We start from the raw sequence: 71,301 nt of genomic DNA, 5'->3' as shown, positions 1-71,301 counted from the left end.
GCAGCACCAATAAACTAAACACACAAGAATGAAAAAATAAAACACAAGCTCTCGAGTGGAGTAATATGGTACTACAAGCTCTCTAGTGGGGTAATATGGTACTACAAGCTCTCTAGTGGGGTAACATGGTACTACAAGCTCTCTAGTGGGGTAATATGGTACTACAAGCTCTCTAGTGGGGTAATGGTACCAAGCTCTAGTGGGGTAATATGGTACTACAAGCTCTCTAGTGGAGTAATATGGTACTACAGGCTGTCTAGTGGGGTAATATGGTACTACAAGCTCTCTAGTAGGGTAATATGGTACTACAAGCTCTCTAGTGGGCAATGGTATTCTAAGCTCTCTAGTGGGGTAATATGGTACTACAAGCTCTCTAGTGGGGTAATATGGTACTACAAGCTCTCTAGTGGGTAATATGGTACTACAAGCTCTCTAGTGGGGTAATGTACTACAAGCTCTCTAGTGGAGTAATATGGTACTACAAGCTCTCTAGTGGAGTAATATGGTACTACAAGCTCTCTAGTGGAGTAATATGGTACTACAAGCTCTCTAGTGGGGTAATATGGTACTACAACTCTCTAGTGGAGTAATATTCTAAGCTCTCTAGTGGGGTAATATGGTACTACAAGCTCTCTAGTGGAGTAATATGGTACTACAAGCTCTCTAGTGGGTAACATGGTACTACAAGCTCTCTAGTGGGGTAATATGGTACTACAAGCTCTCTAGTGGGGTAACATGGTACTACAAGCTCTCTAGTGGGGTAATATGGTACTACAAGCTCTCTAGTGGGGTAATATGGTACTACAAGCTCTCTAGTGGGGTAACATGGTACTACAAGCTCTCTAGTGGGGTAATATTGTACTAAAAGCTCTCTAGTGGGGTAATATGGTACTACAAGCTCTCTAGTGGGGTAATATGGTACTACAAGCTCTCTAGTGGGGTAATATAGTACTACAAACTCTCTAGTGGGGTAATATGGTACTACAAGCTCTCTAGTGGGGTAACATGGTACTACAAGCTCTCTATTCAATTCAATTCAGTTTATTTGTATAGCCCAATTTCACAAATTACAAATTTGTCTCGGAGTGCTTTACAATCTGTACACATAGACATCCCTGCCCCAAAACCTCACATCGGACCAGGAAAAACTCCCAAATAACCCTTCAGGGGGAAAAAAAGGGAAGAAACCTGCAGGAGAGCAACAGAGGAGGATCCCTCTCCAGGATGGACAGATGCAATAGATGTAATGTGTACAGAAGGACAGATTTAGAGTTAAAATACATTCAATGAATATGACAGAGTGTATGAATAGTTCATAGTAGGTATATTCCACGATGGAGACCTCCACGATCCATCAGGCAGATGGCGGTGGGGAGGAGGAGGGCGGAGTCTCAACAGTGGGCGGAGTCTCAACAGGACAGTGGCGTAGTCAGGAGCAGGAATTCCACGACCCAGACCTCGATGATCCATCAGGCAGATAGGATCTATGCCGTCTCATAGGGTCCGATGACCCCATGAGACGTGAAGTCAAGGACTCGGGAGAAAGCAGAGTTAGTAACGTGTGATTGAGAGATGAAAATTCATCCTTAAGGAGAGAAAAAGAGGAGAGGTGCTCAGTGCATCCTAACGTCCCCCGGCAGCTATAGGCCTATAGCAGCATATCAAGGGGCTGGACCAGGTGAACCTGATTCAGCCCTAACTATAAGCTCTGTCAAAGAGGAAGGTCTTAAGTCTACTCTTAAACGAGGTGACTGTGTCTGCCTCCCGGACTGAAATTGGAAGCTGGTTCCATAAAGAGGAGCTTGATAACTAAAGGCTCTGGCTCCCATTCTACTTTTAAGACTCTAGGAACTACAAGTAGTCCGCATTTAGTGAGCGTAGCTCTCTAGTGGGGCAATATGGTACTACAAGCTCCTTAAGATATGATGGTGCATCACCAATCAAGGCTTTGTACGTTAAGAGAAGAATTTAAAAGTGATTCTTGATTTTACTGGGAGCCAGTGCAGAGCAGCTAGTGCAGGAGTGATGTGATCTCTTTTCTTAGTTTTAGTGAGAACACGAGCTGCAGCATTCTGGATCAACTGGAGGGACCTACGAGATTTATTAGAGCAGCCTGATAATAAGGAGTTGCAGTAATCCAGTCTCGAAGTAACGAACGCGTGAACCAATTTTTCTGCATCTTTTTGAGACAAGATGTGCCTGATTTTTGAAATATTACGTAGATGAAAGAATGCAGTCCTTGAGATTTGCTTTACGTGGGAGTTAAAGGACAAGTCCCGATCAAAGATAACGCCAAGATTCTTTACAGTGGTGTTGGATGCCAGGGCAATGCCGTCTACAGAATCCACATCACCAGATAATTGATCTCTGAGGTGCTCAGGGCCGATTAAAATTACTTGGTTTTGTCTGAGTTTAACATCAAGAAGTTGCAGGTCATCCATGTTTTTATGTCTTTAAGACATGCTTGAATTTTAACGAGTTGGTTGCTCTCCTCTGGTTTTATCGATAAATATAGTTGAGTATCATCTGCATAACAATGAAAGTTTATGGAGTGTTTCCTGATAATATTGCCCAAAGGAAGCATGTATAAGGTAAATAAAATTGGTCCAAGCACAGAACCTTGTGGAACTCCGTGATTAACGTTGGTGGTTATCGAGGCGTCATCGTTTACAAATACAAACTGAGATCGATCTGATAAGTAGGATTTAAACCAAATTAGTGCCGTGCCTGAAATGCCAATCGACTGCTCCAGTCTCTGGAACAGGATGTCATGGTCAATGGTGTCGAATGCAGCACTAAGGTCTAACAAGACCAGCACAGAGAGGAGTCCTTTATCTGCTGCCATTAAGAGGTCATTTGTAATTTTCACCAGTGCTGTCTCGGTGCTGTGGTGTTTTCTAAATCCTGATTGAAATTTCTCAAATAAACTATTATGAACTGCGAGGTGGAGTAGTGTGGGCTTTTCTTTTAATCACACGGCAGCCAGACACTCGGATGTGTTTAGCACCAGAACTTATTGCTCTGCACCTGTTGTGTTGTGAGCCGGTGCAGAATGTATAATTTGTCTTCGGGTAATCCATGTGGCGTCGAGCGGTTGATTATAGCTCAAGAGGCTCCGTGTATAATTTCAAAGGAGAGCGAATGTTGAACATTTGTCACAAAACTTTAAAAAGGTGATTTTATGTTAATGTCCTGACTTCAGGTAAGTGGTTAGGAACATGAATACATCTTCACGCTTATACCAACATTTAATTATGTTCTAGGAACCACAGCTAATCCTCTCTTTTTTAAGCCCCTTAGTCGCCACCATGTATTAAAAAAAGTACTTCAAGTTTTTAATAACTTTCAGACGTTAGCTGGAGGTCCAATAGTTTGATAAATTGGGAAATAGGAATTTTTTTTCTCGCTGAAAAGACCAATATGCCTCAATATGCCCCTAATACACTGATAAAAATGTTCTGTTTTTACTAAATGTTTAGGTTTAAGTGGTTGCTCAAAATTAATGTATCGAAATCCAGATATATGTTTTAAGTTGACTTTACTTAATGTTAATATATAATCACAATTTTACTTCAACTATTGAGTAAAGTTTAGTCACTAAAACTGTTCGGTTTACTAAACGTAATTATGTAATCTCCATTACTATTTACCTTTTTGCACAATTAGATCAATTTAATGGTCTAAATTCTAGTAACTCAAATGTAGTTTGATCTAATTAAACATGTTTATTTATTACTAGTATCTAGTGCACAAATAAAGCAAATATAATTATTTTACATAACTTTATTATCTCAATGTCGTACCTCACATGCTCAGCTCTGTAGACGCGTGTACCTTCACACGGCGGATCAATTAGAATTGAACAAAAAAAAAAGTATATGTCTATTATTTATACTAAAAAGTAAAACATTTTATTTTTGTTCTTTTCTACTTCTCTACGATCTCCAGAACAGACTGTAAAGCCCTCGGAGGGAAATTTGTGATTTTAGGCAATACTCAATAAATTAAATGTTTGTAATTGGCTCACTGGAACCACTGAGGCACACAGGGCCAATTCCACCTGTGTGTACCCTCCTCCGATGGGCTGCTGGGGAAACAGCCAATAGGAGCTTGACTCTCTCCTCAAAGCGTGTGATTGGTCCTGTGAGAGACGAGCTGCCGTGAAGAGGCTCTCACGCGTCGCGTCCTCCAGATCGATGAACAGTTATATGGTGGAGACGTTGATAACGTGGAGCTGGACTCCCATGAATGAAAGAGGAGACGACCACGGACGGATTTGATTGGCTGGTCACAAGGTGGATTGGAGAAGCTGATATCACAGGGCCAGCTGGTGGGCGTTACCATGGCAACCAGTCATGTTAGATCCGGGAGATGAAACCCCGACTACAAGGCTCATTTATTTTATATCAGCTCTCCGTTTAAAGGGTCGGGGGGGGGGGGCGGGGGGCTCGCCTGGCTCGTCTCACTGCCGTACGTCCTGACATCTACCCTGCTTCCACTCACTCCTCCCCTCTTCCTCTGACTCCTCCCCCTCTCTCTGACTCCTCCCCTCTTCTTCTGACTCCTCTCCTCTCCATCTCACTTCTCCCCTCTTCCACTCACTCCTCCCCTCTACCTCTGACTCCTCCTCTCTTCCACTCACTCCTTCCCTCTTCCACTCACTTCTCCCCTCTTCCACTCACTCCTGCCCTCTCTCTCTGACTCCTACCCTCTTCCTCTGACTCCTCTCCTCTTCCACTCACTCCTGCCCTCTCTCTCTGACTCCTACCCTCTTCCTCTGACTCCTCCCCTCTTCCACTCACTCCTGCCCTCTCTCTGACTCCTACCCTCTTCCTCTGACTCCTCTCCTCTTCCACTCACTCCTGCCCTCTCTCTCTGACTCCTACCCTCTTCCTCTGACTCCTCTCCTCTTCCACTCACTCCTGCCCTCTCTCTCTGACTCCTACCCTCTTCCTCTGACTCCTCCCTCTTCCACTCACTCCTGCCCTCTCTCTCTGACTCCTACCCTCTTTCTCTGACTCCTCTCCTCTTCCACTCACTCCTGCCCTCTCTCTCTGACTCCTACCCTCTTCCTCTGACTCCTCTCCTCTTCCACTCACTCCTGCCCTCTCTCTCTGACTCCTACCCTCTTCCTCTGACTCCTCTCCTCTTCCACTCACTCCTTCCCTCTTCCTCTGACTCCTCCCCTCTTTCACTCACTCCTCCCCTATTCACGTGACTCCTCCCCTTTTCATTCCACTCCTCCCCTCTGCCACTGACTCCTCCCCTCTCCCACTGCTTCGGGCAGCTTCTCTGGGATCTCAACTCTGCTTGACAGTCCGCCATGACCTGAGCCCCCCACGTGGTCTTTGAGGATGTTTCATGTCTGGTCCACTGGGGCAAAGAGAGGATACGAAGAGGAGGAGGAGGAGGAGGAGGAAGGTCAAACCCTTTGAACCTTTGATGTCTGCATGTTGGACACCCGGTTGAAATGAAACCGTATATTTTCCGGTAGTAGCTGCAACGGTTCTTCTCTCTGGCGCATTCACACTTTTGATTGAGGAAGCACATCTTATTGATTATATTATATGTCACAAATCTAACTGACACAAAACTAAGAACTGAATGTACAAAGTATTATAATACAGAAGACTTCCTTCAGGAAGGAGCAGCGAACCCAGAGCACTGTGCTCCGTGTTTCTGAGCGTCTTCATGCGGCTCAGAGGGGGGGCACCGTGGAGGGTCATGTGTTTCCCAAAGTGTCTGGACGTTGTCTCCAGGTCCGGCTGTGGAGCTCAATTACACTCATTCATTTTGCTGAAGGTTATTGTGAGGAACTTGACCTTGTTCTCCAGTGTTCCAGAATAAAGTCTGTTTGCAGGTGAAACGTTGCATCATCATCTTCAAACATATAGTCGATCAAAAGACGCCGGAGTGGAACTGATTTTGAGAACACCCTCCTTATCGCTGCTGACCAAAACTCCCCGATGTCATTGTGAAACATCTGTGCGTCCTCTCGCTGCAGCAATCACCGACGGTGTCATTGCTTCATTGTGCGCTCATCAGCGTATAACGGGTGGTGCCGGTACACCGCAGATTTAAAAGGGGAACTCGTGGTACGATGCCCGATGTTGGCCGCATGGCTCGCACTCATCCTAAGACCTCCTGAAAACATCGGAGGGACACGAGGAGTTTCCTTTGATGACTCCATTTATCAACTGAGTCCCATAAAATGCTCAAGGACATAGGAATACGACTGCATGTGGATTTATAGTCGATGTAAGGACGATGGGTTCAGGGAACCTGGGGGACGATGGGTTCAGGGAACCTGGGGGACGATGGGTTCAGGGAACCTGGGGGACGATGGGTTCAGGGAACCTGGGGGATGATGGGTTCAGGGAACCTGGGGGACGATGGGTTCAGGGAACCTAGGGGACGATGGGTTCAGGGAACCTGGGGAACGATGGGTTCAGGGAACCTAGGGGACGATGGGTTCAGGGAACCTGGGGGACGATGGGTTCAGGGAACCTAGGGGATGATGGGTTCAGGGAACCTCTCTCTCTCCTTGTGTCTCATCCTCACCTCCTCTCTCCTTGTGTCTCATCCTCACCTCCTCTCTCCTTGTGTCTCATCCTCACCTCCTCTCTCCTTGTGTCTCATCCTCACCTCCTCTCTCCTTGTGTCTCATCCTCACCTCCTCTCTCCTTGTGTCTCATCCTCACCTCCTCTCTCTCCTTATGTCTCATCCTCACCTCCTCTCTCCTTGTGTGTCATCCTCACCTCCTCTCTCCTTGTGTCTCATCCTCACCTCCTCTCTCTCATTGTGTCTCATCCTCACCTCCTCTCTCCTTGTATCTCATCCTCACCTCCTCTCTCCTTGTGTCTTATCCTCACCTCCTCTCTCTCCTTGTGTCTCATCCTCACCTCCTCTCTCCTTGTGTCTCATCCTCACCTCCTCTCTCCTTGTGTCTCATCCTCACCTCCTCTCTCTCCTTGTGTCTCATCCTCACCTCCTCTCTCCTTGTGTCTCATCCTCACCTCCTCTCTCTCCTTGTGTCTCATCCTCACCTCCTCTCTCCTTGTGTCTCATCCTCACCTCCTCTCTCTCCTTGTGTCTCATCCTCACCTCCTCTCTCTCCTTGTGTCTCATCCTCACCTCCTCTCTCCTTGTGTCTCATCCTCACCTCCTCTCTCCTTGTGTCTCATCCTCACCTCCTCTCTCCTTGTGTCTCATCCTCACCTCCTCTCTCCTTGTGTCTCATCCTCACCTCCTCTCTCCTTGTGTCTCATCCTCACCTCCTCTCTCCTTGTGTCTCATCCTCACCTCCTCTCTCCTTGTGTCTCATCCTCACCTCCTCTCTCCTTGTGTCTCATCCTCACCTCCTCTCTCCTTGTGTCTCATCCTCACCTCCTCTCTCCTTGTGTCTCATCCTCACCTCCTCTCTCCTTGTGTCTCATCCTCACCTCTCTCTCCTTGTGTCTCATCCTCACCTCCTCTCTCCTTGTGTCTCATCCTCACCTCCTCTCTCCTTGTGTCTCATCCTCACCTCCTCTCTCCTTGTGTCTCATCCTCACCTCCTCTCTCTCCTTGTGTCTCATCCTCACCTCCTCTCTCCTTGTGTCTCATCCTCACCTCCTCTCTCTCCTTGTGTCTCATCCTCACCTCCTCTCTCCTTGTGTCTCATCCTCACCTCCTCTCTCCTTGTGTCTCATCCTCACCTCCTCTCTCCTTGTGTCTCATCCTCACCTCCTCTCTCCTTGTGTCTCATCCTCACCTCCTCTCTCCTTGTGTCTCATCCTCACCTCCTCTCTCCTTGTGTCTCATCCTCACCTCCTCTCTCCTTGTGTCTCATCCTCACCTCCTCTCTCTCCTTGTGTCTCATCCTCACCTCCTCTCTCTCCTTGTGTCTCATCCTCACCTCCTCTCTCCTTGTGTCTCATCCTCACCTCCTCTCTCCTTGTGTCTCATCCTCACCTCCTCTCTCCTTGTGTCTCATCCTCACCTCCTCTCTCCTTGTGTCTCATCCTCACCTCCTCTCTCCTTGTGTCTCATCCTCACCTCCTCTCTCCTTGTGTCTCATCCTCACCTCCTCTCTCCTTGTGTCTCATCCTCACCTCCTCTCTCCTTGTGTCTCATCCTCACCTCCTCTCTCCTTGTGTCTCATCCTCACCTCCTCTCTCCTTGTGTCTCATCCTCACCTCCTCTCTCTCATTGTGTCTCATCCTCACCTCCTCTCTCCTTGTGTCTCATCCTCACCTCCTCTCTCCTTGTGTCTCATCCTCACCTCCTCTCTCCTTGTGTCTCATCCTCACCTCCTCTCTCTCCTTGTGTCTCATCCTCACCTCCTCTCTCCTTGTGTCTTATCCTCACCTCCTCTCTCTCTCCTTGTGTCTCATCCTCACCTCTCTCTCCTTGTGTCTCATCCTCACCTCTCTCTCCTTGTGTCTCATCCTCACCTCCTCTCTCCTTGTGTCTCATCCTCACCTCCTCTCTCCTTGTGTCTCATCCTCACCTCCTCTCTCTTTGTGTCTTATCCTCACCTCCTCTCTCTCTCCTTGTGTCTCATCCTCACCTCCTCTCTCCTTGTGTCTTATCCTCACCTCCTCTCTCTCTCCTTGTGTCTCATCCTCACCTCCTCTCTCCTTGTGTCTTATCCTCACCTCCTCTCTCTCTCCTTGTGTCTCATCCTCACCTCCTCTCTCCTTGTGTCTCATCCTCATCTCTCTCTCCTTGTGTCTCATCCTCATCTCTCTCTCCTTGTGTCTCATCCTCACCTCCTCTCTCCTTGTGTCTCATCCTCACCTCTCTCTCCTTGTGTCTCATCCTCACCTCCTCTCTCCTTGTGTCTCATCCTCACCTCTCTCTCCTTGTGTCTCATCCTCACCTCTCTCCTTGTGTCTCATCCTCACCTCCTCTCTCCTTGTGTCTCATCCTCACCTCCTCTCTCCTTGTGTCTCTCATCCTCACCTCCTCCTCTCTCTCCTTGTATCTCATGCTCATCTCTTTTGCTCACATCTCGTGTGGGCAGGACTAAGACATGAGGCAAGGAGTCAAGGAGGAGTCAAGGAGGAGTCATGGAGGAGTCAAGGAGATGAAGGTGGGCCTCCAACATGGACACATGAAGAAGAAGACCCAGGTGCAGCTCGTCCCTCTGTTCTTCACCTCCATCAGTATCTATATGTTATCCATCTATTGATGTAGTTTGGTGGAGCAGCAACACACCGACTCAGCGCTCTGCAGCTTTAAGGACGTTCTTTGTGCTTTATGTTGGTATTCATAGGAATTATTAAGAGTAACATAACAATAGATTCATGAAGGTGAGTTAGTTGTATCTCAATGAATTCTATTTATATTCCAGCTTCATGATACAAGGCCGTCCTTTGAATAGAAGAAGAGAGAAGATGGAGAGAATACAGAAGATGTTATTATGATCATTAAATCTTCTCTGGAACATCGTGCTGTGACACGTGCACTTTACTGTTGTTTATATATAGGACTTATAACCTAGTTACCATGGTTACACACATGCTCAGTGGATACGAGAGAGAGAGAGAGAGAGAGAGGGGGGAGATAGGGATAGAGGGAGAGAGAGAGGAGAAAGGAGAGTGAAAGAGAGGGAGGGAGGAAGAGGGATAGAGAGAGGGATAGAGGGAAAGATAGTGACAAGAGAGAGGGGGAGATGGTGATGGAGGGAGGGGTAAAGAGAGTGAAAGAGGGAGAGAGAAAGAGAGGGAGGGGAGAGGGAGAGAGAGGGAGAGGGGGAGAGAGATAAGAGAGGGGAGATGGTGATGCAGGGAGGGTAAAGAGAGTGAAGAGGGAGAGAGAGGGAGAGGGGGAGAGAGAGAGAGGGAAAGAGAGAGATAAGAGAGAGGGGGAGATGGTGATGCAGGGAGGGGTAAAGAGAGTGAATGAGGGAGAGAGAAAGAGAGGGAGGGGAGGGAAAGAGAGAGATAAGAGAGAGGGGGAGATGGTGATGCAGGGAGGGGTAAAGAGAGTGAAAGAGGGAGAGAGAAAGAGAGGGAGGGAGAGAGGGAGGGAAAGAGAGAGATAAGAGAGAGGGGGAGATGGTGATGCAGGGAGGGGTAAAGAGAGTGAAAGAGGGAGAGAGAAAGAGAGGGAGGGAGAGAGGGAGGGAAAGAGAGAGATAAGAGAGAGGGGGAGATGTTGATGCAGGGAAGGGTAAAGAGAGTGAATGAGGGAGAGAGAAAGAGAGGGAGGGGAGAGGGAGGGAGAGAGAGGGAGAGAGAGAGAGAGGGAAAGAGAGAGATAAGAGAGAGGGGATAGAGAGGGGGAGATGGGGTGAAAGAGAGTGAAAGAGGGAGGAGAGAGGGGAGATGGGATAGAGGGAGAAAGGGAGGGGGAAGGAGAGCGAAAGAGGGAGAGGGGGAGAGGGGGAAAGGGAGAAAGAGAGAGACAGAAGGAGAGATCATCGTTGTGAAACCTCTCAGAATACTGAGAGCCTTATTTGCTGATCTGGAGTCTAGTTTAAGATAAATGAACGTAGCCGTGGAGCTGAAGAGATCCTCCTCCAGAGTTATTGATCAGGTGATCAGGTGTTCTTCACATTAGGAGGAGGAGCCATCGCTCTGAGGGGTCACATGACCAGCAGGACTGGATCACTTAAAGTTCTCCTCCCTTTAGTCTCAGACGTCTTCCGTCACGTTCACGTCTCTGTTGTGTCGCTCACATGTCGTTCAGCCCACATGGCGAGTGAGTCGTACTTGGACTTTGCATCTTGTGTTCTAGCTCTCTGGTATATTATGGGATGTCAGACTGACCGGTGTGAGGCAGAGGAGGGAGAGCTCTACTCTGCAGAGGATGAAGAGTCTGACGCTCTGGGAGACATTACCTTTAGTGTTCCCTCTTTCATTACGTCATCATCATCATCATCATCATCGCGGACTTTGTTTAAATTATCCGTTACATACTTATTGATTCCTTTCACAAAAAATGGTAAAAATGTGGTAATTACCTTCGCATTGAAAATGCGGAAGGTTATGTTTTGATCGCCGTGTATTTATTTATTATTTATTTATTTATTTATTTGTATGCGTGTTACTCGCATAACTCAATCCGGGGACCACTTGATTAGATTTTGGGATCGATCGGGTCAAAGGTCAAGGTCATGAAAAGGTCAAAATCTTCTTGAATCGCATGACATTTGGTGGGATGATTGGTTATTATCCGGGGACCATTTAATTAGATTTTGGGATCGATCGAGTCAAAGGTCAAGGTCAAGGTCAAACTCTTCTTTTTACCATAGCGCGGTCAATTTCTATCCAATTGGCATGCAACTAATGCCAAAATGTTCATAATTCAATGCCCAATCTTGTGATATGCGAAGGTATGCGCTCTACCGAGTGCCCGTTCTAGTTATGTAATGATGTCATGTGACGGTGAGATCAAAACTGATCCATCAACGGAGGGAAGACGGTACGATATTCACTGTGAACGGGTTAGTGATCGTCCATTTGTTTAAACAGAGAGGCCTGTATTAAAAATGACTTAAAGGGCCAGTGTGCCCTTTTTTGGAAAATGGTTTCTTTCTCTTTGACCTGGATGGTGTAATTCCATGCGCTCCTGCTGTGCTTTTGAATGATTCCTCCACACTTCATGGAGGAAGTGACTGACTCTTTGATTACTAAATCTATTGACACTCATGATTAACTCGTATTTGATTACCCCCAATGTATTTCCATGGAAACAGAGCAGATATCTACGATAAACATCCATCCATATATTAGAGTGAGCGCATGCTTCAGCATCCTCAATACATTTATATTCATATCTCATCCCACGACCCATCAACCAGCCTGTACACTGAAACTAGTATTTATATTACCAACTGTGGCTTTAGAAATACCTGTATGTATATTGAACTGTTCGGTTTAAATTGGCTATAATTTCATTTTATGGACCGGTACCTTTTTTTAATGGAATGGCTTTTTGTGATAGATAACTGTCTGTTAGTCAATGTGTGTATGTATGTATGTATGTACAGGGATGGATTAACCAACGGGCCTACCGGGCCCAGGCCCAGGGGCCCATGAGCTCAGGGGGCCCCTGGGCCTGGGCCTCCGCGCGTGACGTCGCTGTTATTAACATTGTATTGATATGAATATGATGATATGACACGATGCGCCGTAGCCGTTATATGCTGGGCTTAAGTCATTCATGTCAGTAACAAGGCCCCAATAGTCCTATTGAGGGATGGATTACCGAACGAGCCTACCGGCACCAGGGGCCCATGAGCTCAGGGGGCCCCTAAGCCAGAGCCTCTGCGTGAAGTAGCTGTTATTAACTTTGTATTTATATGATGATATGACATGATGCGCCATAGCCGGTATATGCTAGGCTTAAGACATTCATGTCATGGTCATATAATTCGCGTTATGTTGTCTGCTCAGCTCCGGTATCGTTGTTCCATACGGACTGTTTTGTTAGCGATGTTTTTTTAAAAAGTTTAAATTGTTGTTGTTGTTTTTTTCGGGGGGGGGGGGCCTTGACACGTCCAGGCCCAGGGGCCCGTGGTTTCTTAATCCGTCCATGTGTATGTATGTATGTATCTATCTATATATGCATCCATCCATCTATCTACCTATCTATCTATCTATCTATCCATCCATCCATCCATCCATCCATCCATCTATCTATCTATCTATCTATCCATCCATCTATTTATCTACCCATCCATCCATATATCTATCTATCTATCCATCCATCAACCCATCCATCCAAAAATATCTATCCATCCATCCACCCATCCATCCATCATCTATCTATCTATCCATCCATCCATCATCCATCTACCTACCCATCTATCCACCCATCCACCTACCTACCTACCTATCAATCCATCCATCTATCTATCCATCCACCCATCCATCCATCTATATACAGTATAACGGTGTATCTCTAAGTGCTGCTTGACTGCAGTGTGTAGTTCTAAGTGATGTGCAGTTCTTCTATACACTCACAATAAAAGACAGCTGGTTTCTGCGTGCGTGACATATAAAGAAATAACAATAATTGGTATAATAAACACTTTTATGTGAAGCACTTCTGGCAAATGAAGTACTTATTGCCAAAAAAGACACCATTCCATCATCTAAAGCTCCCGCCCTGACGTCATCACTCATGTCTTATACTGTGATGGACCGCAGCGCACAGACCCCCTACAGGTGGACCTGGAGGCTGCTCTGGGTCTGAAACGACCTCGGGCGTCTCGCCATGTTGTTAAATTCCAAATTTGACAGAAATAGTCTCGTGTTGACTCTGAATAATGGATCTGGAGCCGTCGGTCCGTCGTGACATTTGCTCACACCGTCCCCGGTACGCCGATCCGGAAAGGTCGAGTCGTATTGATCTCACTCTGCAAACTCTGCCCGAACTGTTGGGTTCAGGGCCAACGGGTTCAGGCCATAACACAGTCCTCATTATGCATGTGACGAGCTGAAATTGGCAAATCTTAGCAGGAATGTGACAAGCTGGCAGACTTCATCTCCACATAAACCGGCGGAGGCTGTCCAGCCACGTGTGAGTGCGCATTCCGCGGTGCATAAAACGCGCGCTCCGGGGGGGGTGGGGACTTAGTTTGGAGAGGCAGGGCCAGAGAGCACGGGACGACTCTCCTCATCCACAGTTTGCCTCGCGACTCTCTCCTCTTCTCCGAGCATCACAGAGCAACCCAGACCCCAAACACACGTGTGTCCTCACTGCACAGAGAAGCTCGTGATTCAAAAATGCCAAATCCACCACCTCGGGAGAGCTGGATCAGAACCAACTTCAGCACCGATGTAATTGTATTGCGCAGGACTTTTCTGTCGTAAAGTATATGTGCCCCCGCTTCTCCCGAGGACTCTGCGTGCCCGTCCAGCCCAGCATGCCGACAGCCGCATCGCCGTGACCACAGCGGCACCATGGCGGCGTGCAGGAGCAGCTTCTGCTGCGGCTCCGGTCCGCTCAACGAGGACAACGCGCGCTTCCTGCTGCTGGCGCTGTTCATCGTGCTCTACCTGCTGTGCGGCGCCGCGGTGTTCTCCGCGCTGGAGCAGCCGAAGGAGCGCGAGGCGAAGGCGCGCTGGGCGCAGAGGTTCGAGCTGTTCAGCCAGAGGTTCAACCTGAGCGAGAACGACCTGAACGACTTCCTCCGGAACTACGAGGAGGCGAACGGAGCGGGCATCCGCGTGGACACGGTCCGGCCTCGGTGGGACTTCGCCGGCGCGTTTTACTTCGTGGGAACTGTGGTGTCCACCATTGGTGAGCCAGAGAAAAACAAGGCATATGTGTCCTCCTGCAGCTCGAACGTCTTATTATGAATAAATATGTATTCAAAAATCGACTGAATATGTCTCTGAGACATCATCACGCCTTTAAACGTTTTTACAAGTTATGTCATTTCCCCAAAATGTGACTCACTTTTACAAAATGTTTTATATCAAGGCTTTTTAATATTCACTGAAGAGCCAACATGAGTTATAAGGCTCAGGCTGTTGTTAAACTATGTTCTCTGTTACCAAATGTGTTTGTTTGTTTGTTTGTCTTGTTTGTCTTTGCATCTTAGTTTAGTTCCGTTTGTCCCGTCTCTCGTCCCCAACGTAAAGAGTCTTTGTGTCTCTAGAAAAGCGCTATAATAATTTGACTTATTATTATTATTATTATTATTATTATATTATTTGATGGTGGACAAAGTGTGGCTCTGATCCAATTAGTTAAAATTTAAATTATTATTATGATTATATTATGGGATGGTGTTAACGGTGGCTCTAATCCAGTTAGCTTAAATTTGAATTATTATTATTAATATTATTATTTTTATTAGATTATTTGATGGTGGACATAGTGTGGCTCTGATCCAATTAGTTGAAATTTAAATAACCTAACCCTATTATTATTATTATATTATGGGATGGTGGACATGGTGTTAACGTAGCTCTAATCCAGTTAGTTGAAATTTGAATTATTATTATTATTATTATTATTATTATATTATGGGATGGACATAGTGTTAACGGTGGCTCTGATCCAGGGGGGTCCATGGGTCAACACACACTGGCACACCGACATGAACTGAAGCCATGAACCATCTTTAGACCAGCCGTCAGGCCAAATCGGGCCAGGGCCTAAAGTGTGTGCGTGTGTGTGTGTGAGTGTTTTCCACCCCCATCTTCGAACTCTTTCATTCTGAGCTCACAAAAGTCTTGTGAGCTCTGACTCTATCGTCGTGAACGAATCCACAAACCGGCAGAAATACGAATGCCTGGCCGAGTCGTTGAAACCTCCTCACCCCGCGCCGCCGTCTCCACGCTCGACGGCCACGGCGTGGCAGGCGAGCAGAGAGACGCCGAACAAGGCAACACTCAACTAGCTCAACTAATCCATCTTTCTAGAACATTCAGCATCTATTTGCAGTGTAGATTCAGCCAGCAGAGCTTCAACCAATCACATCAGACGTGGGCGTCAGTAAACCTGCTGCTCCCCAAACACGCCGCGTTCTCCTTGGGGGGTCCCTCTGGACCAGCTCACTCTAAGGACCCGGCACATTCACTCCGATGACTTTTGTCAGAACCCGCTCGTCCTTCGTGGGAAGTTTATGACGCAGTTTAATATTCCTTCTATTGTTGCCCAAATCCCCATTTCTAGGAAACATCTGTTACACAACCAAGTATCCTAAGAGGTGACATCATTGTTTCTGCTGGAGTTCAAACTGAGTGTCGTGAGACCCACAAGGTGAAAACTATCACAGTTTCTTATTCAAATGAGACCTCCAGCTTCCTCGTCTCCGTTCACGTATGTTCACCAAGAGCTGTGCAGCATCCCGTCGTCATGGCGGCCGCTCTGTGAGTCCGTGCTTTGAGCCCAGCTGGAGCTGCACGGGTCAGGTGTGTGCCGTAGACGTACAGGACCTCACGGCCAGCGGCCCCGGTGACCTTTTCACGCTCTCCCCACCGCGACCTGATGGGTAGAGCTGCTTCCACATCCGCGGGCGCTGTGCCGCCGGCTCGCGGTGATAGGCGGTTGGACGGGGCCCTCCGATTGGACGAGCCTCATCATTGAAGCGAGAGTCGTATCGAGTTCTTCATTGAGCCACTGGGCAATTTGAAAAAAACATGAAAATCGATCTTTTCGTTTCCGGAGAGCTCTGACGGAGCGGCGGAGGTCACCACCCACCCCGTCCATCCTCCTGCGGAGACGCTGCACGCCGTCACACCTCACTCTCTGCTCTGAGATTATTGTTTAAATCACGTCAACTCTCACTCTTCATGCTTTCCATCTTTTCACTCCAACACATCAATATTTCCTATTCCCTGAGTGCAGTGTGCATGGATTATTACATAGAAGCGCGGGTTCTTTTACATGCACGCCTTGTGTGCATGTAGCATGCAGAACGGCGGCTCCGTGGTCGATGTGCCCTTGGGCCACGTCGCTCATGCGAGCTGATCCTGGGTCTGTCTGCTGTGTTCGAGGGGCAGGTGCACCGTACGTGGTATGAATGAGTGTGAATGATGTCATCATGGTAAAGAACTGTGAGTGGTCGGAGACTAAAAGAGCACCGTACCAGTACAGTGGCTTTACCATTACATATACCCTTAGGCTCTTCCCCCAACCAGCCGATAAAAGGCCCCTGTTGCCATGGCCTCTCTTCTTCTCCGGCCCCTTTCGGCTGTGCGGGGGCTCGGAGTTCACCCGCCTCCATTCAGCGTGTTCGGCTTCTGTTCTGCGTCTTCTGGCTGTTATGGTTTAATTATTTTTGGTTTATTCCTTTAATACAATTCCTGTTCGACTTCTCCGTACCTCGGGCGCGTTAAAGCTTGTGAGTCCCCAGGCGGCGTTGTTGGTTCCCTTTCACCCCCCCCCCCCCCCAATCTTTATATAATTGGTTAATGAGCTTATTCTGAGAGGAGAGGAGGAGGATCATGACCACTCCCACACCTCTGTTACTCCTGTAGCCTGGACAGGTGTGCAGTGGGACGAGATAACTCAATGACCGAAATCTCAAATAAAAATAAAATATGTTGGTTGTAGCTTGATGTCTAGTAGACATATGCAGCATACTTCCCAAAAAGACAAACTATTGACTTTAATGTTTCCCTGATTCAGTGAGCACTGGGAAGTCAGGACTGTGTAAAGTAAACCAATGAAAAGCCGCCAGATGCCACAGAGACAGAAGAGCACGCTGTCTTCTCTGTGTGTCATGTGACGAGTATTTTATTGAACAGGCCAAAGGATTCAACATCCCATTTCATCTACCATCCCATATTGTTGTGTTTGAAGAAGACTCCAGCTCAATTGGCACCTCGAGGACAGATCTGAGTGCGTAGGCAATCAAATCCTCAGAGAAAGCTTTTCCTGACGCCAGAGGCAAGAACATTTCTTTGTGTTCCTCCAGTGAAAAGAGCTCTCGCTGAGAATCACAGCTCGGCACGATGGGAACACGATAGCCTTCAAATACCAGTATTCAAATCTTCAACAATGGTGGAAACCGACAGAGAGAGAGACGGGTTCGTGGAGCTGTCGAGGGGCGTGAGCGATGAAGAGGAGGCGGGGTCGCCCGATGGACGGACCTCTCAGTTTGAGTAGTTCTGCACGGATTGAAAACACTGCCGTCCATCTCTTTTTAAAAAAAATTATTGTATTTTTTTATCTGTATATATTGAAAGGTACATAATACAGTAAACATGCACTTTAACGGATATTTACATTGTTACCTTCGCATTGAAAATGCGGAAGGTAATGTTTTGATCGCCGTGTATTTGTATTTGTGCGTGCGTGTTATTGGCATAAGTCAAAAAGTATTTAACCGAATCGCATAACATTTGGTGGGATGATTGGTTATTATTCGGGGACCACTTGATTATATTTTGGGATCGATCGGGTCAAAGGTCAAGGTCATGAAAAGGTACAAATCTTATTTTTACCATAGCACGGCCAATTTGTATCCAATTGGCATGCAACTAATGCCAACATGTTCATAATTCAATGCCCAATCTTGTGAAATGCGAAGGTCTGCGCTCTACCGAGTGCCCGTTCTAGTTCATTCATATTTTTGTTAACACATTCAAGCAGATAACAAACCCACCCACCCACTGGTACCCCCACCCAGAGCACAGGAACGTAAATACACAACAATAGATACAAAGAGATCACCTCAGACGTCTACATATGTACATAAACACACACACACACCTGTACTGTACATCTGTGTGTAGACACACCTGCGTCTCTAAATGACAATAGGCTAGTGGCAGAAAACAGAGTGCCTAAATTATTGGGGTCCTCGTGACGACTTTGTTGTTTTTATTCTTCTCCAAAGAAATGTCGACTGGCCGACACCGCATACCCCAACTGATTCAAATGACACATCCATATCCAGACTGGTGAACACTTTTAGATTTTTTAGTTTTCGTATTTGTTTATAAAGACATGTCTCTGTAGCGCCCCCTAGAGTGTATTTAAACCCACAGTGTTTGCCCCCAATGACCGCTTGGACGTGCTCTACAAAAAGTAACGTCATGACTATAAGATCTGCCTTCTTAGATTTTCCGCCATTTTGAATTTTGGAAAAAACTATTTTTTTTCAACTCCTTCTAAACGCTGGGTCCGATTCGTAAAAAACTTGCTGTGGTTCATTATTGGTTCAATCTCATCAAAGATCTTTAAAAAGATTGTTGATATCTCATTGTGTTCAGAGGTTATGGGCCAATGAACATCTAAAGGGTGTGGCCTAATATGTAAAGGCTTTAAATTCTAACTCACTTCGCCTATCCTCACCAAATTACTAGCCTATGCCCACATGGCGTCCTTTAACCTAATCTAATTTGTTCATAATATTTGAACACTAGGTGGCGCTACAATCAATCCCTCAATATATGCATTTCCGGCCTTTTTTTCATGTTTTTAGGGGTTGTAAAACAGTTAACTCCTCCTAGAGCTTAAACCCGATTCCTTCCAAACTTGGCCAGTAAGGTCTTGAGAGCTTTGTCTTGAAGAATCTTTTAAAGATTTAAAAAATATTAAAGTATGTGCGGTCTTCGGACTGGCAAAGAAACATCATTCGCCATGAAAATGCAAGTTGTTGTAACTCGGCCATACATTATCCAATCTGCTCCATATTCTTTGTATTTTATTGTCTCTAAATGTATGAATAGCATCAGGATGGGTTTGTTGATTTCCAATGCAACAATATTCTTCTACGAGCAAGAAGTGTCACAAACGCCGTCCGTCTCTTTAAGTGAAGCACAAAGAGACGGAGAGAGAAGGAGATCAAAGTAGTGAGATTGTAATCGTGGGCGATGAGGAGATTGGCCATCTTTGTTAACGGCAGAGAGGAAGTGATTGTGGTTGGAACAGCAGATGAAAGCCGATTTCCACTGAGTGCGTCATGTTTTTGTGTGCACGGCAGGGTTTGGGATGACCACTCCTGCCACCATCGGAGGAAAGATCTTCCTGATGTTCTACGGCCTGCTCGGCTGCGCGGCCACCATCCTCTTCTTCAACCTCTTCCTGGAGCGCGTCATCACCGTCATCGCCGTGGCCCTGAAGTCCTGCCACGAGCGACGCCACAACAACGCCGCGCTGCCTCCAAATGGCCAGCGGCCCTCCGGTGGCGGAGCAGGGAAAGGACAGGACCTGGCTGGCTGGAAGCCTTCGGTCTACTGCGTCATGCTCATTCTTGGAGCGGCGGCCGTCTTGGTGTCCTGCTGCGCCTCGCTCATGTACTCGGCAGCCGAGGACTGGGACTACCTGGACTCGCTGTACTTCTGCTTTGTAGCCTTCAGCACCATCGGTTTTGGAGACATGGTGAGCAGCCAGCGGGTCGTCTACGAGGGCCACGCCACGGCCGCGTATCGGCTGGGCAACTTCGTCTTCATCGTGACCGGCGTCTGCTGCATCTACTCCCTCTTCAACGTCATCTCCATTGTCATCAAGCAGGTCCTCAACTGGCTGCTGGGGAGGCTGGAGGCTCCCTGCCTCTGCTGCTTGCCCAGTAGGGGTCACCACACCCACCGGCGGAACGTGGTGGCCCCGGGTCACCTGCGCGCCCGCAGGCACCCCTCCATCGAGATGGACGCCATCAACGACAGTGAGACTGACGCAGGGCGCAGGATGTCTGGAGAGATGATCTCCATGAGGGACTTCCTGGCAGCCAACAAGGTCAGAGCCTCAGGCGGGAGCAGGTTGTGGCTCACAGCTGGTGGTAGCACCGCATGTGTCATCACATGCAAGACATTCAGTCAATACTTTTGACGTATTCGTATTCCCTCCACGGTATCTCCCTCATCATGCGCTGCAGAATGAAACGTATCAAGTTACATATCACGGCCCGGATAAGGACTTGCCTAAAGATGCACTAACATGCTTTAAGATGCACTAACATGTATAAACATGCCTTAACCCTTGTGTTGCCTTAGGGTCATTTTGACCCGAATCAATATTACACCCTCCCCCCGCCTTAGGATTAATTTGACCCCATTCAATGTTTAATGTCGGTGTTCTTTCGGTAGTCAACAAACAAACATGAAGTGCCTCACACTTAAACTTGGGAAACAATATTAATTCTAATAATTTTCTGGAGGTTTTAATTGCTGGTGTCAAATTGAACCCAAAGGGTAAAATATGTTAGGAAATATAAAGGTAACAGGAGGGTGAAACATTGAATCGGGTCAAAATGACCCAAAGGCGGGGGGAGGGTGTAATATTGATTCGGGTCAAAATGACCCAAAGGCAACACAAGGGTTAACATGCACTAACATGTCTAAACATGCACTAACATGCACTAGCATGCCGTAAGATGCACTAACATGCCTTAACATGCCTTAACATGCCTTAACATGCCTAAGGCATATTAATGAAGGTTTAGGCATGTTTAGGCATGTTAAGGCATGTTAAATCCCTCTACATCCTGCATGCATACAGATCCTTTGAACAAGGGTGTGTTATCAACACATTCCGGTACCACAACATTGCTGCAGGATGTAACACCGACCTTCAGTCTGGCTGAACATCGACGGTGTGCAGAGCCCTGATGGTCGGCGTGGTGATGTGTGAATCACAGCCCTCTCAGGCAAATGTCTACTTAGTAATATTGGGCTGTATAAAATAAGCAGAATTTAATTGAATTGAATGCACACACTTGAAGAATCCTGAACGATTACATATTACTGGCGTTCCATCCGATGTTCTTGAGACGTTTCATTAAAAATGAGTCACGGCAGAGTGAAAGGGGATCAGCAAAGTAACGCTGGGCTTTGTATGTCAGCACAAAAGGTAATGGAAATTAATCCAACGCTATCGACATGCTGCAGGCGTTACACAAACTACTCACAGTTGTGTAAAACAGCTCCTTTACATTTGATTTAATATTGACGAAACACATGTGAAATGGAACAGCTGTGCACAGGCTCTACATATTGCTTTAAAGAGGGAAGGTTGACATGTGGGAGAGTGAATACGGGGTTCCTCTGATTCACACCTGTTCATTTGTATTTGTCATCGTCGTTCACTAAAGGAGAGATAACACTCCATCTGGCCGCCTCGCTGAAGTCAGATGTGCCAACACGTTGTATTCATCCTTATTGTGCGAATGATTGAATTGATTCCTCCTCCTCTTTCTCCTCCTGCAGGTGAATCTGGCCATTATGCAGAAGCAGCTTTCCGAGATGGCCATCGGGCATCCGCGCCAGTCCGGCTCCCGCCAGAACGGCTTCTCGGGAGGGGTGGGCGCCCTCGGCATCATGAACAACCGGCTGGCGGAGACCAGCGTGGACAGATAGGCAAACAGCCCGAGTCCTTTCCAAAGGGGGACAAGAGGACGAGGCATAGGGACCGTTGACCCCGAGGACGACCTCCCTGTAAAACAGAAGACCTGGGATGTGTACAAGACTGAAATTTATGCGTGATTCATATTTTCAAGCTGACCTCTGGCAGACGCCCACTCCACGAACACGGCGGCATGAATGATCCACGGTAGTTTTCTGGAGTCTCACATCTGGACCCGGCTCAGTGTGCCGGAATGAAGTCAGTTTCCATGGTAACGCAAAGCGGGTGCGAGACATGCTTCCACTCATCCGTCGTCCTTCGTGGTCACCGTGGGTCTGACATAGAGACGTGGATTCACGTTGAGTTATTACATAACGCTGGTTGACACGAGGAGCCCAATGCGTGGATAATCGAATGTTTACCTTTAATGCAGAACTCGTAATGTCACGATTACCAAATGTAAAATGTCAAAGTATAAATATATCAATGGCATTCTCATTCACTTAATCCACGTCTGTATTATTTCAATGGCCTCCATCTTGGCGTCGCTCTCATTCATCAGGAGGACAAACCAAACCCTCCACAGAGTCTCACAACGAAGCAAACTGACCGATCTCTGGATGCATTGGTGATGCTCAGATGACAGTTACGTGGGATTGATGTTCATCTCGGTCACAGTGAGGACACGTCCACAGCCGGATGTCGTTCAGGCTTGCAGGAGGCGGGTCTGAAGGAAGTCGCTCCAGCTTCTCATTGGCTTAGAGCTGAGCGGCGTGAGGTTTATTCACTGCAGGTTCACGACACGAGACGCTGTTCATAACTCGCCAGCAGAGGGACCGACGGTGGTCGAGCCTGGCAGCGGCCGAGCAGGAGGGACTCGCTGAGGCTGCGTCGTGCTTGATTCAGTGAGGTTTTAGAACAGCATCGTTATTCTCTCCTTCAATGAACCCGAGAGGCGGGGAGAGGGTGAGCTCCGGGACATCGGGCCGAAGTGAGCAGAGACCTTGGAAAGATAGAACGTGCAATAATATTTGTGTGCAAGGCTCGGCGTGGACTTTTTTCCAATTGTTGTGAGAATGCTTTACCTGTGAGTCGCCTCCTCTTCGGCTCCCAGCGCGGACTGAGGAGGAAGAGCGATTCAGACTTTAACCAAACATGTGCAGAGGGAGGAACGAATAAAGAGAAAGAAACTTAGTGTGAGGAAGTTTACATCGCAGCCACCATGCAGCTTCAGCCTCGGTGCTTCAGCACAACCTCATGGAGGGAGGGAGGGATGGGATGGGATGGATGGAGGTATCAAAAAGGGATAGAGGGATGGAAGGAGGGATGGGATGGGAATGAGGGGAGGGAGGGATGGAATCGATGGGAATGAGGGGAGGAATGGGAGGGGGGAGGGATGGGATGGAGATGAGGGGAGGAATGGGAGGGAGGGATGGAGTGATGGATTGAGGAAGGGATGGGAGAGATGGTAGGGATGGAGGGATGGAATGAATGATGATGAAGGAGAAGTTATTGGTTTGTTTTCGTGTCTGCTGAAGCAGTCGGCAGGGAAAGCCCTGTTAGCTCTGAGCTAACGTTTGTCCCGTTAGCTAGCGAGCTGGACAAACCCCCAAATACTGAAATCCAATATCTCACGTCACACTGACTTGAATCCAGACGCCTCCACTCACCTTCAGACAGAATCTGACCCACCAAATGTACAGATGTCGCTTTGCACGTGCACACACACACACACACACACACACACAAGACCGGGAGATTGAGAGAATATGTCTGAGTAGCGGTCGCAACAAACATGATAATAATCAGAATAATCAGAATAATAATAGCTTTGAACCAATGCCTGTGTTACTGTGTGTGTGTGTGGGACAAAGAAACTAATGGGCCAGCCATGTGTGTTTTCATCCTGCTGCCGAGGGCTCCGCTCACACGGCTGACCAGAGGACAGCTGGAGCTACAGAAACAGTGACAGTCCGATGCAATCAGCTAATTATCACGACTTAATTATGATGGGTGCGCAATGCATTGCCAAAGTTGTGTGTGTATTATTGAGTGATCATGATCATGAGAGTCACTGGAGACATTGGAGCACGCATAAATAGTGTCTGAGAAAACCAAGAGTGTGAGATGCAGGTGGCTCAGTGAACACGAATGAAGGCGCTGTTATGCCAGCTTCTTTATGCCGTCCTCTTGTTGGAGACTTTGTGCTGATGATGATGTCATCAAACATGAAACTCTGTTTGTTCCGTTTGAGTCTTTCAGCGTGAACGTGTTCTGGAGACGACGGCGACCTCAGCGGTTCTGTTGATAAACTTCATGGCAGACAGTGAATGGCAGGAAGTCTTAATATGGGAATAAACTGACAAAATGTGCAATAATTAACATTTCAAATGGCTTCATGACAATACATGAAGTCAGATGTTGATTCAAATGAGTTTTAAAAAGTTGAAAATAACAACACAGTTGTTCTTATGATTGTAGTTCATGAAGCAAATCTTCATTTGATTTGATTTCATCAAACTAAACTTTCTAAATGTCGTCTATTACAATACAATAACTTCCTAGTTAAATGTATATATATTTTATTATATATATATATATATATATACGGAGAGAAGTTATTCGAACCCTGAAATGGCGGCGCAGCTGTCCGAGAAAATTAATCAATTATTTTTATTTTATTGATAATGAATTCTAATTTAATACAGTGTCGTTATTTTATTGTTGAAATCTTTAAAATAAACCATCTTTTTTATAGTTTAAAGCAATTGAGATCATTTAAAACCTGAACCAGGTTCACCTGGTCCAGACCTAGAGACGCTGCTATAGGCTGATAGGCTGCTGGGGAACGTTAGGATACACTGAGCTCCTCTATGGATCAATCCATGTCTCTTCTATGCACGTCAGCAACTCTACTTCAGGAGTCTTTGTGCATTTCCACCTCACCGGTTTCCATGGATCCTGGCTGTGTCTGGAGCCGGTCCTGCCTCCTGGGTCCGGCCCCTGTGGCCCTGCTGATGCCCCTCCTCTCGACCACATGGATCGTGGTTATCTGGATCGTGTACCATGCCAACCACTCATTATGAATGAATGTAATATTCGTTGAATGTGTTGTAACTCTGTAACTCTGTTCATCTGGTCACATGACATCTATTGTTCATCTGGTCACATGACATCTCATGTTCATCTGGTCACATGACATCTATTGTTCATCTGGTCACATGACATCTATTGTTCATCTGGTCACATGACATCTATTATTCATCTCGTCACATGACATCTATTGTTCATCTGGTCACATGACATCTATTGTTCATCTGGTCTCATGACATCTATTGTTCATCTGGTCACATGACATCTATTGTTCATCTGGTCACATGACATCTATTGTTCATCTGGTCACATGACATCTATTGTTCACCTGGTCACATGACATCTATTGTTCATCTGGTCACATGACATCTATTGTTCACCTGGTCACATGACATCTATTGTTCATCTGGTCTCATGACATATATTGTTCATCTGGTCACATGACATCTATTGTTCATCTGGTCACATGACATCTATTGTTCATCTGGTCTCATGACATCTATTGTTCATCTAGTCACATGACATCTATTGTTCATCTGGTCACATGACATCTATTGTTCATCTGGTCACATGACATCTATTGTTCATCTGGTCACATGACATCTATTGTTCATCTGGTCTCATGACATCTATTGTTCATCTAGTCACATGACATCTATTGTTCATCTGGTCTCATGACATCTATTGTTCATCTAGTCACATGACATCTATTGTTCATCTGGTCACATGACATCTATTGTTCATCTGGTCACATGACATCTATTGTTCATCTGGTCACATGACATCTATTGTTCATCTGGTCACATGACATCTACTGTTCATCTGGTCTCATGACATCTATTGTTCATCTGGTCACATGACATCTATTGTTCATCTGGTCACATGACATCTATTGTTCATCTGGTCTCATGACATCTATTGTTCATCTAGTCACATGACATCTATTGTTCATCTGGTCACATGACATCTATTGTTCATCTGGTTTCATGACATCTAATGTTCATCTGGTCACATGACATCTATTGTTCATCTGGTTCCATGACATCTATTGTTCATCTGGTCACATGACATCTATTGTTCACCTGGTCACATGACATCTATTGTTCATCTGGTCACATGACATCTATTGTTCATCTGGTCACATGACATCTATTGTTCATCTGGTCACATGACATCTATTGTTCATCTAGTCACATGACATCTATTTTTCATCTTGTCACATGACATCTATTGTTCATCTTGTCACATGACATCTATTGTTCATCTGGTCACATGACATCTATTGTTCATCTGGTCACATAACATCTATTGTAATTTTAATCGGCCCTGAGCACCTCAGAGATCAATTATCTGGTGATGTGGATTCTGTAGACGGCATTGCCCTGGCATCCAACACCACTGTAAAGAATCTTGCCGTTATCTTTGATCGGGACTTGTCCTTTAACTCCCACGTAAAGCAAATCTCAAGGACTGCATTCTTTCATCTACGTAATATTTCAAAAATCAGGCACATCTTGTCTCAAAAAGATGCAGAAAAATTGGTTCACGCGTTCGTTACTTGAGACTGGATTACTGCAACTCCTTATTATCAGGCTGCTCTAATAAATCTCTTAGGTCCCTCCAGTTGATCCAGAATGCTGCAGCTCGTGTTCTCACTAAAACTAAGAAAGAGATCACATCACTCCTGCACTAGCTGCTCTGCACTGGCTCCCAGTAAAATCAAGAATCACTTTTAAAATTCTTCTCTTAACCTACAAAGCCTTGATTGGTGATGCACCATCATATCTTAAGGAGCTTGTAGTACCATATTGCCCCACTAGAGAGCTACGCTCACTAAATGCGGGACTACTTGTAGTTCCTAGAGTCTTAAAAGTAGAATGGGAGCCAGAGCCTTTAGTTATCAAGCTCCTCTTTTATGGAACCAGCTTCCAATTTCAGTCCGGGAGGCAGACACAGTCACCTCGTTTAAGAGTAGACTTAAGACCTTCCTCTTTGACAGAGCTTATAGTTAGGGCTGAATCAGGTTTGCCCTGGTCCAGCCCCTTGATATGCTGCTATAGGCTTATAGCTGCCGGGGGACGTTTAGGATGCACTGAGTACCTATCTCCTCTTTTCTCTCCTTAAGGATGAATGTTCATCTCTCAATCACACGTTACTAACTCTGCTTTCTCCCCGGAGTCCTTGTGACTTCACGTCTCATGGGGTCATCGGACCCTATGAGACGGCATAGATCCTATCTGCCTGATGGATCATCGAGGTCTGGGTCGTGGAATTCCTGCTCCTGACTACGCCACTGTCCTGTTGAGACTCCGCCCACTGTTGAGACTCCGCCCACTCCTCCTCCCCACCGCCATCTGCCTGATGGATCGTGGAGGTCTCCATCGTGGAATATGCCTACTATGAACTATTCATACACTCTGTCATATTCATTGAATGTATTTTAACTCTAAATCTGTCCTTCTGGTCACATGACATCTATTGCATCTGTCCATCCTGGAGAGGGATCCTCCTCTGTTCTCTCCTGCAGGTTTCTTCCCTTTTTTCCCCCCTGAAGGGTTATTTGGGAGTTTTTCCTGGTCCGATGTGAGGTTTTGGGGCAGGGATGTCTATGTGTACAGATTGTAAAGCACTCCGAGACAAATTTGTAATTTGTGAAATTGGGCTATACAAATAAACTGAATTGAATTGAATTGTTCATCTGGTCACATGACATCTATTGTTCATCTGGTCACATGACATCTATTGTTCATCTGGTCACATGACATCTATTGTTCATCTAGTCACATGACATCTATTGTTCATCTGGTCACATGACATCTATTGTTCACCTGGTCACATGACATCTATTGTTCATCTGGTCACATGACATCTATTGTTCATCTGCTCACATGACATCTATTGTTCACCTGGTCACATGACATCTATTGTTCATCTGGTCACATGACATCTATTGTTCACCTGGTCTCATGACATCTATTGTTCATCTGGTCACATGACATCTATTGTTCATGTGGTCACATGACATAATATATTGTTCATCTGGTCACATGACATAATATATTGTTCATCTGGTGGTCATAAGACTTCATTGTTGCTCAATCACATTCCATTCCAGTCTATCCATCTAATCAATGTATTGCACTGTAGCCTATTCTAGTTTCTTTGTACTGAATATTAACACTATAAATATTTACTATTTTAATTTACATAAAGACTGTTGAAAATTTACAAAAATTGTAATTTGAATTACAAATGTGAATATTCAGCATACTCTGTAACTCTGTTCATCTGGTCACATGACATCTATTGTTCATCTGGTCACATGACATCTATTGTTCATCTGGTCTCATGACATCTATTGTTCATCTGGTCACATGACATCTATTGTTCATCTAGCCTCATGACATCTACTGTTCATCTGGTCTCATGACATCTATTGTTCATCTAGTCACATGACATCTATTGTTCATCTGGTCACATGACATCTATTGTTCATCTGGTCTCATGACATCTATTGTTCATCTAGTCACATGACATCTATTGTTCATCTGATCACATGACATCTATTGTTCATCTGGTCACATGACATCTATTGTTCATCTGGTCACATGACATCTATTGTTCATCTGGTCACATGACATCTATTGTTCATCTGGTCACATGACATCTATTGTTCATCTGGTCACATGACATCTATTGTTCACCTGGTCACATGACATCTATTGTTCATCTGGTCACATGACATCTATTGTTCATCTGGTCTCATGACATCTATTGTTCATCTAGTCACATGACATCTATTGTTCATCTGATCACATGACATCTATTGTTCATCTGGTCTCATGACATCTATTGTTCATCTGGTCACATGACATCTATTGTTCACCTGGTCACATGACATCTAGTGTTCATCTGGTCACATGACATCTATTGTTCACCTAGTCACATGACATCTATTGTTCATCTGGTCACATGACATCTATTGTTCATCTGGTCACATGACATCTATTGTTCATCTAGTCACATGACATCTATTGTTCATCTGGTCACATGACATCTATTGTTCATCTGGTCACATGACATAGATCTTGTCATTATTAATGTTGTCAGTTTGCACAACTGGCAAACGGCAGATGATGCAACAGATACTTAAGAGATTATAGTGGCTTGGTTGATCCCTACAATGTAAATACCTATGTAATTGCATGTATTCAATTGTACATTTGTAAAATAATGTTGTCTCTGTTTAAATGTAAAGTTGGATGATACAAAAACCTGGCCAATAGAATGCTATTATTTTAAATTATTATAAATATTGAAAAGCATCCACAAGATATGTGTTCTCCCTGTAGAGTAGACACTGTAAGAAAAACCTGCCAAATATTTCAGTTATTACAAAAAGTAGGGATATATATATCTATATATATATCTATTTATTTATAAATAGATTTAAAACAAATGTATTTGTCAACGTCACATGTATATATATATATATATACATATATATATATATATATATATAAATACACACACTATTGTTTATAAGTAGTAATCAACCTGAGGTACGTAAAGCCTCATATATTTGGTGGTTTCAGCCACATGAGTTTTTTTTCCTCTTAACTTTTGTCCCTCCGACTTGCCGTCCCCTCTGACGTCACTGTAGTGCGCCCAGTAACAATGGTAAGTGAGCAAGCAGTTTCCTCTCCGGCTCGTATTTGTATTTTTCTCAAACGCTTTCTTTGTTAGTACAACATGGCTCGTCGTGCTCGACACGTTGTTTGTCCTGCGATGTATTTACAGGAGTTTTTAGGTGTTATTTGTGAAGTCACGACGGAATTAGAGCTGATTTAGCGCCTACTAGCCGTGAGCTAACGTTAGCTACGTTAGTTCGGCAGCAGTCGTTGCCGGCACCGTCATACCTGTTAGAAAGGTCGTTAGAAAGCTCGCCTTGTTCCATATGTGTGATGCTATGTCGTTGTTGACAATGTTAAAGCGATTCTCTCCAGTAATACACGGTAGTGTGCTGAATGTAGCTCTCCTGGCATGTTAACGGCGCAGGAAGCTAACGTCAAGTTAGCTGTAAATAGCGACCGATTCATTGAGAAAGAGACGTATGGAGCGAAGTCTCTAAAGGGCTCAACGCACGGATCCCCTCGCCGTTCTTCACCCATGTCTGGTTCTATTTCAGGGTCAAAGCCAGAGTGGAGGCCACGGTCCGGGAGGAGGCAAGAAGGATGACAAGGTGGGGATGACACGGGTCTGTTGTGTGAACGTGTTTCGTGACAGGCTCTACGGCCTGGAACACCTGGACGAGTCATGGCATTTCAAAATGATCATTTCCAGGCCTGGAAAAGTCATGAAAAAAACTTAAATCATAAAAGTTTTGGAAATGTGTTATAATCACATGTTCATTTACGCCGAGTTTGACATAATTAATATATTTTTTAAAGAAAGACGCTCAATATATAAGCCGGCGTACGCTCTCAATACGCACAGTTTTTTTTAAACATTTTTCATGTTTATGCTGAGATTTCAGTTTGGTCCTGGGCATTTGGTTTAAAGTCCTGGAAATCCACTGGTCAAAATGTGTAAGCACCCTGTTATTAGCCACATCTTTCTCCGTGTGGCCTCTGACCGAAACAAACTCCTCCTTCTTCTTATTATTGGCACTGACATTTTTTGACAGTTTAAACCATCCTAAAATCAAACTAGAACGGGCTCTCGGTAGAGCGCATACCATCGCCACATTTTGGCATTAGTTGCATGCCAATTGGATAAAGCGTAAAAAGAAGATTTTGACCTTTTCATGACCTTGACCGTTGACCCGATCAATCCCAAATTCTAATCACCCCGGATAATAACCAATCATCCCACCAAATTTCATGCGATTCGGTTTAATACTTTTTGAGTTATGCGAGTAACACGCATACAAATACATAAATAAATACACGGCCATCAAAACATTACCGTCTGCATTTTCAATGCGAAGGTAATTACAGCTGCATTGTGTGTGTGATAAATAATAAAGTTCTTGCCTGCTCAGTATCGATTTTGTTTTGCTTTTCTCCAACTCTTTTTCCCACCCCCTCACTATCTGATGCACAAGCTGTTTGCTAAACACTGCACCGTGTAGACCACGAGTTTTATTCTGAACCGGATGTGAACAGTTTTTTAACCTTCTTGCTACCTTCAAATGTTCTAACATCTTTCACCCTCGAGGTCAATTGGACTGCAGCTATTTAAACATCCAGAAAATTATTCTAATTAGTTCCCATGTGTAAGTGTCAGGTACGTAATGTGTCTTTGTTGATACCTAAATAGCCCTTAAATAAAATAGTGTTTAGAAGGCTGATGTGTAAACTTGTGTGAACTATCAGTGGTTTGCTGGTTGTGTTAGGGCCTAAAACCTCTTTGAAGATTTTAAAAATTGTATGTTATAGTTATAGTGACCTCAATATCATCCACAACCACCCAAACCGATAAAATAGGTCGATAAAATGTTGATATTTCAGCCTGGGGGTCAAATCGACCCCAAAGAACACCGATGTGCACTAGTGTGTACAGGACATTGAAAACATGTATTTACCCAGTTTTCCTCATAAATAAGGAAAAGTTGTGAAATATGAAGCAAAAACATGATGTCAATCATATATTTTGAGACTTTAAACATCGAATGGGGTCAAATTGACCCCAAAGGTAACAGGAGGGTTAAGCTTCTGTACTAAATGTACTTATTGCAAGTCGCTTTGGATAAAAGCGTCTGCTAAATGACATGTAATGTAATGTAGGCACATATCCTAACAGGTAATTGTCACCTGATAGCCGCTGTCATCAGCGTATGAATGGATGTAAATGGGTGAATGATGACATCTCGTGTAGAAAGGCGCTATACAAGTACAGTCTATTCTTCATATCTTCTAGGGATGTTGGTGCCAAGGCAACAGACTATATTTAAACACTACATGACGATACCAGCCATTACTTTTTCTCACATGTCCTCCCACTTTGTTCCAATTTAAGGATAAGAAGAAAAAGTATGAGCCTCCAATTCCCACCAGAGTTGGCAAGAGAAAGAAGAAGACAAAGGGACCAGATGCTGCCAGTAAACTACCGTTAGGTAAGGAAGTGAAGAAGCATCCTTCTTGTTTTATCTGGTCTCCTTTGTGCTCCTGCTGAGCTCTTTTTGACCTCACTGGGGATACTGTCAGGCATTTATCTTTGATGTAGCTTATTGAGTTTTTGTGAATTGTATCAACTGTCCTTATTTTGGCATAATTGAATAGAAATAAACTACAAACTGATGTCAATGTTGAGGGTGCAAAAGCATGATAATGGCAGCTGTCTGTGAAGCAATGCATTACATGACATGTGGTGGCCTGTTTGTCTTCCAGTCACTCCTCACACTCAATGCCGCCTGAAGCTGCTGAAGCAGGAGCGGATCAAAGACTACCTGTTGATGGAGGAGGAGTTCATCAGAAACCAGGAGCAGATGAAGCCTCTGGAAGAGAAGCAGGAGGTCAGTCCTTGAGACACATGTGGGGAAATTACCGTAGCGCGGTTATATTTCAGTAAAATGTATAAACAATAGTCCTGTTGTTTTTTTTATATAGATACAATTTATTTAACTTTGGTCAAACCAGAACAGAACAAACTAGAACGGGCACTCGGTAGAGCGCATACTTTTGCATATCACAATATTGGGCATTAAATTATGAACATTGTGGCATTAGTTGCATGCCAATTGGATACCAAAAAAAGATTTTGACCTTTTCATGACCTTGACCTTTGACCCGATCGATCCCAAAATCTAATCAAATGGTTCCCGGATAATAACCAATCATCCCACCAAATTTCATACGATTCGGTTTAATACTTTTTGAGTTATGCGAATAACACTCATACAAATAAATAAATACACCGCTAACAAAACATAACCTTCCGCATTTTCAATGCGAAGTTAATCATAACTTATATTTTTCTTGTATCATAATCATGGTCCTATCTTTTTTGCAGGAGGAAAGGTCAAAGGTGGACGACCTGCGGGGGACCCCCATGTCTGTCGGCACCCTGGAGGAAATCATCGATGACAACCACGCCATCGTTTCCACCTCCGTGGGGTCGGAGCACTACGTCAGCATCCTGTCCTTCGTGGATAAGGACCTGCTGGAACCAGGCTGCTCCGTCCTGCTCAACCACAAGGTAAGATTAAGTGAGAATCCTCATTTAAGTTTATATAACGTACATTTTATGAAGATACTATTTGTAAAGAATAGGATTCAAGACGATGAAAATGAATAATTACACTTACGACGACACTGCTCTACTGTTCATCAATCTAGGCTCGACAAGTATTTGACATTTCCCTAAACGGTTTAAAGAATTTTTGTTATAATCTCTGCAACCTCAATATCATTCACGTGTGTCTCGTGTGTGTCTCTTGCAGGTTCACGCTGTGATCGGTGTGCTGATGGATGACACTGATCCCTTGGTGACGGTGATGAAGGTGGAGAAGGCCCCACAAGAAACCTACGCCGACATTGGCGGACTGGACAATCAGATCCAGGAGATCAAGGTACAGTCGGGGCTCGTATGGTCATGGAAAACCTGGAAAAGTCATGGAATTTTAGAATGGTCATTTCCAGGCCTGGAAAAGTCATGGAAAAAACTTAAATCATAAACGTTTTGGAAAAGTCATGAAAATGTGTTAAAATCACATGTTCATTTACGCCGAGTTTAAAATAATTAATATATTTTTTAAAGAAAGACTCAAAATATAAGCCGGCGTTAGCTCTCAATACGCAACATTTTCTACAGTTTTCATGTTTATACTGAGATTTTAGTTTGGTCATGGACATTTGTCATGGAAACGTCCTGGAAATCCATCGGTCAAAATGTGTAAGAACCGTGTACAGTGAACATCTCAAAACTGATTCTCTCCAACAATGTAAGGGCATGAATCATTTCTCATGTTCATTGCGCGTCCTCTAAACACACATATTGGCACAGTTTGGTTCCTGCTTTTCGGAGTTTTCCCCGTGACCTGTTTCCATCAAAGTGGAGGTTGGATGATGTACATAACGTCTGGTCCGGGGGCCCTGAGGTTGACGGTGCAGCTTCTGTTGGTTTTGACAGGAGTCGGTGGAGCTGCCTCTCACACATCCAGAGTATTATGAGGAGATGGGCATCAAGCCCCCCAAAGGTGTCATCCTCTATGGAGCTCCTGGCACAGGTGAGTGCTTCCTTAAACACGTGAACAGAAAATCCCAGGCAGTTATCCTTTAACATCTTATAAATATATTTACGTTGCACCCAGTTAATCGTACCCCCTTAATACAGCACGGATAATATTTTACTAATATCTGGTATCGCAGTCATAAATATATATATATAAATATCTGCATATCTAAATTAACCTTCAAGATATCAGTTTAATAAAGTAATTTACAAGTGAAATTGAGATGAAGTGCATTTACCCCTGATTGATTTTCATTGGCAAATTCCATTTGGCCATTAGGGATGTTTTTTAAAGGGCAGGACAGCAGGAGCTGAGAGTCTGTCAGCAGCCTCACTGATGCCCCGCAGACGGCTCTGCACAGGTGGAAAGATTAAAAACACCTTCAGCTTTTGTAAAAAAGAGCTTATTAGCTCATTAAAGCAGTAGAATTAGCCATGGGCCTCTGTGATTGTCTGTGTGAACTCAACCTTTTGTCAACGTCTGAAAATATACAAATCAATTCAGCTCCTCCCTGTACGAGGTAGTTCAAATCAAGGATAAGTCAAGTTCACTGTGCTTCAGATTGGTGAATATAGAACTGTGTTGCACATCATCACTGCCGTTTAATTCAAAGGCAAGTGGATGAATCGCTTCTAACGGCTTGAACTTTGTGGATGTCACCGGCTACGTCTTGTTAACAACATTCTCATAACGCGTGTTTGTTATCTGCACTGCTTTATGAGCCTTCACCTCGTCTTCCTCGTGATGTCACACGTGTGTTCATGATGTCCCGTAGTGAGTGTGCATGTTGAGATTAGAGAAGATTATCCTTATGCGTGTGATTTAAAACCCCTCTAGTGTAAGCCCGTCTGTATTCATCACTGCTGGTGGTGCTCTAGTTCAGCGGTCCCCAACCACCTTTTTTGAGCCACGGACCGGTTCCATGTCAGAAATTATTTTCACGGACCGGCAATATAAATGACGTAATACATATGACGTCATACAATTATACGAAGGGCATAAAGTTTCAAAACTACAACTCATCATTACGCCGAATTAGTGTGAGCCGTGCGCTTGTTGACCTGCAACGAGCCGCTAATGGAGACGGCGACACAGACGTTTGGTCCGCTGCTCCTCACCGAGTTCTGGTCGCTGTCATTAGAACACCGGCAGAGTTCGCCGTCATTTGCATCTCCAGCACATGTTCTTCTAGCTCGGACGGGCTCGATTCACCGGGTGGGTTTGTTTGGGTTGCAGGTCTATTCTTTTGCAGTCGGGTCTTTTGCGGTTGGAGTACCGCTCAAACTCTTTTAAAAGCCTCTTCCATCCGGTCAACGTCTGAAACATGGAGAATATTCCGCTGTTCACTCGCCCACACAGCAGCGACTTTATCGGCCAACTTGAAAACAGTTGTCATTTCCCTGAAGTGACAGAATTCATTGAGCAGGTTGAATATGTTTTAAGATTCTTTGTCACTGTGCCGCCAGCAGAGGGTTCGGCGCGTGAGACTCGCCTGCAGCGATAAACCTGAACTTTAAGACTCCTGAACGCGGCTCAGACCGACACACGGGTATCCGGTCCTTTTTCAAAATAATATATTTTTCCGACTGATAAAAAAAAAAAAAAATTTAAAACTTTATTTCTTCACTTTTTTTCCGCGGCCCGGTTCCAACCAAGCCGCGGCCCGGGGTTTGGGGACCTCTGCTCTAGTTCATAAAATGACCAAATATATAATATCTCTTTATTTTAGTCAAGTTTATAACAGTAGATGCTCTGAGACATTTATTTATTTTCACTTATGATGGGTGTGTGATATCTTTATACTAGGGCTGGGCACGTTAACGCGTTAATCTTGCGTTAACGCATCACTTAATTAACGCCGACAATTATTTTATCGCGCATTAACGCATGTAAAAAAAAAAAAAAAATTTAAATAATGTTTTTTTTTTAGACAAAAGACAATACATAGACATAACACCTAGAGGACAATAAACAATGCAGACGACAAAACAATGGACATAACATCATAAAGTCAGAGTATTTGTGGGGGAAAAAGAATCTCAACAAATGACGGCAGGTATGAGACTCAAGACACACGTCACACGGAGAATACACGAGCTGGATGAAAAGGAGAGGACTGCAAAGCGACAGCTTCACAACGTGCACCCTGCTGCTCTCACTGGGGACGACTGGACATCGGGTGACCAGACGTCCAGTTTTCCCCGGACACGTCCTGCTTTTGAGCCCTAAAAAATGCGTCCGGCAGGGATTCCAAAAACGTCCGGGATTTTGCTTCGTCGGATATTTGTTTTTCTCTGGGTTTTCATAAACTACTATTTACCCCTTACAAGTTTTGGAAATGGTATCTCCCTTCTTACGTGAGCTCTGACGGTTTAGAGGACAGTCATTGGTCGACCGATCTCAGGGTTCCCAGATACACGATAATTATCCTCCAAATACAACCATTTTGAGCCTTTGGTACGATACTTCACCATCTCCAATCTGGCAACACGGAGCACCTCGCCGCCTCCACTAGTTCATTGTTGTTTGTGCGGCATGCTCTACACTACGACCAGCGCCGCCGCTCCCATAGCGCACTACGCGCTGTGCGTAGGGCACAAAGTCCTGAGGGGGCTCCACAAAATAGGCAACTAAAAAATCCTCATAGTTATAATAATTATAATGCCGATATTATTTCAGTCTAGAAATATTAGGCACCTTTTAGGCATGTATATCACAAAACAGGCAGAACAAGAGATGTTTAATCTCAGCACCCCGAGATGAAGTGTCCTCTTTTTCACAAACTCAAATCTGGTCACCCTACTGGACATCACTCGGTAACCACAATGACCTCGGAGTGACTGTGCATTATATTGATGAGAAGTGGGCGCTGCATTCACACGCCCTGACTGATGAAAACAGAGGAGACACATGATGCTGAAACGTGCGCGGGACACTTTACTGAAGTTGCACAGCAGTGGAATGTTTCAGATAAAGTCACCACACTGAGCAGATAGAGCACCAGAGATGATCGCTGCTGCGAGACGACTGCCTTTGATCATGACCCTTCTTCAGTCTCCAGCGCTCTGTCACAGTGTCTCTGCATAACAGTGCATTTGACAATGTCCTGACAGATTTTATGGCACTTTAGTTCATATGGCAGTACATTTAAAATAAGTGTCAAGTTCTAGGAATTGACAAACTGCACTGAAAGTGTTTTCTGGTGTCTCTAACAGGGACAACACATGTTATGGCACTTTCATTCATATGGCAGAACATTTCAAATAGAAGTGCGCTATACACTACTTTTGAATGAATTATTGGATTTTGCGTATACAAATGCGATTAATCAGGGAAATCATGCGATTAATCGCGTTTAAAATTTGTAATCGTTGCCCAGCCCTACTTTATACAAATATATTCATTACTACTCAAATCCAGCCCTGGTGCTGTTCTACTCGAACTAATATTGGATGTTAGGCAGCTTGCACATCAACCTGGAGGGAACACGCTCTCAACTGTCACACTCAAATGTCTCTTCCTGTTAGTTTGTGTATTCTCGTGCTGAAAGAATGAACGTATGTCATGGTTTGCATGTTAAGGTAAGACGCTGCTCGCCAAGGCCGTAGCCAATCAGACGTCGGCCACCTTCCTGCGCGTCGTTGGCTCAGAGCTGATCCAGAAGTACCTGGGCGACGGGCCCAAGCTGGTCCGAGAGCTCTTCAGGGTGGCGGAGGAGCACGCGCCCTCCATCGTCTTCATCGACGAGATCGATGCCATCGGCACGAAGAGGTACGCGACTAACGGCTGTCAGACGGAGAGCAGCGATGGTGTCAGTCTGATGGCAGAGGATTAGTTTGTGATAACTGGCTGCGCCTTGACATATTACAGCTTTATTTCTATCAGTACATAACACCCCATTGAAGGAGGATGGAGACGGAGGAAGAGTAGGGTTGTTGTGAAGGTGGGCATGACGTCATGATGCGGCTTCGGAGGGCCGGGAAGTGGGTTCTATACGTTCTGAAGAAGAACGTCTGTTTCCTGTCTGTGTTGTGTAGGTATGACTCCAACTCTGGTGGGGAGAGGGAGATCCAGAGGACCATGCTGGAGCTGCTCAATCAGCTGGATGGGTTTGACTCCCGGGGAGACGTGAAGGTCATCATGGCCACCAACCGGATAGAAACCCTGGATCCAGCCCTCATCAGACCTGGTGAGTAGGGGTCTGATGCTGCCTGGTTGAAGCTTCATGTCGTAGAGCTGCATTCTCTCTCCTGACCACCAGGGGGCGACTCCTCTGGTTGTATAGAAGTCTATGCTTCATGTGTTAAAGCTGCATTCTCTCTCCTGACCACCAGGAGGTGACTCCTCTGGTTGTATAGAAGTCTATGCTTCATGTGTTAAAGCTGCATTCTCTGTCCTGACCACCAGGAGGTGACTCCTCTGGTTGTATAGAAGTCTACGCTTCATGTGTTAAAGCTGCATTCTCTCTCCTGACCACCAGGAGGTGACTCCTCTGGTTGTATAGAAGTCTATGCTTCATGTGTTAAAACTGCATCTAATCTTTAAAACAGACTCGTGTTAAATGGGGTACGTCAGTATAATGACAAAGTTCTCGAAGAGTATTGAAGTTTTACTCTTGATGAAGAATCTTGCTAATTAAAATAAAAAATCATTTGATTTAAAATGGCGGTTATTTTATAGGCTTTAAAGGGCAAATAGTTTTGAGTAACTTATTGGTTTTAGTCTCCTGAATGAAATGTAAACACTTTTGAAATGAGCAGAAGAAGCTGTTCATAGCAGCAGAGGACCGGCGGTTCGATCCCCTCCAGGCCGCATGATGCTCTGGAAGGCTGTGATTGGCCGGCTGGATTCTGACGTCCATTCGCCAGCTTGTAACAGGGTTTCCTTCTCCTCTCCTCAGGGAGGATCGACCGTAAGATCGAGTTCCCTCTGCCGGACGAGAAGACCAAGAGGAGGATCTTCCAGATCCACACCAGCCGCATGACGGTGGCCGATGACGTCACCCTCGATGACCTCATCCTGGCAAAGGACGACCTATCAGGAGCCGACATTAAGGTAAGAGCCAGGTGTTCTCTCGCATCGCAGGAGGTCCAACCGACGGGACATGCCACCCTCCAACCTGGCGGAGACTAACTGCCCCAGCGAGTTTTTCTTCTTCTGGTCTTCGAGGATCCTCGGGTTGAATATGAGTCCGTGAAGCAGCGTGGGCGTCGCAGGAGGTCGTGACATCTGTTGTTTCATTGGCTGGTGACTCCGTGGCCACGCCCACATATTGATTTGTGTCTTCGGCTTTTGGAAGCGAGTCGGTTCACGATGACTCACGGCTTCTTTTCTACATTATTATTACTGTATCAACACCATAAGTTAAAGGTGTTAATCATTCATGAGCTCTACCTGTAACAGCCACTCACTGACTCCACTACCGCCCTCTTGTGGACTCTGACTGAATTACACTGAGATGGTTTCCAGTATTTACCGTGTACAAGGAGAGTAAAAACCACCTGCAGCTATTTGTAGTTTATTAATAAATATGTAGAACGATGAAGCGCGGAGTCCGTCTGTCTGGGTATGTCAGAGAGTCGTCTACTTCACACTCGGCTGGTCTTTGGACCCCAGAGTTATTTGCACTTTGGACCCTCGACACACTCTTAATAAACAAGTGAATATCGCTCTGGAGCGGCGGCTCGGCAGCTGCTGGATGAAGTTTGTACTAAACTACAACCCAACAACTCGAACACAAAGGAGGCCCGGGTACCAGCAGGCCCGGGTACCAGCAGGCCCGGGTACCAGCAGGCCCGGGTACCAGCAGGCCCAGTCCACACAACACTTCCAATGCCACGTGGATGAAAGCAGAATTCCAGCGTGGGACGATTCTCAGAGTAACTAAATGACTTCAAACTATTTGTTTGTTTATCCCGCCATCGACCCGGTGGGAGGATGCGGTCGAGGCTGCGGCAGGAAGTCCCAAAACAGTTCCTGGTTAGTTCAGAGAGAGGAGCGGCCGTGGAGCTGATGACGAGTTTATATTCAACCAGAATGTAAAACGGACCTTTAAAGCGCTCCAGGGCGCCAGTGGTGACGGCAGAGACCCGGCGTGTTTTCTCCTTTTAGATATTTATTATTGCTCTTTAATAATGAAGCCTCAGTAACTAATGCCCCCCCCTCTCCTCCAGGCCATCTGCACAGAAGCCGGCCTCATGGCGCTGCGTGAGCGCCGCATGAAGGTCACCAACGAAGACTTCAAGAAGTCCAAGGAGAACGTCCTGTACAAGAAGCAGGATGGCACGCCGGAGGGGCTCTACCTTTAACCCCCCGACCTTTAACCCCTGGATGTCGCCCCCTTCTCTATCTACCGCCGTGTGAGAGACTGGAGAGCCGTCTGTCTGCCCAGAGAGAGTTTTGATATATGTTGTGCATGTCGTGTCTTTCTCCATCTCCTGTTACCGCGACGTGAATAAAAGGAATAAAAATGCTCGTTTCATCTTGTTGATTCTCTGAGACCGAACCCCCTCCTCTAAAGACCCCCCCCCCCGTGGTTTCTGTACAAGTTTACATTTGTATATTCTCGTCTGCTCCGTCCCTCGGGCTCAGCTGCAGCGCTGCGGTCCTGATTTATGTGTTCTTGATGTGCAGAACGTGGAACTCGGTGCTCAGCAGAACGCGCCCCCCCCCCCGCGCCTCGGAAACACTCCTTATTAAAACTGCAGCGCATTCAGCAAGTGGAAGAAGGGAAGTGTTTAAATCAAGCGGTCCAAGTTACGGGCCTCTCATTTTTACGCCACTGCATACGTCTCGTTTCCATGACCATTATAATATACTTTGTATTTGTAGAGCGCCTTAAAAGGAACTCGAGGGACTTTCCAATGCTTAGACACTGACAGGGGATGTGGAACATGTGACTTAAAGTAGTAAATAAGATGAAGATCATGATGGAGCTAACAAGTTCACAATCCATGCGCGTGCACACCCACACACACGTAACAATGTTCCTCCCTCTGATATTTGTTTTTTAATGAACTCAAACAAGGGTCACGGTAGTTTGTATTTGTCAACAAGGTTGTGCAACAAAATTCACATTCTAGAAAAATAAAACATGAATCACATCTTATTCCAGGAGGGATATTCTGATGAATACTAATGATCCCACTGGGACATTGAGCCTCGAGGAGGGGGGGGGCATGAAAGCACACGTTGCAGTGAACTACGGACCCGTATGTGTGCGCGCGCGCGTGCGCACCGGGCCCTCTGCGTAGAGCACATCCGCGTCTCCTCCTTCCACGTTGCCGCCTCGGCTGCTGTGAACCTGCCGCCTCGGCTGCTGTGAACCTGCCGCCGCGCGTGTCTTCTCCTCTCTGTCCGCTAGGGGGCGCGTGTGTCCGGCTCTCACACACACACACACACACACAGCGGACCGCTGGTCTGTGGATGAAGACAATGCAACGAAACCAACGATTCTGAGGAATTGTGCGTGGTCATCCTGCCCCCCCCCTGAAGGGTGCGCGGACATGTTGGCCGAAGCAAATGACGCAACGCGCCCGCGTTGGTGGTGACATGTAACGCTATTAAACACGCGGGCAGCGAACCCGCCACGCGCCACGCTTTATCGTTAATTCCACGCACGCAGCCAATAGTAAGTCTGCGCCAATGGAAACATGTCGCAGTCAGCCGTCTCCACCAAACACATCTGAGTCATGACACGTGATCAACCGTTGGTTTTTACGTTTCCGGTATTCATATTTATTACATTTCCGTCAAGTGCCGCTGCCTGGTGCAATGCAGGTCCCGCGTAGCCAATCAAAGCGGCCGATACATGCAGTTACATATTGCAGGTCCGCAGCGGCCAATCAGAAACGCCATCGCAAAACCGCCACGGCAAATTCTCCAGTGTAACCGGGCCGCTTCCTACACGAGCGGAATCCTTCCGCGCCTGAAAACTAGTGCCCTACGAAGGGGCGATCTAGCGCTCTCTGGAGCAATAATGAGCCGGATGGAGGGATGGAGGGATGATAATGCGCCTTTTGGGGATTTAATTGTTATTACACAAATTCTGTGAAGTTGAGATGCCTGACAATGGTAGGCTCCAATTTAAAGACACAGTCCGCTTTTATTAAGCCTATGAGTTTGGTTACCATGTTCAGAATGGTGATATATTAGAAACAACTAATTAAGAAACTGGCCTTTAGTAAAATATGATATATTAGACTTGTTAGACTTTATATTGGAGCCATTACAGACATTATATTTGTGATTTGGTTATTTTGCCACGATGGGGACGACACTTATTTTACAATGACTTTATGGAAACAATTCACAGATAAGACAATACAACTTATATTTCTAGTTAAGTGACAATAACCAACACTCCTTAGTGCACCCTTTACATATCATGTTAGATTTCTTTTTTTGTCCAAAGTTAATGTGGGTGTTTATTTAAATTAGTAATACTTCAATAACTATGTTGTCTTATGTTTTATTTGCAGCTTTATACTTTATCTAACTTAGCCTGAAAGCTCCCAAACTGCATACAACACTGCTTCTGGAGACAAAACAGATACCAGTAGGTGATTGATGACTATATAGAGTCTAAATGTCCACGTGAATACAAGTATTTTCATTTAAAAACACCCATACAGGACCATGCAGGACGTTGGCCTTAACACTTGTTTCCTGTGATGGAGGCCAGTGCACACACGTGTGGAGGTGTGGTTATCCCATGTGCACTGTGTGTTTAGTACAGTGATGTATGTAAACATGCCCATAATAACGCGGCGTCAACACCGATGATCCCAACACCACCTTCCCCCGTCATGTCCGCGCTGCAGCCGGTGCAGCCCCGGTGATTGACAGCTCTGCTCCCGGAGCACTGCGCCGCTGCAGCAACGCTGACAGCGGAATAAGGAAGTGAGCGATCGGTGCTGGGGCGGCGGAGGGATACACAGGCAATCCCCATTCTGGCCAGGGCCAATATACACACTCCCAACCCGCCAGTGGAACTCCATCTAAGGAACGAGCACACTCCTCGTCTGCCACCATAGACCAACGAGCACACAACCCATCCGCCATGGTGAGTATTGTCATTCATTCTGTGCGCCGAGGAAACGCGTTTTAATTCTAGCTCAGTTTTGTCTACGGCGAGCGGTAAGGCGGCGGAGCCGGACGCTTTTTCCCGCTGCTGCACGCGCTGTATTTTATCTTCAGCGCTTCCGAGACGAGAAACGCCCGCGAACCGCGTCTCGCGCGCCCTCGCGGCTCCGCGGGCTGGCTTCAGTCGTCTGTGCCCTATTTATGTCCGACTTATGGTCCACCTTCAAAAAAAGGGACCGTATTTCCTCATAACTGCGCAATTCATACGGTATTACTAGGGGTCGGTCCGCGGTGCGCTGGGCTCCACCGAGCGGCACCGGGACGACAGGCCCGCTCGGTGAGCGTCTTCACGGGGGAAATCTGCTGCCATGTCTGCGTTTGGGGGCATTTTTACAATCCGCCCGTCAGAGCGCAGGCGTGCCGGGAAAGCCTCGCTATGAGACCCGGGAGAGAGCCCGACGCGGACCCGGGAGAGAGCCCGACGCGGACCCTGTCAGACATGTTCCAACCCGCCTGTTGGAGAAGCTGTCGGGTTTATTCTCTGTTTCCGCGGCTGCGTACGGCTTCCCCTTTCCCCTCCCGTTGCACCATCTCGCTGCTGGGTAGCGCCATTTATCTCGTATCTGCTCCGTGTTCCGCAACGCAGAGCGTCCATGTTGTGTAATGACGCGGTTACAGCTGCTGCTGCAGCGGCTCCTCCTTCACTGCGGGCTCCTCCGGGCTGCTCTCGGGCTGCTCCCGGGCTGTCGCTCGGGGCTCCGGCGGCTCATTTGGTTTTTCCTCTTTGCAAATGTCCATGCAAATGCATGTCCCAGAACGTCTCTCTGCGGTCCGACTCAAACCACCGCCAGCTAGGGAGTTTAGTCCACTTGTTTTCTCACACCCACATATCACAAGACCCCCCCTGATGCACTTTAATACTTACACATTTTAAAAGCTTATGCATTATTCTGGTGCGGCTTACATTGTGTTTCAGAAGGCTTCTGTGACTTTGCACCAAAAAAAAATCCATTAACATGCACATCAGCCTTCTATCCAGATGTTGGAGACACACACTCACACGCACGGCCACAACCAGCTCATGAAACTACGTCACACACGCCGAGTGAACATGATCTGCATGTGGAGGCCTTCAAACTAATCCGTTGATGATCAAGGCTTATAGATCGATCATGACCCATGAGGGAGTCTAGAAGCTGCCCCCCATCGCTGCTGTGATCAAATATCCCCGTGTATGCCATCGAGCTGCGACACGGCTCGGTGATCGGAGTGTAAAGTGGAGTTGTCATGGCGTCGGCCTGCGTATCAGCATCTCCTGATAAAAGTTAAATCCACTGGGCGTATAAGCCTCTTGTCTGCATCGCCTCCCCCCCCCTCCATTGAGCTGGAAGTATCAGATAAGTAGTGGGCGCGCCGAGGCCCTCTTCGGTTGCGGCCATGCTCTTGTTTGCTGATGCATGATTAGTAACTTGACAGACATCTGACCCGCTGCCATGAATAATTGATGCGCTTTGGCGGCAACACCATGTCCAGTGTGTCCAGGAGCCATAAAGTGCTCTGTGCGGCATAAAGGGGGGGGGGCTGCAGGGCGTGGCGGGGCTGCTGTTGTTTACACCCGTCCTCCCCCCTCTCCTCCAGACACGAGAGGCCTCGCCGCCGTTTGTCCGGCCTCAAAGAGACGAGGCGTTCAGGCTCTCTGTGCAGCCGTAGAAAGGAAGTGTGTGTGCTTGTGTACAGATAAATGGAAGTGTGTGTGTGTGTGTGTGTGTGCTTGTGTACAGATAAATGGAAGTGTGTGTGTCACACCCATCTGCCGGAGTGACAGCCGGTTGTGCGTTTTTCACTCGGTGATTACAGAGAAGTTTCTGCAGGAGTTGTTGAGACGTCTCTGAGAGCGATCGGGGCCGACGGAGGCGAGGAGAATCATAGTTCCCTTACACCATTTTGCATCCCCCCACAAGCGGGTTAAACCCAGTGTGAACAGGGAGCGATGCAGTATATTTGTGACATCCTCGCTGGCCCGGTGAACCGCCTCCGGCCCCCCCGCGGTGTTTGGAGCGCATTGCCGGGGGGAGGGAGGGAGGGGGGGTTGACCCGCGCTGCGAGGCCCGAGGCCCGGCCGTGGACACGCCCGTCCGCACCGCGCAGGGTGAATCCCAGGGAGTTTCCTCTGAACCGCGTGTCGCATACATACAGAGAGGAGGGGGAGGAGGGGGAGGAGCTAGTCTCGGCTGAAGTCCAAGTGCCCGAGAGAGAGGAGAAGAAGGAACACGGGCCCGGATGGTCCCGGTGGCGCAGCAGCACCGTGAGGCCCCCGACAGCTCGGGGAGGATCTGGAGCCCTGAGGGGGGGGGGGGGGGCATGACGAAGAGGGTGACTGGACGGAAGAGGAAGGGGGAGAAGAGATGAGAGGGCCCAGGAAAATAAATGAAAGGGAAGAGAAGAAGAGCGTTGGCGAAGGAGTTAGCCGCCGCCGTCGGAGCCGCGTTGTCTCCTGACATTTACGATTGTCCCGAATGTAACGAGAGACAGGAAGTGGGCGTGGGGGGGGGGGGGGAGGCAGCGTTGAATCGCGTCAGCTGGTCGTACGAGTCCGGCCGGCGTTGGAACGATCCAACATGGCCGCTCGCCGCGGGTCATCTCGCCGGCTCTGATTTGACCAAATGAAAATGGCCTCGCCTCCAAACGTAGACGTTACGAGGCTCCGCTTGTTTGCGCGGCGGTCTCCACGGCGAGATTACTTTACAAACATAAACACGCCGACGGCGCCGGAGGAATTCTCTTTGAGGCGGAACCGGCTGCTTCGAGGAACGCTCAGGGAGCCGGGCGGAAAGTATGGGCGCCATTAAAAGGAATCCAGTGTGTATTCACAAGAGTGTGTGTGTGCACATCTGTGACTACTCTTGTGTGTTTGTTTGTCTATGTGTGTGTGGGTGTGTGTCTTAGTGTGTGTTCCTTTGCTGTCGCTGAGGTCTGTTAACAATAACAATTAAAATAGAATCTTTTTACATAAAGCCGTGATGGGAGCTACATGAGGCTAGGTGAGGCTACATGTGGCTATGTGAGGCTACATGTGGCTACATGTGGCTACGTGAGGCTACATGTGGCTACGTGAGGCTACATGTGGCTACGTGAGGCTAAATGAGGCTACGTGAGGCTAAATGTGGCTACGTGAGGCTACATGTGGCTAAATGTGGCTACGTGAGGCTACATGTGGCTACGTGAGGCTAAATGAGGCTACGTGAGGCTAAATGTGGCTACGTGAGGCTACATGTGGCTACGTGAGGCTACATGTGGCTACGTGAGGCTACATGTGGCTACGTGAGGCTAAATGAGGCTACGTGAGGCTACATGTGGCTACGTGAGGCTAAATGTGGCTACGTGAGGCTAAATGAGGCTACATGTGGCTACGTGAGGCTAAATGTGGCTACGTGAGGCTACATGTGGCTACGTGAGGCTACATGAGGCTACGGGGGCATGGAAAACACAGCCACGCAAAAACGCGCCGGGCAAAACAGCGGCCAACCGTTGATTTTGGGTTCAAGATATTTTAAAAAAAGAAAGGAAAGAGTACGGCGAACACCACCGTCTATTCCGCTAATTGTGTCTCGATGGCGAGCGCTTTGAGTTACACTTCCTGAGCGGGAGTCAGCTGGAGTCGTGTTTAGATTTAGAATTATAAAGCTCTTCGTCATTAAATACCGCTGATATGAGGTTCTCATCGGCAAAACAGGAAGGAAAGCCTCGCTTCATCCTATTGGCTGCCTTAGGCCTCCTGCTTCATCCTATTGGCTGCCTTGGGCCTCCTGCTTCATCCTATTGGCTGCCTTGAGCCTCCTACTTGATCCTATTGGCTGCCTTGGGCCTCCTGCTTCATCCTATTGGCTGCCTTGAGCCTCCTACTTCATCCTATTGGCTGCCTTGAGCCTCCTGCTTCATCCTATTGGCTGCCTTGAGCCTCCTACTTCATCCTATTGGCTGCCTTGGGCCTCCTGCTTCATCCTATTGGCTGCCTTGGGCCTCCTGCTTCATCCTATTGGCTGCCTTGAGCCTCCTACTTCATCCTATTGGCTGCCTTGAGCCTCCTGCTTGATCCTATTGGCTGCCTTGGGCCTCCTGCTTCATCCTATTGGCTGCCTTGGGCCTCCTGCTTCATCCTATTGGCTGCCTTGGGCCTCCTGCTTCATCCTATTGGCTGCCTTGAGCCTCCTACTTGATCCTATTGGCTGCCTTGGGCCTCCTGCTTCATCCTATTGGCTGCCTTGAGCCTCCTGCTTCATCCTATTGGCTGCCTTGAGCCTCCTACTTCATCCTATTGGCTGCCTTGGGCCTCCTGCTTCATCCTATTGGCTGCCTTGGGCCTCCTGCTTCATCCTATTGGCTGCCTTGGGCCTCCTGCTTGATCCTATTGGCTGCCTTGGGCCTCCTGCTTCATCCTATTGGCTGCCTTGGGCCTCCTACTTGATCCTATTGGCTGCCTTGGGCCTCCTGCTTCATCCTATTGGCTGCCTTGGGCCTCCTGCTTGATCCTATTGGCTGCCTTGGGCCTCCTGCTTCATGTCCTCCGGTTCCGAGAAGTCAGGCACCAGTTAATTCACAGCTAATGAAACCGGTCCTCTCAGCGATTGGCTCCTCCCCCCCGGTGCGTTGGCGCGAGCTAACGAGGCTAGTTGGTGTGGGCGTGTACACCGGGCCCGTGTCGCTGTGCCGTGGCCGTGGTCGTTGGGCGGTGACCGGCAGGAATGTGGTGACGCAGCAGTCTGCCGTTTGGTCGCCTGGCTGAGAAACTTCATTGTTTGTAAACAGCTTTGTTCTTTCTTTGTGTTTCCAACCACAGGCTGACCAACTAACAGAGGAGCAGATTGCAGGTATGAATCTCCTCCTCCTCCTCCTCCTCCTCCTCACACAGCGGGGGGTTCAGTCATAAACATCCCTCAGTTCAGGGAAACTGAACGTTGAAGGATTTGCATCTCTTGGTAGATCGTTAGCTCCTCAACCTGAAAAGGAAGTAACAGGAAGTAGCAGGAAAGAGCATTTCCATAAGGTCATGAGTGAGTGAGAGCGTATGAAGCCACATGAGTGTGCAGGATGAATCCTGAGTGATATCCTGCATGAATAAGTGAGGCTGCTCACCCTGTGGCTCATGCTAATGCTAACGATGTGCTGCTCCTCTCTTTACGACCCGAACGTAGAAGCCTGCAATCGTATTTGACGACCTCACCGTCACATGACCCCCGCTCCCTGTAAGCGCTCTCTAACCCCCCCCCCCCCCGCAGAGTTCAAGGAGGCGTTCTCCTTATTCGACAAGGACGGCGACGGCACCATCACCACCAAGGAGCTGGGCACCGTCATGAGGTCGCTGGGCCAGAACCCCACAGAGGCGGAGCTGCAGGACATGATCAACGAGGTGGACGCCGACGGTCAGTACACACACACACACACACAGTTTGACAAAAGTGAAACATTAAAGAAGTTCTTGAATGTTTTATTGTGGATAATTTCATCGTTATTTTTATCGGGGAATAAAACCAACAAGTTTATCGTAGAGCTGCACTCGGAGCGCTTCCCAGGTGGGAGGAGCTACGGTCCACCTGCACATCAGCAGTAGCTCACATCCACACATGAGACATGGGGGTTCAGTGCCTTGCTCAAGGGCACATCGACATGAGCTAGAGGAGCCGGGGATCGAACCGCCGACCCTCTGAAGGACGAGCCGCTCACCCCTGAGCCGCAGAGGAGGAGTCACATTAGAACTGTCTCACTCTCCTGGGAACATGTGTCTGGAGGACCTGTCTCACTCTCCTGGGAACATGTGTCTGGAGAACCTGTCTCACTCTCCTGGGAACATGTGTCTGGAGAACCTGTCTCACTCTCCTGGGAACACGTGTCTGGAGGACCTCTCTCACTCTCCTGGGAACACGTGTCTGGAGAACCTGTCTCACTCTCCTGGGAACACGTGTCTGGAGGACCTGTCTCACTCTCCTGGGAACACGTGTCTGGAGAACCTGTCTCACTCTCCTGGGAACACGTGTCTGGAGGACCTCTCTCACTCTCCTGGGAACACGTGTCTGGAGAACCTGTCTCACTCTCCTGGGAACACGTGTCTGGAGAACCTGTCTCACTCTCCTGGGAACACGTGTCTGGAGAACCTGTCTCACTCTCCCAGGAACACGTGTCTGGAGGAACTGTCTCACTCTCCTGGGAACACGTGTCTGGAGAACCTGTCTCACTCTCCTGGGAACACGTGTCTGGAGAACCTGTCTCACTCTCCCAGGAACACGTGTCTGGAGGAACTGTCTCACTCTCCTGGGAACACGTGTCTGGAGGAACTGTCTCACTCTCCTGGGAACACGTGTCTGGAGAACCTGTCTCACTCTCCTGGGAACACGTGTCTGGAGGAACTGTCTCACTCTCCTGGGAACACGTGTCTGGAGGACCTGTCTCACTCTCCTGGGAACACGTGTCTGGAGGACCTCTCTCACTCTCCTGGGAACACGTGTCTGGAGAACCTGTCTCACTCTCCTGGGAACACGTGTCTGGAGGACCTGTCTCACTCTCCTGGGAACACGTGTCTGGAGGACCTCTCTCACTCTCCTGGGAACACGTGTCTGGAGGACCTCTCTCACTCTCCTGGGAACACGTGTCTGGAGAACCTGTCTCACTCTCCTGCTCGTGCTCCAGTGTTAATCCAGTAGAGGAGCTCATGTGCCTCATGGTGACGTGCTGCAGTCCAGGAGATTATCCATTTAGTGATCCATTAATTTCAGAGGAAGGGGAACATAATTCCACATAAGCATTTTCTTCCATGCCGGATTAAGTCCAGCATCCATTACTGCCCCCCCCCCCCCCCTCTTCCACCAACTGCCCGGGCCAACTGTCAGATGACGTGTCGGCGCTTTAGTCACCTCCTGTTCTCCCCATGGAGACGATGTGGGTGAGCAGGAGGTGCAGAGCGAGCGTCAGAAGACCGTCATGGCCGTGATTCAGGCTCCTCCAGCGCCCACAGAACGCCTCTTTATTAGAGAGACAGAAAGCAAAGTAGAAAGAGGGGGGGGGGGTACAGGTTGGTTTGCACCTGAGCTGTCAGTGGGCTGTAAATGGGAACGCATCGATGGGGAGGAATCGATCGCCCCCACCATCCTCAACCCCTCACCCTCACACACACACACACACACACACCATCACTACCCCCCCCCCCCCTGTTCTGCCTCTGCCTCCCTTAGCTGATGCAATCTAGGTCACACGGCAATGACGCAAGTAATGGAAAATAAGAGTGGTTGCATAAGGTCTCTGAGCAGCCAATGGGAGGCCGGCTGCTCCTCTGAACATCAGCTCCACGCACGGCGAGGAAGACCAAAGAGCTCCCGGTCAGAGCCGCCGCGTGGGAGTCACCGCGCTCCTGCTGCCGGGTGCAGGGCGTCATATTCCTGCCCCATCACATTACTGCATCCCCTTTCCTTAGACACACACACACACACACTTTCATTATGAGTCTCCGTCCTCTCATTGGCTCTCCGAGGCGTGCTCTCTCATTGGTTAATCTGCGTACCCCCCCCCGTGGGTAATCCTCCTGGGCGTTTGCCCTCGGTGGCCCTGACCTCTCCAATCCCCTGACGCCGTGTTAGTGTCTGTTTTTAATTACGATCCGGCGGCGCTGAGTCCATCACCTCCAGGCCTCCATTAGAGCAGATCGCCACCATGAGAGCCTCCATCCCTCCATCCATCCCTCCCTCCATCCATCCCTCCCTCCATCCATCCATCCCTCCATCCATCCATCCCTCCATCCATCCCTCCCTCCATCCATCCATCCCTCCCTCCATCCATCCCTACATCCATCCATCCCTACATCCCGGGGAGTCAGCTGGTGGCTGCTGAGTCCCTCGTGGACCCGTCCTCTGTGGAGAGGCTCTGATCCGCTGGTAATCCCGTCTTGACAACAGTAACATGGATATTGATCCGACCGCACGCTCACAGCCATCAGGGTGCTGAGGGGGGGGGGGGGGGGGGAGAGGGACACAATCAGGGGACGACGACGTGGAGATGAGGGATGGATCTGGGTTGGACGTCTTGTTGGCCTTCAGCCAGAGGGACCGGGGACGTCTGCACTCTGCTGCTGCTGCAGCGTCTTCTCAGAGCTCACACACCCCCACACACACACTCACAAACCCCCACACACACACTCACACACACACACACACACACACACACCCCACACACAGACACACACACACACACACACACACACCCACACACACACACCCCACACACACACACACACACTCTCACACACACTCACACACACACCCCCACACACACACTCACAAACCCCCACACACACACTCACACACACTCACACACACTCACACACACACTCACAAACCCCCACACACCCCCACACACACACTCACACACACACACTCACACACACACACGCCTGCCCCTCCAGAGTGGTGTTCGTCACAGGAGCAAAGGTTCATATTAGACCTTTTATTTCATATTAAACTGATGTTTCTGCTGCGTTGAGTCGGGCCTCCTCCCGGTCTGCGGGAGGAACCAGAGACCGGGCCTCGCTCTCGTCCTCAGAGCCTCGCTCTCGTCCTCAGAGCCTCGCTCTCGTCCTCCGGGCCTCGCTCTCGTCCTCCGAGCCTCGCCTGCCTCAGAGCCTCGCTCTCGTCCTCCGGGCCTCGCTCTCGTCCTCCGAGCCTCGCTCTCGTCCTCCGGGCCTCGCTCTCGTCCTCCGAGCCTCGCTCTCGTCCTCCGGGCCTCGCTCTCGTCCTCCGGGCCTCGCTCTCGTCCTCCGGGCCTCGCTCTCGTCCTCCGGGCCTCGCTCTCGTCCTCCGAGCCTCGCTCTCGTCCTCCGAGCTCGCCTGCCTCCGAGCCTCGCCTGCCTCCGGGCCTCGCTCGTCCTCCGAGCCTCGCCTCGTCCTCCGGCCTCGCCTGCCTCCGAGCCTCGCCTGCCTCCGGGCCTCGCCTGCCCTCCGGGCCTCGCCTGCCCTCCGGCCTCGCCTCGCCTCCGGGCCTCGCCTGCCCTCCGAGCCTCGCTCTCGTCCTCCGGCCTCGCCTGCCTCCGGGCCTCGCTCTGCCCTCCGAACCTCGCCTGCCTCCGGGCCTCGCCTGCCTCCGAGCCTCGCCTGCCTCCGGCCTCGCTCCCCCTCCGGGCCTCGCTCTCGTCCTCCGAGCCTCGCTCTCGTCCTCCGGGCCTCGCTCTCGTCCTCCGGGCCTCGCTCCGCTCATATCGCTTCGCCTTTAACTAATTGCAGCTCATTTGTTTCTTTCTTTCTGTCGCTGACCAGGTAACGGAACCATCGACTTCCCAGAGTTCCTCACCATGATGGCCAGAAAAATGAAGGACACGGACAGCGAGGAGGAGATCCGCGAGGCGTTCCGGGTATTCGACAAGGTGAGGTCACGGGGTCAGGGCCTCCGAGAACGTCCCGGCTTCATTTTGACCTTTTGACTGCATGCGAAGCAGCAAACGGGTCGTCTGTTCACATCGGCCGTGACTCGGAGATGACTGAAGCAGAGGTCGGGTTAAGGTGGGCGTGGCTCCTCCCCTCCATGCCTCGCCGGCCCGCGGGATCCTTCCCCGCTTCACACATTCTGATGTTTTTTTTTCCAGGACGGAAACGGCTACATCAGCGCCGCCGAGCTCCGCCACGTCATGACGAACCTGGGGGAGAAGCTGACGGACGAGGAGGTGGACGAGATGATCCGAGAAGCGGACATCGACGGGGACGGACAGGTCAACTACGAAGGTACGAGAGAGACGGCCGTGTTTTGAGTTTCGAGGCCGCGGCGCTTTATTAAACTGGGGAGGCGGATCTCTCCGTCTTACTCGCTGTTATTTCTCTGAGGACGAACCACACGTTGTGTTTGTCATTAGATATGAGCGTGTAGCTGAAACGGAGACGGGAGGAAGCCATCCTTCTGAATGACCCCACACACACACACACACACATTACAGGGGAGACTGCACTCATTCTCTAGAAGGCGGTTGCTGTATCACAGCCCATAGGTCCCGGCTGGAAACTGACCCACTTCTATACTCCCATTGTGCCGAGGAACAATGGAGGATATGTACTCTGCAGACAATGAGAGCCTTCTCGTGTGTGTGTGTGTGTGTGTGTGTCCATCCACAACTGTGACCACCATGCAGGAGCTTTTTAATCAGGCGGGTTTAAAGGGGACACGAATGAGGATCTGAAGCTGCTCAGGTTGATTAAAACTGTAATAATGCGTTTAATAATGTAGCAGGTGGCCGCCGCTCTGAGCTGATGTCTCTCTCTCTCTCTCCCTCTCTCTCTGCAGAGTTTGTACAGATGATGACTGCAAAGTGAAGCTCGCCCGCCCCGCCCCCCCCTCTTAGAAGACAAAAAAAAAGTTTTACTTACTCTCTTGGGAAAAAAGAAGAAGATGTTCATTTATTCATACCGTTTCTGTTTAGAAAAATAACTGAATGTTGAAATAAATAAATAAATCCTTCTGTCCACACGGGGCAAAAAAATATTACAACAACAAAAAAATATACAAAAATATCTGCATGAAAAATGATGGTTAGTGATCCCCTCCCCCCACCCCCCGGAGATCAGTTTAGCATCAGTACTAAATAACAATAACAACAACGAACCCTGTAACTACTTTGAGAAGGACGCAGCGGCGCCGGGGGAACGCCTCCCGGGCCCGTGAGCTGCTGCCGGACGTCGGGCTGGCCATCTCTTTCTTTCCGTCTGTTTTCTGTTCTTCATGCATGCAGCTTGAGACCGGAGCTCCCCCCCCACCCTCCCTCACCCCCCCCACCCCCCTCCTCCGGGCTACCAGAGCGTGCTGATTCCACAATGCGCTGTCCTCTTGTTGGTTTGGTACAGGTTTTTTTTGAGCCCCTCCAGGTTCTGGTTCTGACCGGCGTTAAAGTGGAATGGGACTTAATCATATGCTAGATAAATAAAATTGAAAAAAAGGGAGAGAGAAGGAAAAACTAATGTACAAAAAAAAAATACATTTTCAAATGTTTGGCATGTTTTTGTTACGTTTTATTCGGACGGCCATCTTAGTAGTTGTGCGTCCCGCCCTGTGTTGAAGGGGGGGGGGGGGGGGGCACCTGAAGAGTCTTACGTGAGCTTTCTGATCTGTTTCGATGGAGCGCCGGTCCTCTTTTCTTTGCGAGAGAGAGAGACTCGCCGGCCTCTCCCCTCCTGCTTCTCGACTCGGGCGGCGGTGCACGCCGTTCGAGGGGGGCGTCGGCACGCCGCCGGTCTTTCCGCAAAACCGTCCTCCGCCCGAGTTCAGTTTACATTCATTCCAAGTTGTACATGCTAGTCTTTTTTTTTTTTTTTTTCAAATAAAAGACCATGAACTTTAATCGTTGTCGTCGTTCTTCTTCTTCTTCTTCACGGGAGGAGAGGCGACCGACTTTGCTCTGGATATACATAACCACATCGATGACGCTCGCTTCTCTCTCTCAAGACCTGGCTGGTTGCTAGGCAACAGGAACATGCTGTAACGGATGTTTTTTTTATTTTTTTAAAGGAAAGTGGGAGTTAGAAAAACCCCTCCTCCTGAGGACTCCATGTTGGCTTGTCCTAGTAAAGCGAACCAGAACGCTGCTGCTGTGTGCACGTCACACACACACGGCCTCCACAAGGCCTCTGACACAACACTGCCTCAAAGTCAAGTAAGATCGTACTCTTATATATTTGTAGTGTAATATGAACGTTGAGAAAGAGACGGCGCTCCAGCATGAAGCGCTAACAGCCTGTACATGGAGACACACACACACTGGGCGGGGTTCTGCTCTCAGGGGGAACAAAGCCTTCCTCATCGTTGCTCTGCAGATCTGGGTGATCACCACCATGGAGCCACAGAAGCTCAGAGGAGGAGGAGGAGCTGACGGTGACTCGTTGTCATGGCGACCGTCCCCTGAGCGATGCAGCCACAGTGGCTCGTCTCTTTAAGGAGAACTCAGGCACTCAGCTGGCCCCGCCCTGCAGCACCGGGAGAGCCAATGGGAACCTCCGAGAAGTTGATCCACAGCTGGGAGCCACCTTGAAGTTACATCTGAGGACGCGCTGCAGCGTCTTCATCAACACGCAGTGAGGAAGACGAGAAGAAATGAACCAAGACAGAAAGACGGGTAGGTAGACAGGTGGGTAGACAGGTGGGTGGGTAGACGGGTAGGTAGATAGACAAGTAGGTAGGTAGATAGACAGGTGGGTGGGTAGGTAGGTAGACAAGTAGGTAGATGGGTAGGTAGACAGGTAGGTAGACAGGTGGGTAGACAGGTGGGTGGGTAGACGGGTAGGTAGATAGACAAGTAGGTAGACGGGTAGGTGGGTAGACGGCAGGTAGACGGGTAGGTAGGTAAACGGGTAAGTAGATAGGTAGATAGCCAGGTAGGTAGACAGGTAGGTAGGTAGGTGGGTATAGGTGGGTAAGTAGGTAACTGTTATGTGTTGGTGTGGAGATTGAACCCAAACGCAGACGGACACCAGCTTGAATAGAATCAGTGCTCTTTATTCCAAAAACAAGGCAAAACAGAAATAACAAAAAGGCAGGGGTCTCAGACCAAAGTCTCTTGCTCCGAGGTCGGGAGGGAAGCTCGACCGAACACTCAACAAAAAGGAAAGAATAGTCAGTGGGCTCCTCACTCAGGTGACGACCGTGTCTCTACACTGAGCGAAAACAAAACAAAGTACCGGTCTACAGAGTAACGAGAAGATGAACTCACAGGGCGAGTGGACGTACGGACTGGCCTCAGGTTGGTAAACCAACGACCTGACAGTGAGTAAGAGCAGGGCCAGGGTATTTAAGCCAGCTGGAGATGATCAGGTGAGATGAGCCCCAGCTGGCTCTTCTGGAGGAAGGCGTGACAGTGGGCGGAGTTCGGAGGAGGGAAACTGCAGGGGAGACAGAGATCCTAACAGTACCCCCCCCTCAATGGGAGCCTCTTGGCGAACCGCCCGGTCTGCCGGGGTTCTGGTGATGATAATCACGGATCAATGCCGGATCCAGGATCCGAGACCGAGGCACCCAGCAGCGCCTCGACCATACCCTCCCAATCGAAAAGGTTTTGAAACCCCCTGCCCCGCCGACGAACCTCCAGGAGGCGGCTCACCAGATAGGCCGGGCCTCCAATGAGTCGGGGGTGGAGGGGTTCGGACGGAGGGTTCAGCGGCTGGAAACCACGGGCTTGAGGAGGGAGACATGAAACACCGGTGGATTCTCATGCAGCGGGTAACTGAAGCTTGACTGCGACAGGGTTGATTATGGATGTGATGGGAAAGGGCCGATGTACCGGGGCGAGCTTCTTGGACTCGGTATGAAGAGGATGTCTCTTGTGGAGAGCCACACTTCTTGTCCGATGCGGTAGACGGGGCAGGAGCACGGCGCGATCCGCCATCCTCTTGTTCCGGTCTGCCGTGCGGCAGGGCAGCCCGGGTCTCTCCATACCCGCCTACACCGACGGGCATTGTGCTGGACGGAGGGACCGCCACCGCGCTCCTGGCTGGGAAAAAGAGGTGGTTGGTAGCCTAATGAGGCCTCAAATGGGGACAGTCCGGTGGCCTGAGAGGCGTGGGCATTGTGGGCATATTCCACCCATGATAGGTGCTGGCTCCAGGAGGAGGGGTTGGCAGCAGTCACGCACCTGAGCATGGCCTCTAGTTCCTGGTTCAGCCTCTCCGTTTGGCCATTAGTTTGTGGGTGGAACCCGGAGGAGAGGCTGACCGTGGTGTCGAGGGTCCGGAAGAACGCCTTCCAGACCTGAGGAGAACTGCGGACCACGGTCTGAGACGATGTCCGCAGGGATGCCATGGAGCCGGAAGACGTGCAGGGTGAGGAGATCCGTGGTCTCGGGCAGACGGGAGCTTGGGCAGTGGGATGAAGTGTGCAGCCTTGGAAAACCGGTCCACCATGGTTAAAATCACAGTGTGACCATTAGAGGGGGGAAGGCCAGTGACAAAATCCACTGCAATGTGGGACCACGGCCGTTGGGGAACGGGAGTGGTCTTAGCAAGCCTGAGGGAGGCCGGTGTGAGGTCTTGCTGCGAGCGCACGTGGTACAGGCCTGACATACGCCGGGTGTCCTTCGAGGAAGGCCACCAGAAGGCACGCGCAGCCAATCTATTGTACGCCGTATACCGGGTGGCCGGAGAGTCGGGAGTCGTGAGCCCATCGCAGAACCCGGAACGGACAGGCGGGGAACAAACAGGCGGTCTGGAGGTCCTCCGGGACCAGGTTCGGTGAGCTGGGCTTCACGAACTGCCGTCTCGATCTCCCAGGTGACGGCTCCGAGCACGGATGAAGCTGGCAGGATCGTATCCGGAGTGGGGGTTCCATTGGCACGGGTAAACTGACGGGAGAGAGCGCCTGGCTTAGTGTTCTTGTGGCCTGGGCGGTAAGTGATTAAAAAATTGAATCTGGCGAAGAATAAGGCCCAGCGAGCCTGGCGAGAGTTGAGGCGTCTGGCTGAGTGGATATATTCCAAGTTTCTATGGTCAGTCCAAATGATGAAGGGGTGTACCGCCTCCAACCAATGCCTCCACTCCTCCAAAGCCAGTTTAATAGCCAGCAACTCCCGGTTGCCAACATCGTAGTTCTTCTGCACAGAGGAGAGTTTACGCGAGAAGAACGCACAGGGGTGGAGCTTAGAGTCGGACCCGGACCGTTGGGATAGGATGGCTCCGACTCCGTGTCAGAGGCATCCACCTCGACGACAAACTGACGGGTCTCGTGGTGGACCAGGATAGGGGCTGAGGCAAACCGCTCCTTAAGGGTTTGGAAAGCCCTGTCGGCCTCAGGAGTCCAGGTATACTCCACCTTAGGGAGGTGAGTTGAGTCAGGGGTTGGCTATGCGGCTGTAGTCCCAATGAAGCGCCGGTAGAAGTTGGCGAACCCCAGGAACTGCTGGAGCTGTCGTCGACGAGGGTACCGCCACTCCGTTACTGCTTTTACCTTCTCGGGGTCCTTTCTGAGCTGGCCCTCCTCAATGATAAAGCCCAGGAACTGCACAGAGGACACGTGAAACTCGCACTTCTCAGCCTTTACAAAGAGTTGGTTCTCCAGCAGGTGTTGTAAAACCTGACGGACATGGCAGCTGTGCTCTTGTGTGTCTGAGGAGAAAATGAGGATGTCATCCAGGTATACGAACACAAAACGGTTTAGGAAGTCACGGAGGACATCATTAACCAAGGCTTGGAACACGGGGCATTGGTTAACCCAAAAGGCATTACCAGATACTCAAAGTGGCCCAAGGGTGTGTTGAATGCGGTCTTCCATTCGTCCCCCTCCCGTATCCGCACAAGGTGATAGGCGCTATGGAGGTCCAGTTTAGTGAAGATCTTGGCGCTGGCTAGGGATTCAAAGACAGAGGTGATAAGTGGTAATGGGTACTTGTTCTTAATGGTTATTTGGTTCAAACCTCTGAAGTCGATGCAGGGACGAAGGCTCCGATCCTTCTTGGTGACGAAGAAGAAGCCCGCCTCAGAGGGGAGGAAGAGGGCCGTATAATCCCTGCAGCGAGAGAGTCGGTAATGTATGTCTCCATCGACTCGCTCAGGTCTAGAAAGGTTATACAGACGGCTAGTAGGGAGTGGTGCGCCGGGGAGCAGGTCAATTGCGCAGTCGTAGGGACGATGGGAAGGTAGTGAAAGGGCCCGCTTCTTGTTGAAAACCTCCTTTAGGTCCAGATACTCACAGGGGACGGAGGAGAGCGTAGGCTCGGTGTCCGGTGGGTTGAGCTGAGGGGTCCGACGGGGAACTGCTGATCTGAGACAGCGGGAAAGACGAGAAGAAATGAACCAAGACAGAAAGACGGGTAGGTAGACAGGTGGGTAGACAGGTGGGTGGGTAGACGGGTAGGTAGATAGACAAGTAGGTAGGTAGATAGACAGGTGGGTGGGTAGGTAGGTAGATAAGTAGGTAGATGGGTAGGTAGACAGGTAGGTAGACAGGTGGGTAGACAGGTGGGTGGGTAGGTAGGTAGACAAGTAGGTAGATGGGTAGGTAGACAGGTAGGTAGACAGGTGGGTGGGTAGACGGGTAGGTAGATAGACAAGTAGGTAGACGGGTAGGTAGGTAAACGGGTAAGTGGGTAGGTAAGTAGATAGGTAGATAGCCAGGTAGGTAGACAGGTAGGTAGGTAGGTAGGTAGGTGGGTATAGGTGGGTAAGTAGGTAACTGTTATGTGTTGGTGTGGAGATTGAACCCAAACGCAGACGGACACCAGCTTGAATAGAATCAGTGCTCTTTATTCCAAAAACAAGGCAAAACAGAAATAACAAAAAGGCAGGGGTCTCAGACCAAAGTCTCTTGCTCCGAGGTCGGGAGGGAAGCTCGATCAACACTCAACAAAAGGAAAGAATAGTCAGTGGGCTCCTCACTCAGGTGACGACCGTGTCTCTACACTGAGCGAAAACAAAACAAAGTACCGTCTACAGAGTAACGACGACAAGATGAACTCACAGGGCGAGTGGACGTACGGACTGGCCTCAGGTTGGTAAACCAACGACCTGACAGTGAGTAAGAGCAGGGCCGGGGTATTTAAGCCAGCTGGAGATGATCAGGTGAGATGAGCCCCAGCTGGCTCTTCTGGAGGAAGGCGTGACAGTGGGCGGAGTTCGGAGGAGGGAAACTGCAGGGGAGACAGAGATCCTAACAGTACCCCCCCCTCAATGGGAGCCTCTTGGCGAACCGCCCGGTCTGCCGGGGTTCTGGTGATGATAATCACGGATCAATGCCGGATCCAGGATCCGAGACCGAGGCACCCAGCAGCGCTCCTCGGGACCATACCCCTCCCAATCGACAAGGTATTGAAACCCTCTGCCACGTCGACGAACCTCCAGGAGGCGGCTCACCGTATAGGCCGGGCCTCCTCCAATGAGTCGGGGGGGTGGAGGGGGTTCGGACGGAGGGTTCAGCGGGCTGGAAACCACGGGCTTGAGGAGGGAGACATGAAACACCGGGTGGATTCTCATGCAGCGGGGTAACTGAAGCTTGACTGCGACAGGGTTGATTATGGATGTGATGGGAAAGGGCCGATGTACCGGGGCGAGCTTCTTGGACTCGGTATGAAGAGGGATGTCTCTTGTGGAGAGCCACACTTCTTGTCCGATGCGGTAGACGGGCAGGAGCACGCGTCGATCCGCCATCCTCTTGTTCCGGTCTGCCGTGCGAGCAGGGCAGCCCGGTCTCTCTCCATACCCGCCTACACCGACGGGCATTGTGCTGGACGGAGGGACCGCCACCTCGCGCTCCTGGCTGGGAAAAAGAGGTGGTTGGTAGCCTAATGAGGCCTCAAATGGGGACAGTCCGTGGCCGAGAGGTGTGGGCATTGTGGGCATATTCCACCCATGATAGGTGCTGGCTCCAGGAGGAGGGGTTGGCAGCAGTCACGCACCTGAGCATGGCCTCTAGTTCCTGGTTCAGCCTCTCCGTTTGGCCATTAGTTTGTGGGTGGAACCCGGAGGAGAGGCTGACCGTGGTGTCGAGGGTCCGGAAGAACGCCTTCCAGACCTGAGGAGAACTGCGGACCACGGTCTGAGACGATGTCCGCAGGGATGCCATGGAGCCGAAGACGTGCAGGGTGAGGAGATCCGTGGTCTCGGGCAGACGGGAGCTTGGGCAGTGGGATGAAGTGTGCAGCCTTGGAAAACCGGTCCACCATGGTTAAAATCACAGTGTGACCATTAGAGGGGGGAAGGCCAGTGACAAAATCCACTGCAATGTGGGACCACGGCCGTTGGGGAACGGGGAGTGGTCTTAGCAAGCCTGAGGGAGGCCGGTGTGAGGTCTTGCTGCGAGCGCACGTGGTACAGGCCTGGACATACATCGGGTGTCCCTTTCGAGGGAAGGCCACCAGAAGGCACGGCGCAGCCAATCTATTGTACGCCGTATACCGGGGTGGCCGGAGAGTCGGGAGTCGTGAGCCCATCGCAGAACCCGGGAACGGACAGGCGGGGAACAAACAGGCGGTCTGGAGGTCCCCTCCGGGACCAGGTTCGTGAGCTGGGCTTCACGAACTGCCGCCTCGATCTCCCAGGTGACGGCTCCGAGCACGGACGAAGCTGGCAGGATCATATCAGGAGTAGGGGTTCCATTGGCACGGGTAAACTGACGGGAGAGAGCGTCTGGCTTAGTGTTCTTGTGGCCTGGGCGTAAGTGATTAAAAAATTGAATCTGGCGAAGAATAAGGCCCAGCGAGCCTGGCGAGAGTTGAGGCGTCTGGCTGAGTGGATATATTCCAAGTTTCTATGGTCAGTCCAAATGATGAAGGGGTGTACCGCGCCCTCCAACCAATGCCTCCACTCCTCCAAAGCCAGTTTAATAGCCAGCAACTCCCGGTTGCCAACATCGTAGTTCTTCTGCACAGAGGAGAGTTTACGCGAGAAGAACGCACAGGGGTGGAGCTTAGAGTCGGACCCGGACCGTTGGGATAGGATGGCTCCGACTCCGGTGTCAGAGGCATCCACCTCGACGACAAACTGACGGGTCTCGCGGGTGGACCAGGATAGGGGCTGAGGCAAACCGCTCCTTAAGGGTTTGGAAAGCCCTGTCGGCCTCAGGAGTCCAGGTATACTCCACCTTAGGGGAGGTGAGTTGAGTCAGGGGGTTGGCTATGCGGCTGTAGTCCCGAATGAAGCGCCGGTAGAAGTTGGCGAACCCCAGGAACTGCTGGAGCTGTCGTCGCGACGAGGGTACCGGCCACTCCGTTACTGCTTTTACCTTCTCGGGGTCCTTTCTGAGCTGGCCCTCCTCAATGATAAAGCCCAGGAACTGCACAGAGGACACGTGAAACTCGCACTTCTCAGCCTTTACAAAGAGTTGGTTCTCCAGCAGGTGTTGTAAAACCTGACGGACATGGCAGCTGTGCTCTTGTGTGTCTGAGGAGAAAATGAGGATGTCATCCAGGTATACGAACACAAAACGGTTTAGGAAGTCACGGAGGACATCATTAACCAAGGCTTGGAACACGGCGGGGGCATTGGTTAACCCAAAAGGCATTACCAGATACTCAAAGTGGCCCAAGGGTGTGTTGAATGCGGTCTTCCATTCGTCCCCCTCCCGTATCCGCACAAGGTGATAGGCGCTATGGAGGTCCAGTTTAGTGAAGATCTTGGCGCTGGCTAGGGATTCAAAGACAGAGGTGATAAGTGGTAATGGGTACTTGTTCTTAATGGTTATTTGGTTCAAACCTCTGAAGTCGATGCAGGGACGAAGGCTCCGATCCTTCTTGGTGACGAAGAAGAAGCCCGCCCCCAGAGGGGAGGAAGAGGGCCGTATAATCCCTGCAGCGAGAGAGTCGGTAATGTATGTCTCCATCGACTCGCGTTCAGGTCTAGAAAGGTTATACAGACGGCTAGTAGGGAGTGGTGCGCCGGGGAGCAGGTCAATTGCGCAGTCGTAGGGACGATGGGAAGGTAGTGAAAGGGCCCGCTTCTTGTTGAAAACCTCCTTTAGGTCCAGATACTCACAGGGGACGGAGGAGAGCGTAGGCTCGGTGTCCGTGGGTTGAGCTGAGGGTCCGACGGGGAACTGCTGATCTGAGACAGCGGGAGAGACAGGTGGGACTCCAACCAGTAATCTTGCTCTCAACCCAGTTGATTTGGGGGTTGTGGTCTCTGAGCCACGGGTGTCCCAAAATCAGAGGCGCTTGTGGCGTAGGGAACACGTAGAATCGGATGTCCTGGCGGTGATTACCTGACACGAGGAGCGATAAGGGCCGGGTCTGGTGTGTAATCCTGGCCAGCGGGGTGCCATCTAACGCGGTCACCAGCAGGGGACGGGCCCGGGTCTCCACTGGAATCCTTCTCTCTCAACAAGAGTGGAGTCCAAAGGTTCTGTTCCGCCCGAATCGATGAGCACAGACAGGTGCATAGGGCCGGACGGTAGGTGCAGAGTAGCTGGGAACAGGGACTGAGACTTGGGGTGGGGAACTCGCTTAGAGTCGCCGCCAATATCCCCAGTCTTATTGGCGAGCCCTCTTTGGGCGGACTGGCACTCTGGAACGCGGTGTCCCAGTTCACCACAATAAAGACAGACTCCTGCGCGGATGCGCCGATCTCTCCTCCTGGGAGAGGCGAGTCCGCCCTAGCTGCATCGGCTCCTCCAGATCCATAGGTGGCGCCACCGCTGTGGTGGGCGGGGTAACCGGTGCTGTTGCGGTGAGGTGAGTCTGGGAACCGGAAACTGGGAGTGGAGACCGCCGGGCGCACAGGATTGCGATACCAGGACCTCTCCCGATGGCGCCTCGAATTCGGGTGTCCAGACGCACAGAAAGCGAAATGAGTTCATCCAGAGACTGGGTTCATCGCATCGCGAGTTCGTCCTTCAGGCGGTCTGAAAGACTGTTCAAAAATCCTCGTAGTGGCAACTCGTCCCAACCGGACTCGGCGGCCAGAACCGAAGTCCACAGCGAAATCAGCGGCGCTGGTAGTTCCGGCGGACCTGGAGCAAACATTGAACTGCATCTTGAGCGTGAACCGGTGGTCAAAACCTTCTTAAACTCTCCAATAAACCACTGTAGATGATCTGCTCTGAACAACGACGGTCGAGCCATGCCTCGGCCCAGACTAGAGCTCTTCCGCGCAGCAATCCCACCGTATAAGCCACCTTAGCGTAGTCCAAGCATAAGTACGGGCTGCTGATTAAAACAAATCTGCACTGGAGCAGGAACCCACGACAGCCCCGATGCTCTGCTATAGGGGTCTGGTGAGGGAACAAAACACTCACGGTTGCGAGCTGTATCCTCATGAACAGGTTGCTGGGGAGGCGAGGACGCGCGCTAGCTCCTGCATTCTGTCCCCATGTCTGTCACTTGTGTCCCGATCGCTTGCTGAGACTCCCTTAAGTCCTGCAGCTGATTATGGTGATCTCCCAGGAGGTTACCTTGGTTGAAAACCGCCTCTGCAGATGTTCTGCAGAGGAAGCTGCCGCTGCTGGGTCCATTGTTGGTCAGGTCGTTCTGTTATGTGTTGGTGTGAGATTGAACACAAACGCAGACGGCCACCAGCTTGAATAGAATCAGTGCTCTTTATTCCAAAAACAAGGCAAAACAGAAATAACAAAAGGCAGGGGTCTCAGACCAAAGTCTCTTGCTCCGAGGTCGGGAGGAAGCTCGACCAACACTCAACAAAAAGGAAAGAATAGTCAGTGGGCTCCTCACTCAGGTGACGACCGTGTCTCTACACTGAGCGAAAAACAAAACAAAGTACCGGTCTACAGAGTAACGACGAGAAGATGAACTCACAGGGCGAGTGGACGTACGGACTGGCCTCAGGTTGGTAAACCAACGACCTGACAGTGAGTAAGAGCAGGGCCGGGGTATTTAAGCCAGCTGGAGATGATCAGGTGAGATGAGCCCCAGCTGGCTCTTCTGGAGGAAGGCGTGACAGTGGGCGGAGTTCGGAGGAGGGAAACTGCAGGGGAGACAGAGATCCTAACAGGTAACCAGGTAGGAAGCCTGTTAATTCCCTTCAGGCCGGGACAGACTTATTATGTTCAGACATTCCTTTTGATTCAGTGATTGATCAATAATATTGAACAATAATTAAAGAACAAGTCCCTCATGTTAACACCTTCTGCTTTGTTATTACCTGATTATTACCTGGTTATTACCTGATTATTACCTGTCACATGATAATTCCCTCATGAGTTCTTAAATACATGAAGTAACACTCTAATAATAATAATAATGTGTAGTAATTATACATCATAACCTGGACTCATGTGACACATGAAAGCAGAGCTCACAGATATCATCTGATTATATAATTCAAGCATCTAAATAGATAAATAGGTTACACTGACAACAACAACAACAACAACGTTAGCTTGTGTATTCCTGCATGTATGTCAGGTTTATGTCGTGATATGAAGTCTTGTTCCTTTTGACTCTTCTTGATTACGTCATACACTCAGAGCTTTAATTGCTCGCTACGCTATAAATGATTGTATTACATTTAAATGACATACGTAGACTTTTTAATTCCATTTTGATCACATATAAATGAACAATAATCAATAATTAATGTCGTCCATCTGCAGGGATGACGTGTGATTGGAGGTCAACCCCGAAGTTAGGATCACATATATACCTGATGGCGCCGCGGACGGTCGCCTCGGTGTGTTGGTGCGCGATGTTTTTTGTTGTGTTCGTTTTAAATACTGTTTTCTGCTGGGATTCCCAGAGCTCTTTCACCAGAGAAGAGCTCTTGAACATCAGGGGAACAACTCCAGCGGATTTACTTCCAACGTTTTTAACTTCTGTGGAGTTACTGGACATTTTTGTAAAAGGTGTGCTCACCCTCGCCACGCTGTGAGACGCCGCGGAGAGGGAAACGCTCAGGGCGCTTGTACGGCCACGGAAACGGGATCTCGCACAGCGCTGCCGGGCATATTTCTCCAACGTCCGCTCACTGTGCAACAAACTGGACGAACTCCAGCTGCTGGTGGGGAGAGACAGAGACTTCTCCTCATCCTCCGTTCTGTGCTTCACGGAATCATGGCTTAGTGGCTCGATACCAGACTCTGCGCTCCAGCTCGCTGGCTTCCAGCTGTTCCGAGCGGACCGAGTCACGGAGCTCTCCGGGAAAAAAGGGTGGAGGAATCTGCTTTTACCTCAACAACGGCTGGTGCAACGACGTAACGGTGATTCTACAGCACTGTTCGCCGGACCTGGAATCTTTTATCATTCACTGCAAACCCTTCTACTCCCACGTGAGTTCGCTTCATTCATCCTGGCCGGAGTTTACATGCCGCAGGGGAACGTGAACGAGGCACAACAGACCCTCGCCGAACAGATACGGTGTGTGGAGCGGACCTTCCCGGACTCTTTAGTTATTGTACTCGGGGATTTTAACAAAGGAAACCTCAGCCACGAACTCCCTAAATATAGACAGTTAATTAAATGCCCTACCAGAGAGAAGAGCATTCTGGACCACTGCTACACAACAATCAGCAGGGCCTATCACGCCGTCCCTCGAGCTGCACTGGGAAACTCTGACCACGCCATGGTTCATCTGATTCCCTCATACAGGCAGAGACTAAAGCTCTGCAAACCTGTGGTGAGGAAGTTCAAGAAGTGGACCAGTGAGGCTCTGGAGGATCTACGGGCGTGCTTGGACTGTACTGACTGGGATTCAATTCAATTCAGTTTATTTGTATAGCCCAATTTCACAAATTACAAATTTGTCTCGGAGTGCTTTACAATCTGTACACATAGACATCCCTGCCCCAAAACCTCACATCGGACCAGGAAAAACTCCCAAATAACCCTTCAGGGGGAAAAAAGGGAAGAAACCTGGAGGAGAGCAACAGAGGAGGATCCCTCTCCTAGGATGGACAGATGCAATAGATGTAATGTGTACAGAAGGACAGATTTAGAGTTAAAATACATTCAATGAATATGACAGAGTGTATGAATAGTTCATAGTAGGCATATTCCACGATGGAGACCTCCACGATCCATCAGGCAGATGGCGGTGGGGAGGAGGAGGCGGAGTCTCAACAGGACAGTGGCGTAGTCATGAGCAGGAATTCCACGACCCAGACGATCCATCAGGCAGATAGGATCTATGCCGTCTCATAGGGTCCGATGACCCCATGAGACGGAAAGTCAAAAGGACTTCCGGGAGAAAGCAGAGTTAGTAACGTGTGATTGAGAGATGAAAATTCATCCTTAAGGAGAGAAAAAGAGGAGATAGGTACTCAGTGCATCCTAAAACGTCCCCCGGCAGCTATAAGCCTATAGCAGCATATCAAGGGGCTGGACCAGGGCAAACCTGATTCAGCCCTAACTATAAGCTCTGTCAAAGAGGAAGGTCTTAAGTCTACTCTTAAACGAGGTGACTGTGTCTGCCTCCCGGACTGAAATTGGAAGCTGGTTCCATAAAAGAGGAGCTTGATAACTAAAGGCTCTGGCTCCCATTCTACTTTTAAGAGTCTAGGAACTACAAGTAGTCCCGCATTTAGTGAGCGTAGCTCTCTAGTGGGGCAATATGGTCGGCCAAGCTCCTTAAGATATGATGGAGCATCACCAATCAAGGCTTTGTAGGTTAAGAGAAGAATTTTAAAAGTGATTCTTGATTTTACTGGGAGCCAGTGCAGAGCAGCTAGTGCAGGAGTGATGTGATCTCTTTCTTAGTTTTAGTGAGAACACGAGCTGCAGCATTCTGGATCAACTGGAGGGACCTAAGAGATTTATTAGAGCAGCCTGCTAATAAGGAGTTGCAGTAATCCAGTCTCAAGTAACGAACGTGAACCAATTTTTCTGCATCTTTTGAGACAAGATGTGCCTGATTTTTGAAATATTACGAGATGAAAGAATGCAGTCCTTGAGATTTGCTTTACGTGGGAGTTAAAGGACAAGTCCCGATCAAAGATAACGCCAAGATTCTTTACAGTGGTGTTGGATGCCAGGGCAATGCCGTCTACAGAATCCACATCACCAGATAATTGATCTCTGAGGTGCTCAGGGCCGATTAAAATTACTTGGTTTTGTCTGAGTTTAACATCAAGAAGTTGCAGGTCATCCATGTTTTTATGTCTTTAAGACATGCTTGAATTTTACAGAGTTGGTTGCTCTCCTCTGGTTTTATCGATAAATATAGTTGAGTGTCATCTGCATAACAATGAAAGTTTATGGAGTGTTTCCTGATAATATTGCCCAAAGGAAGCATGTATAAGGTAAATAAAATTGGTCCAAGCACAGAACCTTGTGGAACTCCGTGATTAACGTTGGTGGTTATCGAGGCCATCGTTTACAAATACAAACTGAGATCGATCTGATAAATAGGATTTAAACCAAATTAGTGCCGTGCCTGAAATGCCAATCGACTGCTCCAGTCTCTGTAACAGGATGTCATGGTCAATGGTGTCGAATGCAGCACTAAGGTCTAACAAGACCAGGACAGAGAGGAGTCCTTTATCTGCTGCCATTAAGAGGTCATTTGTAATTTTCACCAGTGCCCCCTCGGTGCTGTGGTGTTTTCTAAATCCTTATTGAAATTTCTCAAATAAACTATTATGATGTAGAAAGTCGACAACTGATTTGCGACCACTTTCTCAAGGATCTTGGAGAGGAAGCGGAGGTTAGAGATCGGTCTGTAGTTAGCCAATACCTCTGGATCCAGAGTGGGCTTCTTCAGGAGAGGTTTAATAACAGCCACCTTGAAGGAGTGTGTACGTGGCCTGTTAGCAGAGACACATTGATAATATCTAATAGAGAGCCACCAATTAAAGGCAAAACGTCTTTAAGCAGCCTCGTCGGGATGGGGTCCAAGAGACAGGTAGACGGGTTAGAAGTAGAAACCGTTGAAAATAATTGGTCACGGTTGATAGGAGAAAATCCCTCCAAATATACACCAGGGCATACAGCGGTTTCCAAGGCCATTCCACTTGAGGACAGATTGGCACTGGTTATGGGCAAGAGATTATTAATCTTGTCCCTAATAGTTAAGTCTTCAGGACTGCTACCAACAGCCTGGATGAGTACACAGAGGCTGTAACTTCCTACATCAGCTTCTGTGAGGACAGCTGTATTCCATCCAGCTCCAGGGTGAGTTATAACAACGACAAACCCTGGTTCACAGCGGAGCTCAGGAAGCTAAGACTGCAGAAGGACCAGGCATTCAGGAGTGGGGACATGGACCTGTACACAGAGTCCAAATACAGGTTTAGCAAGGCGGTGAGAGATGCTAAACGACTGTACTCTGAGAAACTGCAACAGCAGCTCTCAGCAAACGACTCTGCTTCTGTCTGGAGAGGCTCAGGCAGATCACCAACTACAAGCCCAAATCACCCCACTCCATGAACAATGTGCTTCTGGCAGGAGCTAAATGAGTTCTACTGCCGCTTTGAAAGACAATGGAGCAGTCCTGAGACAATCCCCACAGCCCCACCAACAAGCCACAGACCATCAGCCCACCTCCCCAGCCCATCAGGGGCTCACACCTCTGGAGCACCCTCCATCAACTCAGCGACGCCTCGTCATCCTGGAGAGAGTCAACAGGCTGTTTAAAAGCAGAACCCCGCAGCAGCGGGGGACTCCCTCCCCTCCACCCTGAAGCACTGTGCTGACCAGCTGTCTCGGTGTTCACCGACATCTTCAACACCTCCCTGAGACATGCCACGCTCCAGCCTGCTTCAAGGCCTCCACCATCATCCCGTCCCCCAAAAACCCAAGATCACAGGACTCAATGACTACAGGCCCATCGCCTGACCTCTGTGGTCATGAAGTCCTTTGAACGCTTGGTCCTGTCACACCTCAAGACCATCACCGACCCACTCCTGGACCCCCTGCAGTTCGCCTACAGAGCCAACAGGTCTGCAGACGATGCAGTCAACATGGCCCTTCACTACATCCTCCAGCATCTGGACTCCCGAGGAACCCACGCCAGGATCCTGTTTGTGGACTTCAGCTCTGCCTTCAATACGATCATCCCGTCCCTGCTGCAGGACAAGCTCTCCCAGCTGCACGTGCCCGACTCCACCTGCAGGTGGATCACAGACTTCCTGACCGACAGGAAGCAGCACGTGAGGCTGGGGAAACACGTCTCAGGCTCCCGGACCACCAGCACGGGTTCCCCCAAGGCTGTGTTCTCTCCCTCTGCTGTTCTCCTGTACACAACAGCTGCACCTCCAGTCACCAGTCCGCCAAGCTCCTAAAGTTCATGGATGACACCACCCTCATTGGACTCATCTCTGGTGGGGACGAGACTGCCACAGGTGGGAGACTGACCACCTGGTGACCTGGTGCAGCCAGAACAACCTGGAGCTCAACGCCTGAAGACAGTGGAGATGGTTGTGATTTCAGGAGGAATGCAGCCCCACCCGCCCTCTCATCCTGTGTGACTCCCCGACGCTGTGGAGTCCTACCGCCCTGGGCTCCATCATCTCCCAGGACCTCAAGTGGGAGCTGAACATCGGCTCCATCTCCAAGAAGGCCCAGCAGAGGATGTTCTTCCTGAGGCAGCTGAGGAAATTAACCTGCCAGGAAGATGATGGTACAGTTCTACACGCCATCGCTGAGTCCATCATCTGCTCCTCCATCACCGCCTGGCACCCTGCAGCCACAGCCAAAGACAAGCGCAGGCTGCAGAGCATCATCCGCTCGGCCGAGAGGTTATCGGCTGCAATCTGCCTTCCTCCAGGTCCTGTTCACTTCCAGGTCACTGAAGCGGGCCAGAAAGATTGCCGACCCTCCCACCCTGGACACTCCTGTTCGAGTCCCTCCTGAGGAGGCTGCGTCCATCATGACTAAGTCCACCCGCCACAACAAAGCTTTTTCCGGCGGTCGGGCTCATGAATGGACCCGGACTGACTGACTGTCACCCCAGGACCACACCCTTCTTCCACCTTCCTCTCTCCTCCTTCTTCCCGCTCCTTCCTCTTCCTCCTCCTCCTCTTTCCTCCCTCCTCCCTCCTCCCTCCTTCTTCCCTCCTCCACATCACGTCACTTTAACATGCACTTCAACTAAAACACACCACTTGAAGCACACACCCAAACACTCTCACATTATTTGTTGTCTTTCCGTCGCATTGATTGTTGTTTGTTTGTCATGTCCAAATGTTGCACCACCAAAAATTCAACACTAACCTGCATCCAACCCCTGATCAACCACACCTCCTGCTCCATTATCAAAACCCCTTTTCCACTCACTGCTCCACCATGTCCTCCACTACTCACCTCCCCCCAAACTACATTTCCGCACAAAGCTTTTCACCAGATATAACTAGTTATTTTTGTATTCCTTATATAAATATCAACTCCATTTGAGTGAATATGAATCATATAATTAAACTCAACTATGTATTTAAGTATTGTGTCTTTAAATAATCCCACATCACTAACACACAACCATTTCACTCACCTCTCTTTCCCCAAGAAAATCACCAGGGAATTTTTCTCCCCACCAAAAAAAGGGCCCCAAAAACCCCCCCCCAAAATTATTTTTTTCCCCCCCCCCAATTCCCCCCTTTTAAAACCCCAAAAATTTGCCCTCCCCCTAAATTACCTTTCAAATTTTTTTAAAAAAAACCCCCAATTTCCCCCCTTTTTTTTCCCTCTTTTTAAAATACTTTTCCCCCAAAAACCCACCCCTTTTTTTCCCTTTTTCCCCCCCCCCCCTTTCCCCTAAATTTTCCCCCCCCCCCGGGG

The 71,301-nt window shown here is 48.9% G+C and overlaps 3 protein-coding genes across 5 annotated transcripts; all 3 read left to right on the top strand.

Annotated features, from left to right (window-relative positions):
- Positions 1–13,863: 13,863 nt before the first annotated feature.
- Positions 13,864–22,258, top strand: kcnk13b (potassium channel, subfamily K, member 13b). Of its 3 annotated transcripts, none has more exons than XM_056428495.1 (4): positions 13,864–14,239; positions 19,383–19,780; positions 19,913–20,134; positions 21,604–22,258. In XM_056428495.1, exons 1-4 carry the CDS (start codon positions 13,900–13,902, stop codon positions 21,751–21,753), a joined length of 1,110 nt encoding a protein of 369 aa, XP_056284470.1. In that variant the 5' UTR covers positions 13,864–13,899; the 3' UTR covers positions 21,754–22,258. The 3 variants fall into 3 exon arrangements, with proteins under 3 accessions (XP_056284470.1, XP_056284468.1, XP_056284467.1); XM_056428493.1 differs by having other exon boundaries at positions 19,910–20,134; XM_056428492.1 differs by having other exon boundaries at positions 19,383–20,134.
- Positions 22,259–30,020: 7,762 nt separating this feature from the next.
- Positions 30,021–40,539, top strand: LOC130203084 (26S proteasome regulatory subunit 4). Its single transcript, XM_056428984.1, has 10 exons — positions 30,021–30,074; positions 31,853–31,949; positions 32,224–32,348; positions 32,846–33,031; positions 33,276–33,404; positions 33,965–34,061; positions 37,649–37,838; positions 38,105–38,256; positions 38,968–39,122; positions 40,241–40,539. The coding sequence occupies exons 3-10, from the start codon at positions 32,289–32,291 to the stop codon at positions 40,373–40,375; spliced, it is 1,104 nt and encodes a 367-aa protein (XP_056284959.1). The 5' UTR covers positions 30,021–30,074; positions 31,853–31,949; positions 32,224–32,288; the 3' UTR covers positions 40,376–40,539.
- A 2,476-nt stretch (positions 40,540–43,015) lies between these two features.
- On the top strand, positions 43,016–54,510 carry LOC130203085 (calmodulin-1). Its single transcript, XM_056428985.1, has 6 exons — positions 43,016–43,131; positions 47,989–48,019; positions 48,428–48,571; positions 52,445–52,551; positions 52,771–52,906; positions 53,460–54,510. Exons 1-6 carry the CDS (start codon positions 43,129–43,131, stop codon positions 53,486–53,488), a joined length of 450 nt encoding a protein of 149 aa, XP_056284960.1. The 5' UTR covers positions 43,016–43,128; the 3' UTR covers positions 53,489–54,510.
- The last annotated feature ends 16,791 nt before the right edge of the window (positions 54,511–71,301 follow it).

This window comes from Pseudoliparis swirei, chromosome 12, assembly GCF_029220125.1.
Source record: "Pseudoliparis swirei isolate HS2019 ecotype Mariana Trench chromosome 12, NWPU_hadal_v1, whole genome shotgun sequence".
Lineage (NCBI taxonomy): Eukaryota > Metazoa > Chordata > Actinopteri > Perciformes > Liparidae > Pseudoliparis > Pseudoliparis swirei.
This window is presented reverse-complemented; position numbering and strand designations above follow the sequence as displayed.

Coding starts and splice junctions, on each gene's coding strand:
- LOC130203085 (XM_056428985.1), top strand. Junction 48,020..48,427: donor AACAGAGGAGCAGATTGCAG/GTATGAATCTCC, acceptor CCCCCCCCGCAG/AGTTCAAGGAGGCGTTCTCC. Junction 48,572..52,444: donor CAACGAGGTGGACGCCGACG/GTCAGTACACAC, acceptor GTCGCTGACCAG/GTAACGGAACCATCGACTTC.
- LOC130203084 (XM_056428984.1), top strand. CDS start 32,289: ATGGAGGAGGAGTTCATCAGAAACCAGGAGCAGATGAAGCCTCTGGAA. Junction 33,405..33,964: donor ATCAGATCCAGGAGATCAAG/GTACAGTCGGGG, acceptor TGGTTTTGACAG/GAGTCGGTGGAGCTGCCTCT. Junction 39,123..40,240: donor TATCAGGAGCCGACATTAAG/GTAAGAGCCAGG, acceptor CCTCTCCTCCAG/GCCATCTGCACAGAAGCCGG.
- kcnk13b (XM_056428492.1), top strand. CDS start 13,900: ATGGCGGCGTGCAGGAGCAGCTTCTGCTGCGGCTCCGGTCCGCTCAAC. Junction 14,240..19,382: donor AACTGTGGTGTCCACCATTG/GTGAGCCAGAGA, acceptor TGTGCACGGCAG/GGTTTGGGATGACCACTCCT. Junction 20,135..21,603: donor ACTTCCTGGCAGCCAACAAG/GTCAGAGCCTCA, acceptor CTCCTCCTGCAG/GTGAATCTGGCCATTATGCA.